The sequence below is a fragment of the Spinacia oleracea genome, chromosome 4, assembly GCF_020520425.1.
Source record: "Spinacia oleracea cultivar Varoflay chromosome 4, BTI_SOV_V1, whole genome shotgun sequence".
NCBI classification, from domain to species: Eukaryota; Viridiplantae; Streptophyta; class Magnoliopsida; order Caryophyllales; family Amaranthaceae; genus Spinacia; species Spinacia oleracea.
Window position 1 is genome coordinate 8,263,302 of NC_079490.1, and position 72,089 is coordinate 8,335,390.

General features: G+C 37.1%; 1 protein-coding gene across 2 annotated transcripts; it reads left to right on the forward strand.

The window, feature by feature from the left end:
* Positions 1-28,485: 28,485 nt before the first annotated feature.
* LOC130459523 (protein NRT1/ PTR FAMILY 5.11) lies at positions 28,486-51,532 on the forward strand. Of its 2 annotated transcripts, XM_056826951.1 has the most exons (4): positions 28,486-28,736; positions 46,792-47,015; positions 49,279-49,694; positions 50,398-51,532. In XM_056826951.1, exons 1-4 carry the CDS (start codon positions 28,583-28,585, stop codon positions 51,332-51,334), a joined length of 1,731 nt encoding a protein of 576 aa, XP_056682929.1. In that variant the 5' UTR covers positions 28,486-28,582; the 3' UTR covers positions 51,335-51,532. The 2 variants fall into 2 exon arrangements, with proteins under 2 accessions (XP_056682929.1, XP_056682930.1); XM_056826952.1 differs by lacking the exon at positions 46,792-47,015 and having other exon boundaries at positions 28,486-28,786.
* The last annotated feature ends 20,557 nt before the right edge of the window (positions 51,533-72,089 follow it).

The following is a 72,089-nucleotide window of genomic DNA, read 5'->3' on the forward strand; positions in this document are numbered from 1 at the left end:
GTAGATGAAGCTTCCGTGCTTCGTTAAATGCAGAGGAAATTCGAGAATTAGATGGGGATACCTAAAGGTGTGTAGTTTTAGGAATAATTTATTTCCAATTAATTGTTGTTTTCATTGTTTGTTGGTTGATTAGTTAATTTATTCTGTATGTTATTTTTGTTTGTTTGGTTGATTAGTTAATTTATTCAGTCCGTTGATTTAATTTTTCTTCGTTTGATTTGTGGATTGATTTATTGTTCTTCGTTTGATTTTTTATTTTGAAGTAATGAAGGAGGGTTCTGGGTCCTGCAACTTACCGCTACGATCCTCAAACTGAAACCTTTCAAGCAAGCTAAAAAAAACAATGCAAGATTTGAACTTTAGAATATCTTTCAAAGTTTTCTACATTTGATTAATGTGATTTGATCTTCCAAAATTGTTTATATTTGATTAATTTGAAGAACACCAAACATTTGATTAATGTGATTTATTCTTCCAAAATTATATACATTTGATTAATTTGAAGAACACCAAACATTTGATTTGCAAAGTTATTGAATTCACGGTTGTAGGTATCCTCCCCATGGGAGAAGGGGAGTGGCAATAGAGAGTGGTATTCAATGGTATACATTTGATTATTGAATTCACGCTTTTGTTGATTTCCTCCCTTGACTCATGGAAATGTATTCTTAGTCTTAATTAAAGTGGAGAATTCCTATTATTCTTGTAGTCTTGACATTAGATATTGGCCATGGATCTAGGACCTGACCGGACATGCATGCTGGGATCTTACTCATATTTTAGGGAATGTGTTCAAAGTTTTTAGACCCAGTGGATCTGGGGTGGATCCAAACCTAACCCAAAGAACAAGCTAAGCTTCCTTTTTTATTTCCCGAATAAATGTCGAACATACAAAGTACACCATTTTTTATGCAATGGAAGGTACTACCATGATTGAACTATATATTTCTCTCTGCCCAATTTTGTCAGTCTCTATGTCCCCTTCACATTTTGCGCCTTCTGTCTATAGCTCTCGAGATCCACCCTTATAATTTCGTTGTTAGAAGTAATTAGTATTAGTATTGAACTCATAGGAATTTTGGGAGTTTCTAATTTTCAATCGATCTTTAAACAAATTGTAATGCCTCCACTAATTGTTTACACGAGCTTCTACCCAATCCAAGTTAGCACAAGCTAACAATTTGATCAAATGGTTATTGAAGGAAAGGAAACCATAGCTAACGTTGAAGTACATTGCTATGTTGTACCGTTATTCAAACCTGTTCAAACACCTTCCTTCATTGTTAGTGGGATGAATTTTATTTGGGGGTATTGTTTGCATTGTGTTAGAGGTCTTTGGTTTGCCCCTTTTACATGGCACATTTTTCGCAAGTGTATGTATGGAATTCAGTGGGACCAAGGATAAGTTCTTGTGGTATGTAGCTCTTATTGGTTAGACTTCGAATTTGGGAATTCTGGGTTCGGCCGAAAATGTCCCATTTTTGTCAAAATTTTAAAACGTCGTTTACATGAGGAATTCACTATAAAAACATAAGATTTCGATCACTATTGACAAAACTGCCAAAAATCCTGCGAACATATAATTAAATAATTGCATAAATTTGCAATTAATTATACCAAATGAATTCACCCCTTTAATTATTTGCAAATTTATAAAAATTAATTCATACTAATGAAAAAAATTATGCAAATAATTAGAGGCTCGTGATACCACTGTTAGGTTATGAACAATCTAATGTCATGTGGAAGAAACCATAAATGCCAAAATCCAAATTAAATGCATATAATCATTTAGCATAATTTAGTGAACATACTTTGTGATGCGTGTCTTCCCTAGATGCTCCCGAACCGAACAAGAACAAGTTAGAACGCCAAACGTCGTCCCTTCATAGAAAATCCACAACACGTTCGGATCTGCCTTAGATCGTACCAACTAGGATATAAAATAAGGTTTATGATTTCGGGATCTCACTTTTAGGTGATAGGCAAAGTGTACTGAATTGTGTGTTAATTCATGACCATAGGCCCATGTATTTATAGGAAAATAGGAAAACCCTAGAAGCCAAAACCCTAGAGTAATTTAGGAAATTTTAGGAAAATACCCCAAAACCAAAACCCTAAACACCCTAGGGATGGCCGGCTGCTTTGCTTGCATAAGCAAGCAAACCGGCCAACCTTGGCCTGCACGCACAAGCCCAACCGCGCTGGCCAAGCACCGGGCACAACACCGTTGGCCCGTGTGCTAGGCGCAGCAACGCTGGCCCATTCGCGCTGGCCAGCAGTGCTGGTCTTGCTTGCTGGCACGCTGGCCCATCAAGCTAGGCGCTCCGCTATGGCCCATCGAGCGATGGGCCATTGCTTTGTGCGATGGTCGGTCGCTCGTTTCGTGCTTCCGATTTGTTTTCCGATTCCGGAAAATATTTACGATACGAACAATATTTACATTTTCGATAATATTTCCGATTCCGGCAATATTTCCGATTTCGACAATATTTCCGATTCCGATAATATTTCCGTTTTCGGTAATATTTCCGATTCGGGCAATATTTCTATTTCCGATGCGAACCATATTTCCGTTTCCGGCAATATCTTCGACTTCGATAATATTTAAAATTCCAATACGAACCATATTTAGATTTCCGGCAATATCTTCGACTTCGATAATATTTATATTTCCATTATGAACCATATTTCCGTTTCCGGTAATATCTTGATTTCCGGCAAATATTCTTTCTTCGCCTTTTGACAGTTTGTTTAGCTCCCACTAAACCAACATCTGTCATTTCCGCATATACATAATTAGAGTATTTACTGAATATAATATTCACCTAAATTCTTGATCCGTTCACGTACTATTTGTGTGACCCTACGGGTTTAGTCAAGAGTAAGTTGTGCCATTAATAACATTAATTCCACTTGAACTGAAGCGGCCTCTAGCTAGGCATTCAGATCACTTAATCTCACTGAATAATTAACTTGCTTAATCAATACGGAACAACGTTTATTAGACTTAGCATTAAATGCATTAAATGCAAACTTGGACCAAGGACATTATTTCCTTCAATTGGTAGAAAAAAGACGAAATGTTGATACGGTATTCTTTATAGTAGCTGGATTTTTAACACCTATAAAGTATATCCTTCTAACTAACTAGTTGGGGTTTTGGAGACATTGGGGTATGAATTTTGTGGACATGTGTGGTCACTTCTTCTGGCATTCTTGTCCTAAGTACTCTATAGATGATATGAAAATTTCCATCAAAATTAATTAAGGTTTGTTAATGAGTTTTGATAAAGTTAGATTTTTTTATTTTTTTTGGTGAAGATAAAGTTAGATTTTATAAGCCTTCTATCTTCCACCCTAATTTTCAATCAATGTGGGAGTCATAGTCACACTACATTTTTAAATATTATCATTTACTTTTAAGAAATACTAATGACTTAGAATTTTCGAGCTTGCTAGTGAGCTTTCGAGCCAATCCTATGACAACTCAAGCTTGGCTAGTTAAGCTTGGCTAGTTATAACCACCTCCATTGTTGTTTACATGCATTTCCATTCCTGTTAACACTTTGTTGTTTGTTCCCTTCTGGCTTTCCATTGTCATTCCTATTGCTATTGCCATTATTGTTGTTGTTGCCTCCTTGGTAACCCTTTTGGTGCCCTCCATTACCTCCAGAATTTCCCCCATTCCTGTTCTAGAAGTTATTCTGGTTAGGCTTCCTATGCTTCGAGTAACACTCATAATCTTTATGGCCTAACTTGTTACAAAACCTAAAAATTACTTGATTACCATCACAATTATTTTCAGGGTGGTTCCTAGGGCACAGCTTACAATTATATGACTTTAATCCATTTTTTCTAGACTGGTTCCCATTTCCATTGTTAGAGTTACGGTTTCCACCGTTGTTCCCCTTGAACTGGAAATTATTGTTCCCCTTATGCTTCTTGAAATTCCCTTGATTCTATTGGTTACCCCCATTTCCTTGGTTTCCAACATCCTTTATCTTTTCACCCGTTCCTCCTTCAACCTTGTTGTTCCTCACATGTAATCCATACAGATGAGCAGCCTTTCCATAGAGGGTATCTAGAGAAGTAAAGGTCTCTCCAGATAGCAACAACTGTAAATCCATTGATAAACCATTCTCAAACCTTTAAGCTCGAAGCTCCTCCGTTTCCACCACTTCAGGTGCAAACCTAGACAACTCAATGAACTTGGAATAATACTCTATCACATTCAGACGGTCCATCGTTAGCTCGATAAACTCTTGGGCTTTCTGTTTTTCTAGGTATGTTGGGTAGAACTTGTTCCTTAAGGAAACCTTAAGTTGTTCCCATCCAAACTCTGGTGTACCTCTCAAGGTGTTCTCACATCTCTGCCACCATTAATCAGCTTCTCCCCTAAGGTAATAAACAACACTATTGACCCTAAGGTTCTCTGGACAACTCACAACAACAAGCGACTTATCAAACTCTCTTAGCCAGTTCTCCGGTACACTAGTGTAATACCTCGTATTTTTATAATAATTATAAATATATTTTATTATATTTATAAAGCATTTTACGATTTTTAGAATTTATTTCGCATTTAAATATTATTTAAATGTATTTTAATTAATTAGAATATTTATTATTTTAATTAATTACGAAACGAATTTAATTTTCGAGTCGGGAAATTTAATGGGTCGCAAGTAATTTTAAAGGTTTGAGTTTTAAATGAAAACTCCAACTCGTTTTATAAATCGAGCCCAATCAAAAGAATTTAATTCTAAGCTTAAGGCTAGCCCAATGTCAAATTGGCAAGCCTAGCCCACTAGGGATATGAGAGCCTATAAATAGGACTCTCCTCATTAATGAACCCCTTATTTTTTCACTAAGCCCTTCCTCTCTTGCTTGTTCCACACTCCTCATCTCCTCTCTCTCTTGTCCGGCTCACAGCCCGCACAGCACGAGCACTCGTGTGCCCTCGTGCCTTCGTGCCCTCGTGCCTTCGTGCCCTCGCGCCCAGAGATGCCCCCTTGCTCGTCTCTCTCTCGTCCCCCAGCGCACATTCCCCCTCTCGCCCTCTCGTCTCTCTCGCGCACAGAGCCCAGCGCTCAGCGCTGCTGTGCCCTCGCCACTCGTCCCTCGCGCCCCAGCGCGCTGCTGTGCCTTCGTTCCTTCGTCCGCGTGCACACACGTCGAGTGTGTGTGTGTGTGTGTTCTTGTTCCGTTCGTTCAATTCTTTCGCCCAATCACATTAAGTCGTGGTTGTTTCGTGCTATAGGCCGGATTGGTATAATTCTCTTCTTCCTTACCTATTCTATTTCAATTCCGTATTTTTAAATTATATTATTAGTGTTATGAATAATTAAAATGTTGAGAATCGGTTGTGAACACAGTACTTTGAGGATTTATATGTTTTGATTCATGAGGCGTATTTTAATTATTAAAGCATGAATTTTCAGATTTGTTTATTTAATAAAGGTTTGATTTTTATGATGTTAAATTGGTTTTATTGAGAATTTTAAGTTAGGGTTTTAACCTAGACTTAATGGGTCAATTGATTAGCATAATTAGGTGATGAATTTAATTATGATAATCAATTATATTTTCAGATTTATATAAGGAAAATTTGTAATTATTAATCCAACCTTTGCCCGATTTTCTTTAATTAAGTCTACCTATGCGATATTTCTAAATAATCCAACCTTTATGACCCAACTACTATTATTAAGCCTAACAAGTTACTAACCTGCTATAGGCGGTATTCACCCTTACGTGGCATATAACAATTATAATTTATTTTTTCTCCTTATTTTCTTTAATTGCTATTTTAATTTTCGTTCCTCTCTCCTCTGCGATTTTCTGCTTCATCTCTGAACTCCTCTCCATTATTTCTCTTCTACCTCTTCTCCACCATTGTCGATCCCTCATACCTCTCCATTCGAAGTTCATAAAAAATAATCAGCAATTGCTATGGATGGGGTAAAGCAATTGCCTGTTGGATCTGGATCGTCTTCAAATTCAAGGTTTTTTTTCTTTCTAAATTTTCAAGAAGACCACAATAACCAACATCCCACAACATAAAAAAAACTATATTATTACAACAACTCGGGTTTTTACGAACTGACCATCAAGGAAGCCCAAAATTCAAACTTTACCAAAACAGGAACAAAAACGCTAAGGTTCGTAAGTTCACCTTCAATTGTACGATTTTGGAGAAGAAATTTGAATGAGCGTGGATGAATTCACCTATTTCCACAAGAAAATCGTTGATGATGTCATGAACCAGTACAATTGTGGTTGAAGCAGCAGTAATGGAGGAGAGAGGAATTGAAACACGGTACAGAGAAGAGAAGGGTTAAGGGTTTTTTGAAGAAAAAAAATGAAATCCTTGTTTAGGTGGCAAGTGATGATGACATGTCCAATATTTTAGCAGGGAAACCAACTTTAGGTTGTCAACGTTTTTAACGTTGACTTTGTAGCAGGTAACCGGTCATTCAGGCTTAATAATAGTAGTTGGGTCATAAAGGTTGGATTATTTAGAAATATCGCATATGTAGGCTTGATTAAAGAAAATCGGGGAAAGGTTGGATTAATAATTACAAATTTTCCTTGACTTTGTAGCAGGTAACCGGTCATCCAGGCTTAATAATAGTAGTTTGGTCATAAAGGTTGGATTATTTAGAAATATCGCATAGGTAGGCTTAATTAAAGAAAACAGGGCACAGGTTAGATTAATAATTACAAATTTTCCTTTATATAAAGGCTTAAAGTGTTGATTTTCTTTGATTTTAAGGGCGGAAAAAGTATGTTTTCATACTAGGGATTAGTTTTGCAAATTGAGGCGATTATTTTATTAAAGAACAATTGAATTCTAATTTTTTTTAACAAGGTTTAATATTTTATAAAGTTGCTGGAAATTTAATGAACATGGAAATAATTAAAGTTTCATTATTTTGATGATAGGAGGTGATTTCTAAGTGAGTGCTCGTTTTGCAAAGTGGCCCCTACGCTTAGGTATTCAAGGTACGTACAAGTCTAGGGCGACCACACCATTTGTCAAAGACATTACATGATTGTTGTTGATGTGAATTATATTATGTGGATTCATATTTGTTTTGGTGAACGATCATGTGGATTATTATATTGGAATTGTTGAATTATTGGTTGAACAAGCATGTTGGGATTATTATGAGTATGGATTTCATTGTCAATCATGCTGTTCAATAATTATGCATGTATGGTTTGTTTCACATGCAAGGGATGAATTATTTATTGTTATGCCATTGTACGGGATGTCTAGCATACTTTGAGCCAATTATTCGTACCACGTTGTACTATTTATTTTACCATATGTGAAGGGTTAGCTCACGTAAGCCACCGCACATGTGGGGTTCAATTGGGAATATTTTATATGAAATGAATTAGGATTTGTCGTGCAAGGGCACAACCCTCATGTTAATAGGCATGATGTGGAATCTCACCTTTTGTGAGAAGGAACTTGGTAGTAATTTCACTACGTCTTGATTGATTGATCACAAGTCCTAAAGGATTAAAATGAGATTGTTTTGGTTGTCGTTTATTAATGTTTGTATGTATATGTGTTCGTTGAGTCTCGAGTTCGCCTTTAATAAAATATTAATAAACTTAAAGTGCAACCAGAACAAGCTTCAAAACTCTTGGAACGTATATACCTTGAGTATGAACAATGGGGGGAGACTTGCCGGAAAGCTTGAATCTTCTACTAATGATACAAGACGTTGTTTCATTCAATTTATGAGCTGGAATTCCGTCGGTATGGCCCGACGCTCGGTATGGTCTGTTGTTTATTATGGTGTTTGGTGGGCTCCCAACACCCTTCCTTTATGGAATATTCTTTTGGCCTGTTCGAAGCTTATTCTAATTAAATTGTGAGTCAAGAGTCGAGTCTTGTATTCATGATTTACTTGGTATTTACTAAATGGCTTTTGCATGTTGATTAGTACCTTAGCGAGTGATGCATGTTTATAGTTTTATTTCACTCTAGTCTTGTAAGTACTCAGCTTTTTGCTGACTACGTGCTTTGTGACTTTTGGTCATGGATTTGCCTTAATGACCCTATGATGATCCATCATTTGCATTTGCATTGTTGGGGAGTAGAATAATATAGCAGGTTGGTAGATCGAAGTACGGTCGAAATCATGTGGCTTGGGATGATTGAGAGAGTTGCATGCTTTCGTACTTTAAAACTATTTTTATCTATACTTTAATTATGTTTGGGTTTTGTTGGATTTTTAATACTTCGGTTTTTGGGCCGTTATGGTTCCAACTTGTAGGAGGCCTCGATAATTTATTATTTATGTTTTTAAAGTTAGTTGACATTAAATTCCGCTGCGTAATTCTGTTACTAGCCTTAACCGTTATCACGGTGGCGGTAATACTTTAGTAATTCCTTTATTTTAAGTTGGAAAATGGTTTTATAAAAGCAAGGAATTATTAGGGTGTTACAACTAGGGCCAGACTCCACTTGGTACATTGGAGGCTTACTTTGGGCTACTTTCTTGAACATTTCACCAACAGGGTCATTGTGTGGATTCTGCTTAGTCTCTGCTAGGTTCTGAACTATGGCAACTAGTTGCCTAACAACCTCAACTATTCCTTGGTCATCCATTCTCCTTCTGCTGAATGAAATAAAAGACTAACTTTAATGATTGGGTTTCACATGGACAACACTAAGGTTACATACCAAAAAAACAAATCAAATTACTTTGCAACACTACATAAAAATTTTGAACACTATGGGGAAAGTGGCGCCACCTACTGGCCACCCCCTTGCCTTGTTCGAATCATATAGCTAAGTGGTAATTAACCACGATGCACATCAATTAATAATTCACTCAAGAAATACACATGATCCCTTTGCGTTGATTTCTCAAACTAACTTGGATTGAAACAAGCTTAGAAGCTAAAGAAGAATAATGGAGGAAAACTAAATAGTTTTGTTGCTTTAATGAGAATCCTACATCCTTTTAATCAATAAACAACTTGTTCAACTAAACCCATAAATTTTAGCTTTGCTACTTTATTGTTTGACATTAAATAGAAAAACTAAACTATTACAAAATCAAACTCAAATGCCCGCGACATCACGCTTATCATTTCTTTCTCTATATTGCTCTAGAGTGAAATCTTGATCTTGAAGATCATCGAAATCTTCTTCTGGATCAGAATCTTCATCCATGACCTCGTCATCCTGTTGTGGCATGCTTTCAATCTCACCATCAACTTTAGAATCCGTCACAAACCCACTAGACAACTCAATAGTAGGTTCACAAACCACTGGAATCGGATTCTCAATCTCCACAATCTCAACATCATCTTCTAATCCTTCATTCATTTCCATCTCATACTCATAATCATCTATGTCATCAAGACCTAATCCCATAGCAAGTCTACCATCTTCATAGCTCCTTTTGGATATTTCAATGATAGTAGTAATGAGCTTAGTATCATATCTCCATCTACCATCTCCAGTACCACACTTCCTCCAGTTAGGTGTACCATCCTCAAAATGCATGTCACTAAACTTACCCTTAAGCTCAATGTATGGTGCTTTATGAGGTAAGCAATGCAAAATCATTTCAGCTATGACATCTACTTTCCTCAAGTGTGGTAAATTCTTAATCGTAGCAAAATAGTTGCACCCAAACTCAATCTTCTTCACATATAAGTGTGGAGTCTTATTCTCAAGCTTCTCTAGGTGTCCTAGGTTGGAAAAATTTGAAGGCAACAATTCAAATCCTAAAATCAACAACTTAAAAGTCCTACTAACGCGTTCCCATAAAAAAACAACCACCAAGAGAAATAGATTAAGCTTGAAAGCTTAAACAAATTCAATGCACACGTATATGCTTATCATGAATTTTGATGCAATTAATCACATAAAGCATAATAAATCATGATAATAACTCAATTAGTTAAAATAAGTAAACACTTAGCACATATTTGAATTAAAAGACACTTAAATACATACTTAATCTAAATATGCCCTTCTTAATCTACCCTTTTCTCACTTGGAATAATTTTCGAAAATAATTAAGAAATAACTCCTAAATAATCATATTTAAAAAAAATTAAACTCGAAAATTATTATTGAATAATTGAATAGTTAAACTCAAAAATTTGAAATAAAATCAAATTAATTCGAATAAATCGGGAAAAAAAATCGAAATAAATAAATAAATTTCGGAAATTAAACTTAAATTTCAATTAAATTTTTGAATTTAAATCTAAATTCCGGAATTAATAAATAAATAATGAATATTAAATAGAAAACCCTTAATTTTTAAATAATCCTTAAATAATTGGTTTTGTGGGTATTAAACATCGGCATAATGTTATTTCGGATACTCTTGTTGATGTTTGTTATCGTTCTGGGATTTCGGCACGAAAAGAGGTTGATATTGGTCTGTCTTGAGGGAATGACAGAGCTCTCCGACTTGCAGACGTGTTACTCTACTCTTGGGATCAGGGTCGTGATGTGTGTGCTGACTTGACATGATCTTCTCCTTTGACATAATTTGGGTTGTCTGCCTTTGTTCCTAGGACGGGTTGTGACTGATGCGGCTTATCGAAAGCGGTTCAAGTACGAAGCAAGTTGTCGGGCAATTGGTTATGATTTTCTTCCTTTCTCTTTTTCTTCTCTGTGGGAACTGGATAAGGATGTTGTTGCGTTACTGAAGAGAATTCAGGAGTTCTCTAAGACTCAAGAAATTGGGGCTCGTGTTACTGCTCATATCTTCACCATGTTAGGCTTTGCTATAGGTAGAGAAGTGGGGGCTCAGATTGTATCTCAGCTTCTAACTAATTTTTTTGTACTTTGATTAACTTTGTTAGCATTTGATATAATAATAATTATGGCAAAAGTAAAATGAAATCTATAAAGAAAGATACATTACTAAAATTATAATAATATCAATGTCTTTAAATGTCCTTTACTACCTTAAAAATATGGAGTACCCCTTTTGTATAACTATCTTATAAAGATGTATTTACCTCAAAGCATGCTTTTTGTTTTGGAATCAATACTACTTTATCGTTTTCTCATTTTAAAATTAAAGTATCTTTTTCGATTTCTCAATTGTTTTAAGTGATATAAAGCTAATTTTTCTGCGTTTTCTGTAAGGATTTCATAAAGAATGGTATTTCAAAACAACTCGTTTGATACTTCACAACTATTTTAAAAGTTAAGAAATAATTTTCTATTCATTTGATCTTTTACAAAATTTCAAAAAGCACAGTCTCTACTGAATCCTTAAACATAAAGGAGGAGAGTGGACTTTGAATCACTTACAACAATTAAGAAATGAAACAGATAACTAATTTTTAAAATGAAAATACCGTAAAGTGGTAGTGATTCCAAAACAAAAACATAATTTAAGATAACAAATTACAATAAAATTTTCATAAGTTAGTTAAACAAAAGTGGTGTATTTTTAAGATATACAAAAGTGGAGTAGTAATACCAAATAATCATCAATTATATAAATTGATTGAAACCCTATTTATTTCAACAAGGCCTATTTTTGTTGAATTAAGTTTATTATAGAGTCAATAAATTAATTTAAGTCCAATTCAGTTTTGTTCCTACAATTTAAGATACAATAAGTAAAATTTTCCAGATTCATTTAATCTAAAAGAATGGAGCCTAAACAATTTAGTGACAATTATAGATTAACATACACGAAAAGTATGATGTGTATTTCTTTACTCCATACATTATTGATACAAAAAGTACAAGTAAAAAATAGAACTTCATGCCAACAATCAACAACAGTAATAGTCCGTACCTCTAGCACCAAATGAACAATACTCCCTCCGTCGTCCTTTAACAGTCGACATATTTTGACCGAACACGCTTGTCAATTCACAACTTTGATCATCAATTTCTTTAACTACATATTATAAAAACTTATAAAAATATTAATATTTTGAAAATATATATTAAAATAAAGTCAACAATATATTTTTTCGTACTCCGTCCCTTAATACTTGCACCGCTTTCCTTTTCGGGTCGTCCCTTAATACTTGCACCGCTTCTATAAATGGAAATCTTTACCAATATTATATTATTTCTCACACTTACCTACTACCTCACCAGCCCACCTACACCCCTATTCCCTAAAAAAAAATCATTTAAAAATCAACACCCCTCACTCACCACTCCTCACCCCTTACACATTTCCTACTAACTATATTAAAAAAATACCACTATCAACAAACACCCATTAAATTAATAAGTCAATTCAAATGTCTTAAACTCCGCACCGGTTAAATCGGTGCGAGTATTAAGGAACGGAAGGAGTATATACTAACATATATTTTTATATACTATAAATAAAATAGGGTCAAAATAAATTATGTGAATAATAAAAAAAAGGGTCAAATTAGGTCGAGAATTAATGACCAGAGTAGTATGATTACTACGTTGTCATGTTGATGTTGACATTGCCTCGTTGGCTATTTAAAATAAAACTTCAAAGAAAAACCTGCATTAAGTCAGACATGTCACATGGCCACTTGGGTGTCATGTCACTAACCGTGGGTCAGTGACTCAGTGAACAGCAAATTGCAATCGGTAAATAACAAAAGCAATCACCCACGTATTACTCTCTCCATATTTTTTTTAAAGTTATACGGAGTATTTTTTTTAAAAAGTCATGGCAAATTTGGCAAATACTGTATCTGTATTATTAATTTCTCATCAAACAAAAAGGAAAGTAGTCAAACCCTAATGGAAAAAACGCTCTCTACTGAGGAGGCCGACCTAGTTCAACGAAGCAGCAAAAAAGTAAAACGAAAAGCTGGAGGATTCCAGGTAGAAGAAGGCGAGATGGAAATGGTGGACTCTATGGACACAGATTCCTTTGTAGCTGTAACCCTTCCGGCGAACGGCGGAGAAGTGAATCAAAATAGGTCCTATAGCAGCGCTACGAAGGGACGACCACCAGGGGCGCAGAGCGAAGGAGTACATGGAGAAGAAGACGAATTGGTGTCCGATGACGATTTAGGAGATAGCGAAGGAGAGGATGAAAATTGCCCATTGATCCTATTATCGAAAGAAGAAAAAAGGAGATTGAGAATGCCCTGGAAATATTCACTGATAATTAAGTTATTTGACAAAAGGTTGAGTTATGCAATACTAATTCGAAGATTGAAGCTAATGTGGAGCTTGAAAGGGGAGATCGCCCTCACGGATGTGGGCTGTGCTTATTATGTAGCACGTTTCACGTCGATGGCAGATTATGATTTCATTATGACTCAAGGGCCATGGATGATTGGAGACAGCTATTTGACCATTCGAAAATGGGTGCCTAACTTTGTACCGGACGAAGAACCAATTAAGAGATTGACGGCATGGGTGAGAATTCCAAACCTATCTGTTTAATATTTTGATAGAGTCTTTCTCCAGCGGATTGGAGAAAAAATTGGAAGGGTGGTCCGAATTGATAAGAATACTGAATCAATGGACCGTGGACAATAAATTCGATTTTGTATAGAGGTGGATGTGTCAAAACCTCTTCTATCAAAGTTCAGATTAAATGGACGTGTATGGAAGATACAGTACGAGGGACTCCGACAAATATGTTTCAAGTGCGGACACTTAGGCCACAAAGACACCGAATGCCCCAAGTTCATGAAGGCTACGGTTGAAGGGATGGAAAACACGCAGGCACTTAATACGACGGTAGCTGCAGTGGAGGGTCCGAAACAGAAAGAACAAAAACCGGAAGAACAAAACCAATATGGCACATGGATGTTGGTTCAAAGGGCTCCGAGAAGAACTCCATCGAGACCGAAAGGAGTCCAAGTAAAGCAAGTAGGAAATAAAACGACTGTGAACAATGGCCACCCCCAAATTCATGGGGAGATGGCCTCGAAGACCTCGAAGGAAAAAGGTATGGACAAGACGCATGAAAAACAGAAACCAGTCGACGAGGGATCGAGATTTGCGGCGTTAGCTTCGGTTGGGAACGAAGAAAATCCGGAAGAAAATAATATGGAATTGGAAGTCTCCCCTAATTTGGAGAGGAATATTACTCGAGATATTATTGGATTGGACCAGCATGGTCACTTGGAGGAGGCTGTTAATCTAGGTGAGAATAATACTCTAGGAAAATCGATGGAACAAGAGAATCAGAATATTGAGATGGGTGAAAATATGGAAGTTTTTTCCACGGTAGTTTTGCAGGATGAGGCAACTTGCACCGTTAATAATAAAAGATATGTTAATAATTGGAAACAAGATAATTACAATAAGGAGTCCACCTCACTTATTGGCCAACAGAGTCCTAAGTTGCCTTTACAAGAGAATAACCTACCTTATTCAAATACCAGGTTGAGTAGGGATGAGAAAGACCATATTTTAAATACCATACATAATTCACAGGGAGAAGGAAAGGAGAATTCCATAGAGAGTTTCCAAAAAGTAAAATTCGTGGATTCTCGTTCAGCAGAACCACCGGATATTGAACAACGCTTTGATCAGCCAATCCAAGATGGAGATTTGGCCGACCCCAATCACCTTAGAAGTCCAAGCCCCACCGGCTTACTCAACATTCATCGACCAACCATCCGAAGGGCCATTGATGGTCAAAGTACACCCGTTGGTGCACAAGGTGGAAGTCCAGATAGACTCATACCTACCACCTCGTCACAACCCATCGGACCTAATGGCAACAATTCAACTCCCCATGGAGTTAGTTCATCCTATGCGCGACCTTCGGACCGCGTATATGGAAATTCTTCCTGATATCCCTCGGGATATAGTCGATCGATACCCTAATTTCCCAATGTTTAATATGTCTATTAAAATCATGATATGGAATGTTCAGGGAGCGGGAAGTCAGGCTTTCTTGACAATGCTACGTGAGGTGATTCGTATAAACAATCCTACGATTCTAGCACTAGTGGAAACTCACATAAGTGGTGAGACGGCTCAAAAGGTTTGCCACCGTATTGGCTTCTCAGGCCAGTTTCGAGTAGATGCACAGGGATTTCGAGGTGGGATATAGCTTTTTTGGAGGAAAGAGTTGATCACAGTGAATGTCCTAGATTCACACACTCAACACATCACTGTAGAAATTTCAAAGCAAGGAGAGGCTCCTTGGATCTTCTTGGCAATTTACGCAAGCCCCGGTTCAAGTTTGAAGAGAGAGCTATGGGAGGCACTAGAAGATGCTAGACGAAGATTTAATGGCCCCTGGCTTTTAGGGGGGGGATTTTAATGATACAGTCACTATGGAGGAAAGAGTGGGAGTGGGAGGATCAGATATGTAAAGAAGATGTCGTAACTTCGCAAACTGGGTAGAAACTAATGGCCTAATCGATCTTCAGTTCTCTGGCCCAAGCCATACCTGGTCGAGAGGTGATACTGAAGCTTCGTATAAAGCAGCAAGACTTAACCGATTCATGTGTGATGAAGAGTGGAGACTGAGGTTCGAAGAAGGGGCGGTGCGTCACCTTCCGAAACACAACTCAGACCACTGCCCCATCATTGTGAGCTCAAGTGGCTTTGCGCCGATGCCTGCATCGATTAAGCCGTTTAGATTCCAGGCAGCGTGGCTTAGTCACAACAAATTTGATGAATTCGTTGAGAAAAACTGGAACAGGACAGCCCCGATAGTTCCCTTCCAAGCCGAATTTGCATCAAAACTTAATTCATGGAATCGAGAAGTGTTCCATAACATCTTCCGAAAGAAATCTGAGTTGTGGGCTCGCATTGAAGGTGTACAAAGAAAGCTATCGATCAAATGGGAGAGGAAGTGGGTCAAGTTGGAAGCAAAACTTCGAAGGGAGTTAGACGAGGTTCTCCAGGAGGAGGAAATGATCTGGTTCCAGAAATCTAGACTTGAGGCCATTAAGGATGGAGATAGAAATACAAAGTACTTCCACCTTGCAACCGTTATTCGAAGAAATAGAAACAAGGTCGATATGCTACAAGCCAGTGATGGGAGTTGGGTGACAGAGCCTTCGAGCATAAAGAATATGGTAGTGCAATATTGGCATGGTTTGTTCACAGAGGAAAAGCCACAATACAGAGCTAGCAATTTCACAGTGGGGGGCGTTCCCTATAATGTCTAACAGTGAGATGGAAGCCTTGAAACGACCGTATGCACCATGTGAAGTGGTGTTAGCTATTAAGAGTATGCAAGCATTTAAAGCACCCGGACCGGATGGATTCCAACCACTATTCTACCAACGATACTGGGATATTGTTCAAAGCAATGTGTTGAAACTAGTCCTTGATGTGGTTAGTGGACGAGATTTCCCAGCGGATTTCAATAAAGCTTTCCTCGTGCTCATCCCTAAGGTGGACAACCCGCAAGTAGTCACTCAATTCCGGCCCATTGGGCTATGCAACATAGTTTACAAAGCTGCCACAAAAGTGATTGTAAACCGCCTAAAACCGATCCTACCATCACTGATATCACCGACTCAGTGTAGTTTCGTCCCTTGAAGACAAATTACGGATAATATCATCATCGTACAAGAAATGCTACACACTATGAGGAAAAAGCAAGGGGCGGTGGGTTATAAGGCTATCAAAATCGATTTTGAGAAAGCATATGATCGCCTTCGATGGAGTTTTGTGCGACATTCGTTGAATGAATTACGCCTACCAAAGAGTATGATCGAGGTTATAATGCGCTGTATCAGTTCGACAAGCCTCCAGATTTTGTGGAATGGTGAGCCCACAGATAGTTTTGCACCCACAAGGGGAATAAGGCAAGGAGATCCACTATCTCCATACATTTACGTGATATGTATGGAGCGTTTAACTCATTTGATCGAACAGGAAGTCAGTCTAGGGGCATGGAGAGCTGTTAGAGCAAGTAGAAACGGTCCTTAACTCTCAAATTTGGCATTTGCAGATGATCTTATTTTGTTTGGAGAGGCTTCAATTGATCAGGCCAAGGTTATAATGGCTTGCTTGGAACAATTTTGTGACATGTCAGGGAGCAAAGTGAGTACGGCGAAGTCAAGGGTTTTCTTTTCGCGCAACACAAAAGAAGACATTAGGTAGGGAATATGCTCGGAACTTAACATGGAGGAAACCGAAGATCTTGGAACTTACCTAGGAGTTCCTACTATCAACGGGCGCACTTCAAAAAGAGAGTATCAGTTCCTAGTAGACAAGATAAACAACAAGTTGGCTGGTTGGAAAACAAAAATGCTATCACTTGCGGGAAGAGCGACCCTTGTGCAATCGTCTCTTAGCTCAGTGCCGTACTACACGATGCAAACAACAAAGATCCCTTGAACAACGTGCGACGAAATTGATCGTACATCGAGGAGGTTCCTTTGGGGAGGGTCAGAAGAACAAAGAAAGATACATCTGGTAGCTTGGGAAACGATTACAAAGGACAAGGAGCAAGGTGGATTGGGTATCCGCTTAATGAGACAAGCTAATGCTACTTTCTTGTCAAAGTTGGGATGGAGGGTCTTGGCCGAACCGGATGCCCTATGGTCGAAGGTATTAAGGAGCAAATACTGTGAAGGTAAATGCTCATTAGACATGTTTAAACATAAAGTCGGGGCGTCGAATGCATGGAGAGGGATCGTTGACAACATAGACATCCTTCGGCAGGGTGTGAGTATGGCAATCGGTAACGAGAAAGGGACCTCATTCTGGTTTGACAAATGGGCTGCTAATCATACGCTAATGGAGGTGGCTACTGAAACACCCCCCCTAGAATTACAGGAAATGTCAGTTCAAGAGTTGTGGGACCCCAACACTGGTTGGAAATGGGAAAATTATGCCGATTATTTGACTCCAACAATGCTACAGGTAATCGACTCTTTCGAGCTAGTAGTGGATGAAGAGGCAGTAGACAAAATTTTCTGGAATGGGTCGACTTCAGGGAAATTTACCATTAAATCAGCTCTTAAAATAATTAGGGGCGAACAAGAGTTAGGGGCTACGGAGAACTGGAAGTTTGTTTGGCGCCTAAGCATCCCCCAAAGATTGCGATTCTTCATATGGTTAGTACTCCACAATAGGGTTATGACTAATGCCAATAGATTTCTGAGGAAGCTAACCGAGAATCCGAGATGTTATGTATGCGGGGAGGTAGAAGAAAACGTCGACCATGTTCTTAGAAGGTGCCCAGTAGCAACGATGGTGTGGAGACAATTTCCGGCCTTAAATGATTATGAGTTATTCCACAAACCATGTGGGGATTGGATTGCTAGTAATCTACAACCTGATGACACGAGAGAGGAGGAGTAGCCTGTTGTTTTTGCTACGAATGTGTGGTGGATATGGAAATGGCGCAATCGTCGAACCTTTGACGAAGAACCAGAAATTCCTGTAGATCAAATTGGCTTCATCATGGCAAGAGTCAGCACCATCAAACTAGCTATGGCTAGACAAGATATAATGGAAGGGCGGACAATGATGCGTCGAGAAGCCTGGGTAAAGTGGGAGCTCCCACAAGAGGGGTGGACTAAATTGAACACTGATGGAGCCTCAAAAGGTAACCCCGGTGCAGCGGGGGCTGGGGGAATTATTCGAGGGGATCAGGGAGAGGTCCTGGGCTTATTTGCGGCTAACTGCGGGATCTCGACTAGCACCAAGGCAGAGTATTTGGCGGTGCTCAGGGGATTATCGTTTGCGTGGAACAAGGGCATCACCAAGTTGGTACTCGAGATAGACTCCTTAGTGGTGTTCAAAAGTCTGCTAGGAGACTTAAACCCTAGCTCTCCATACTATCATACAGTTAGAAGATGCCATGAGATGATTCGGAAGCAAGAGTGGCAAGTGGTGGTGAAGCATTGTTACAGGGAGTCAAACAGAGCGGCTGACTGGGTAGCAAACTATGGGGTGAACCTTAACCCGAAACTAGTCCTTATGACGGCGGCCCCGGTGGGTCTTCGAACCATTTTATTGGAGGAGCTAAGTGGGGTAGCGATTCTTCGCCGTGTTCCTGCAATTGCGGCATAAGGAGCTTGGAAGCTCTAGGAGAGTTTAGATTGTTTTATAGTTTATTTTCTGTGTTTCTTGTTTTATGCATTTTCTTTTCTCCTTTATAGTGTAATGTTTTGTTTCTTTTAATGGAATCATTCCTCTTTAACACCAAAAAAAAAAAATTAATTTCTTTACGCTTTGAAAAATGTGTCTAATAATTAAAATTTTAACTAAAATTTCTCATTATTATTTCTATTAAAAATTATCATGAGATATCTTAATAGATTCGTCTCAAAATGTATTTTATAAATATCAATTTTTTATAACTTTTTATCGTACAGAATTGAATATATTAATAGTCAAACATTGCACCGGAGTCCGTACAGATAGTAAGTGTAAAGATCTTTTTGAAACAAAGGTAGTATAACCTAATAAAGTTTTCTATTTGCCAATTACAACCTCAAACATCTAATTTTGTCAAAATTACAACCCGAATTCTTTTTCCGGCAAAAATTACCGGAAAATGATATCATAAAGTTATTTTAAAAAAATTACATTAAAAACTATAAAAAAAAAATTGATTTTTTTTAAATTCATATTTTTCGATTTAATTAGTTCTAATGCTTATTTTTGGATTTAATTTTTTTATATAAATATATGTAATTGTTTTTAATAACATTATGACATCATCGTTCGGTGACTTTTGCCAGAAAATGACTTCGGTTGTAATTTAAAGTGAATGCATAAGTTTAAGGTTGTAATTGACAAAATTAGAAGTTTAAGATTGTAATCGGCAAATACAAAACTTCATTAGGTTGTATTTGCCAAATTTTCCTAAAGTTATATGTTCACCGATACAAGTATTAAAAAAAGTAGAGTTGAATGTTCTCCGATATAATAATAAAACTAGTTTAGGGTCCGTGCAACGCACGGCTACTACTAAAACAATGTATTATTTTAATTGTAACTAAAAGACTTGTGATATTAGGAAAACATGAAAGTAAAAAGGAAATATGAAAAGTATAAATTCAAAGTTGTGTAAAAAAAATATTCAAATGAACTAAATTTGCATATTACTATACAAAGTTAAAAATTATAGTAGTTTACTTGTATGTAGAACGATCTAACAACGTTAACCAAACCCGAATGACTCAAGACTAATTTTCGAAAAGACCCGTGCATAACTGAGTTAATCAAATACAGCATATTTTGAATTGAGTATAATCTTGATAAATAAACTTATATGTTAGTCTACTTACCATGTATTATTATTTTAATTAACATTCTTACTTACCAGTTACCATGTATTATATTATTAATAGTAGACTAACATTAGAAGTTCATTTATCAATATTTTTTATATTTCTTATCAGATTAAAAAGTTATAATAATACATAAACATAAATAAAATTATATCATAAAGGAAAAAATAATATTGATTTAGCTTTCCTCCAATAATATATTATGCAGTACACATCTATATATGGTAATTAAAATATATTTTTATCTTAGTTTCCTAAAAAAACGTAATATAGTTTATTTATTTTAAAGTAAAAAAATAAAAAAACTTTTTGGCGGGAAAAAATCGCACTAGGAAATGACATGTGTCATTCCCGGTGTCTCTTTTAGTATATAGTAATAGACAAGTGTGGGAGGAAGTAATAAACAAATAGACTAAATATAGTGGGAAAAATATCTATCTTTATACTAAAACATACACCAAAAATAACACATGTCACATCCTGCTGCAAAATTTTCCCTCAAAAAAAAAAAAAATTCCTAAAAAATTCTTTACTTTATTTATATTTTTAATTTTCTATAATTTGTTATTAACTATTTATGTATGAAAAACAATAATATATGTTTATGGAAATAATAGATATAACATAATTTGTTATTTTTGGCAATACTTTAGTCAAATCAATATATTAATAATAAAAAATATATTTACTTAATATTTTGGTCAAATTAGCATATTACTATATCGAAATATTTTGGTTTAAGTAGTATATAAAGCATAGAAAATATGCAATATGTAATATGTAATAGGACTGAAATTGCAAGATGGTTAAATGAGTAATATTCAAGATTTATTAATTATGCAGTAACGTATGGGAGAGAAATTTTTAAGTAAAAAATATTATAGAAAAATGGTTAAATAATTTTAGAAAACACGTGCGTACACGGGACCTGATCTAGTTTTAATCAAATAAGAGAGTTTATTGTATTAGTGGTCCCTGTAAGAAAGTAAGATATATAAAATAATTGGAAAGTGTGGTAGAAAATTTACCGAAAAAATAGAAATATAACCCCAAAATAAATACCGATAGCCGGAAGTGGTATATGTAACCCCTAAAAAGATATCGAGGGAGTACATTTTATCCTACTTTATGCATACTCCCTCCGTTTTTTTAAACATTTGCATGGTTATATAGTTCTAGAATGCCCATACAAAATTATTATGAAATGGTGCAAGTGAGAAAATATATAATTTATCTATTAAAGAAAAACGGCAATGAAAACCATGATGGTGTTTTTTAATCATTTAAGTGTGGATCATGAGAGAGAAAAACAATAAATATTTTGAGTGGTGATTCAAAAGGTCTTGCACGCATAGGGTGTACAATACATTTATTGTACATCAGAATGACGGTTATATGGTCTTTTATAATTTTTAATATGTTTTGATTAAGTTATATTATAAAAAATTTGATGGTTACCTTTATACATTATTAGTGATTTTGAAGGAATAAGTTTTATTAAAATGAAAAAATCTATAAATCTATAAAATCTATAAAATCTACTAAAAGAGAGGAAATCAATGTGGAGCTGACAAATGTCACTATCTGATTCACCTCTCTTTTAATATAAATAACTAGTGTGTGGCCCGGGCGATGCCCCGATCGCTATATTGAATAGGTAAAATTTTATATTTTTCTTGGGCTCAATATTTGACGAAGTGCATGTATACCTTAACGTGAAAAACATCAATTAAGTTTGTCAACTACACAGACACATTACGTCATTTATCATGCCAAATAATTTTTCAATTAGATCATATTACAATTGTATAATTTGTTTCTAATGGAACTAAGTGCTTCAAATTAATTACACCAAATTAGATATAAGCAGCCATACAAGGTATTTCTATAGTTGATGCTTATGAGATTCATGACATCATGTTTCTTCATAGTTGTCATAATTGTTTATTTTTATTTTTTTTTCAAAATATTCCATAGAAAATAAAAAATCAAATAAAAATTTAGTTGGTTTAGACTTCATGTTAAAATTTATTTATAAATTAATGTGAAGAAATAAACCACAATTGGTGGTTGGTTAAGATGGTAATGAGAATTATTATTTAGACATGAGGTCTAGAGTTCGAACCTCGTTGTAATGATTTTTGGTTATTCATGACATGACATACCACTTGGTGAGTGAACGATGTGGCGCAAAGGGAAGAGTACTACGTGACACATGGACGTTTTTCAAAACGTCTTTTAATATGTTAGTATAGATTAACTTATAACAATATAATTAACATATTTCATATAGTTTTTTACCTAACACCTTTTAATTACTTATGGTAATAATCGAGTATAACTTTCCTAACTAGGGGGGCCTTCCTAGAAGGGTTGTCTAGTCTTGGTTTCTTTATCCTGCTCCCGTGTCTGATTTAGGTTTTGTTGTTTAGCTTATTCACACTATTTTGGTTAATAAAATTTGTGTCATTTGCCAAAAAAAAATCGAGTATACTACGAAGTATTGATTTAATAAGTAGTAATAAATTTCTTAACTAAATACACTATTAAATTTAACCTGCTTTGATACATACGCAATATACATCAAAATCCTTGGCTGAAAGAATTATACTGAGAATCTACTTCAATATGACAACATTCACAAGCATATGACAATAATTTGTCTAAAATATAAATAAAAATATTTTAACACCTTTTAAAGGTAAAAATTTATTTACACCATAACAAGAAAGAAACCGCGTGAGATTTTATTAGATTAGTTCAATGTGTGATTTAATTGTCCATATTTCATAACTCTCACTAATAAAATCCTACATAATTGAAAATATAATTGATTAAAGAATCGTATAAATCCGGGGAAAAATGTTACACTTATTTATTTTGGATTGGAGGAAATCAATGTGGTTGTGAAAAATGTCACTCGTTGATTGTCCTCTATTATAGATATAAAAAAAAATTATAAAAATAAATAAAATACTTGATTATATAATTAATTGTTAGCTTTGCCTCAAAAAACTATTTGATTCTCTTTTCCTCAAAATAAAAAATGATTTCATTCTATACATAGGGAATATTTTTTTAAAATTATTAATCTTAAAGTTAATCCTTTGTACGGACGGAGTACATAGTATGAATTTTATAAAAATTAAGAGTAGTCTACTTATTTGTATTTCGTACTTACATAATTCGAATACAAATAAATTAGAAAATCAATCAAGTGTAAATAAGAATGTATAAAAATTAATCACGACAATACTCTATAATATTTTAACAACTAAATGCGATAATTATAACCATCATTGTTTTACTATTTATACGTAGTATATTTAACAACTAAATTCGATAATTATCACCACCATTGATTGTAATATTGTACTCCTACTTTAAAAAAATTATGTAACTTCTTTAAACATGAGAAAAACTTGTGCAATCTAATATATATACTACTTTACTATGTAATTCCTAAATTTTTTAAATGCAACTATTTGTTTTTTTGCATTAGCTATTATATTCACACATACCTCTACTTTTTCTGGTTTTTAGTGATTATTAATATTCGACGATGAACATAGTCATGTACTCCTGTAGCATTTTGTTGGATTTCTCTAAATACTTACATAATACTACCGTTTTTGTAAATATTTTTTACTAATTGATAATTTAAGATATTAATAGTACTGAATTTATTTACTAGCAACTGTGAAAATAAAAGTGGTTTATCCAAAAAAAATGGAAGAAGTAGTAAACAAAAAAATGATGCTCGACTAACAAGTAATCCTCTCTACTTAAAAAAATCTCCTCCAAATATTTTAGGCTAAACAATTGACTTATATTTTAGTCGATTTTTAACAAACATATGTATACAGAGCTAACAAATGCCTATCTGATTTGCCTCTTTTATAGTATTGGTAACTAACTTATGATAAAATAGTTAATATACGTTGTTTATGTTTTACCTAAAATCTTATTATTATTTTTTTGGCAAATAAAAGGGGAATTTTATTACCAAAGGAAGTGAAACCAGGCAACAGCCATACAAGCACAAAGCCTACACAATCAACAGGTTACAAAGCTAACTAAAATCTTCTAATTACTTATGGTAATAATTGATTATACTACGAATTACTTATTTACTCATGTCAATAAATTTCTTAATTTAAATCTATATACACCGTACTATACTAAAAGAGAGGCAAATCAGTGTAGAGACGTCGTTCTCTGTTTTGCCTCTCTTATGACATAAATAGTGACTAATTGTAAGTACTATCAAGTTTCGTTTAGAAATTGTGTCATTTACTAAGTATGGATATGTTTGAACGTTCCTTTGATATAGAAAACTTATAATAGTTTAATTTGGACTATCAATTATATTATTACAATACTATCAATTTTTTAAGAATTTGTATAATATAAATACGGATTGCATAACAAAAGTTAACTATTGATTTAATGAATTTAACAAGGTTGTCTCAAATATTTATAGGTCTCATTATCGTAATATTTTTATATGGAGCACGGATAATAATTTGTTCTCTCATATTGTTGAAGTCTTAACAACATGTTGATTGAAATTTTGACTAATATAACGTAATAAACTATGTCAAAAGTCATAAGATCTAGATGATTAAGTTTCCTTATTAAAAATATTTTTTGCAATAACAAAATATTTTTTATATATTAATGTAAATGATTGCAATATCACTTTAAAATTTCATGCAAAATAAATTTATATATGTAAATGATGAATCACACTTGACGATGAGGCGAATTTGGATTTTAAATTGGTCTAACGATAAAGTTAAACGTAGATGATTGATTAATGTTAGCTAACAAAACGTGATTTTTGGTGGATGGGTTTAAGGAAAACTTGTACCCACCTTGGTGATTAGGCGAGTTTGAATTGATCGAATTTGAGAGCACTCATGTCACTTTTAAATATTATAGCTAACACAATCAATTTTGGTACTTCGTAATAAACTTAAGTCAATATATTTAAAATTTAGTTGAAAGGAAAATTGGATTATTTATCAAATACTGGGATGTCAGATTGTCAGTGGGGCGGATGCACATGGCAATTTTTTTGGGAGATCCCCCATGTGCATCCGCCCCAAGTGGGCGGTAATGGAAGAAAGTTTATTGGGTAATAAGATATAAAAATGTATTCGTCGCGGGTGAAGGGGCGACAATGAATTTTAGAATGGACCTACCCGAGTCGCTAATCCTTCATCTTACTTACATATTATAATGTATTTTTATTTACTCAAGAACTCTAATCAGACAAACAAATTTTCAGAGGCTCTATATAGAGTTTTAAAATTAAAAACTCTCTTACAAAAAAAAAAGTCTAGTCTAGGGGTGGGTGTGGATACACGGTAATGAGTTTGATGAAGAGGGGATGGATTTTATTTTGTACCTCTAGAGACGAGGTTTGGGAGGGGTGGGTATCGTTCCTATCGTGGATGGAGGGGATGAAGATGATAATCTAAGGCGGGTGCTGGTGTGCAGGTCTTGCCCCGCCTCAGCTCAAAATCATCTCTAACTCAATAAAGTAAATGGTGTAGATATGTGTTAAGTGATCGGGTAATGAGGTTGACGGACGACTTTGCGAGTATTAAGTGGATGTTAATGTCGAAGTGAAAGGCGTGTGAGATAACTTTATGCTTGACACAAGTGATGAATGCGAATGAAAATAATTTTATCGACGTACCCTTATTTGTTTTAATTATTTTAATAAGTAACAAACCGAATGAGCAATAACAAATTTATCCATCATTAATTAATTTTTATTTGGAGAATATCTATAAACTCTATATTGATGATAATTGTTTAACATATTTCATACAAATTTATATTTAGATTATAAACCGTGCATCGCGCGGGTACTATACTAGTTTATCACTAAAGTAGATAATTTTTACATATATCGATGTAACTTTTAAACATTTTGAGTTAACTTTCACTCATATGCACAATTATTGTACACCACCTTTAAATAAGATTTTATGGTGGCGATTAATAAAAGAGAGAAATAACAAAAACTAGGTTAGGTAGTGCAATGCATTAATGTTAATAAATACTCCCTATGTTCCATAATGTTCCCCATGTTTACTATTCATATGGTCAAAGTTTAAAAACTTTGACGGTAATTAATAGTATGATTAAGAGTATAAATGTTAACTTGTTGGATATCATTGGATTCGTTTCAATATAAATTTTTTAAATATCAATTTTTTATAATTTTTACTAATACGAAATTAAAATTATTAACGGTCAAAGTAGTGAATTGGAGACCGCACATAATGGAAAAGTGAGGAGCATTATGGAACGAAGGGAGTATGGAGTAATTTGTTAATTTTTTGTTAATTATACACTAATTTTTTAAAAATAATTAACTTCACTAAGTAAAATAAAATCGTGTTTTGTTAGGTGTTAATGGAAATATGAGAGAAAATTACCATTTATTCGAATTATAAAGTGCTTAGTATTATTTTAGAAGTTTGAGATTTCGAGAAAAATATTTATGCTGGAAAAAAAGAAAAAAAACATGACCAGTTACCCGTTGATTTTAGAATGATATATGTGACCGTACCCGATCTCCAAATTTTTGGATCAAGTATCTGATCAATCCGATACCCATATCGGTTTGAATAACCTATTTTATAAGATTTATAGCACTTGCTTAGCATAAAATGTGATAAAAATATTATACCCCCTCTGTATTTTAAAAAGAGATACATTTTCCTTAAACGACTGTATTTTAAAATGAGATATACTTTCCTTTTTTGATATTTTTGGTCCCCACTTCCAATTATATTAATATTTCTCTTATTTTTGTGGTCCCCACACTTACTCACATCATTTTTTTACTATAATAAATAATTCACCAATTATCTCACTTTCATCTTATTTTAATAAATTCAACTCACTCTCGTAAAATTATGTGTTGATCAAAGTGTATCTTTTTTAAATACGGAGGCAGTACTATACACAATCAAAATTTCCGATACATTAAAAATAATTTTAGATAGACAATAAAAAAAAATCATTTGATTCTCCTATTAAAGACATGTGCAGTTCTTTTGGTTTTGGATCCTCTAGAGTTCTAAAATAACTCTACAAGGTAGAGTTTGAGCATATCAAGCATTGAATGAAAAATCAATGGTTCATATATTATTTTTCCAAAATTTTCCCTATTTTTTCTCATCAATATGAGCCATTGATTTTAAAATGTATGGTTTAGATACAACTCTACCTTGTAGAGTTTTATTAAAACTCTAGAGGATCCGGACTCAATTCTTTTAGGGCATAATTAAGTTAAACTTTTATATGTACAATCTATGTAATCTTTTCATAATATAACTGATTTTTATTTGTAATCTATATAAGTGTTTCTTAAGGTAGATTATTTTTATTTGGGTTTTTTTTTTTTTTTTTTTTAATTTTAATTTTTCCATATTAGTATTGTTAGAATAATGGCTTGAATTGGTCAAACCCTTTACTGCAACGCCCCAACACGGGGGCGGTATATGTTATTCTAGACTAAGGTTATCTGTTATGTTTTGGGCTTATTTTCTGGGCTTTTCCGCATCTGTCTGAGAGTACTATGTAAACTCTCTAGGTCATAACCTAGTTGTATTCTGTAATTTGTATTCCTCGAGATCAATAAAAATTTTCCTCCCCTCTGCACGTGGACGGCTGGACGCACTGGACGTAGCTAACACATTGTTAGTGAACCACGTTAAATCTCTGTGTTCTTTATTACGTTATTTAATCTTTCTTTGCATCCGTTATAACAAGTATCCCTATCAATTTTTTTAATTAAAAAACTCCATGACCTACCAGGAGAACGTGTCATTCCTGGTGTGCCTTTTAATATATACTCCATCCGTTTTTTTTTTCCTTGTGTCACTTTGACTTTATCACTATTTATATACCAATTTGAGTTGAATTTTTTTACCAATATATAGTTATAAAATATTGTTAGATTAGTCACAATATAAATTTTCATAATATCAACTTTTTATAATTTTTACAAATAGAAAATGAGAGATATTTAATGGTCAAATGATGTATTAACAATTATGCCGGTCCCAGTAATACAAGTGAAAAAGAACAGAGGGAGTAGTAATAATAAATGATGGATTAAAAAAACATAAAAATAAAAATAAATAATATGTTTAAAAAAACGGAGGAATATTTTATTATTATTCATATTTTTACCCATTTTCTCTTTCTTTGCCTAGATATTTTTGCAAATAGTACGTACTGGGATTCTTAAGGAAGGACAGAGGAAAAGAGGAAAATTTGTGGCCAAAAAGAAAACTTGTATTTAGATGACAGAAATACTCTCTACTCATCTTTTAAAAAAAAACATAGTGCAGCTCCAATAATGGTGCTGAGTAAAGTGCCACAAAATGAGCTGTTAACAACGGATACAAAGGATGTTGAGGCTACGGAGCCAGAGGTGGAGCTGACTACTGAGATGCCGAGAGATAGACGTAGTAAATTTGTTCGTCGACTGAGTAAAGGCTTCGCGTTTGGAGGTCAGACTATTTCCTTCAAATCAAAACCTTATGAGAAAGACGATCTGACGGTTAGACCACTTTTATACATGCACTTTAACTAATTAGTTAACCACTGAAACCAATTAGTTAAGTTTGAAATTCAATTAGTTAAGCAACGAACCCAGTTAGTTATGCAACCGAACCTATTAGTTAAGCACTGAACCAATTAGTTAAACAATGAAACTGATTAGTTAAGCAATGAGATCAATTAGTTAAGATTTTATGAGTTTTAGTTAATAATAAGTTTGTTCAAAATTAATAACTATCCGACTCATAAATTTAACTATTTATCTTTATACCTTAACTATTTTGTTATTCAATTAGTTATGATTTTATTACTTTTAGTTATGTTTTACACTAGTTTAGTTAGTACTCCCAAAAAAGTGATCTAACTGTTAGACGGTGTTACACAAAAGTTTCTGCAAGCAATCGAAGAAAGTGGAGCATAAATTATACGGATTACACAGATAATTACGTCCTAAATGTCAATAAATAAATAAATTAATAATAATAATAATTACGCAACAGTGTTTTCAAATTCAATTTATTCACAGATCATGCCAATGATAAAGTTATTGAATGAGGTTGTGTTAGATTTGTTTTATACCTCATTGATCGTGCAATGTTAGATATAACAACGAATTTAAAATAGAGAAAGTAAATATACATAATCAATTCATGTCTTGGAAGAATATACAATCTCCGTTTATGCAGAGTATTTTACAAATCACAAGCTTTAATTTTAGATACTAAATCCATTTTAACATGATGATTACACTTTTTTTTTAGTTTATTTCATAATGTTCTTTATATGTGCTTTATACTCTTTTTAGACATGAAAATTTTATTATTTTATCTTTCTTACGCCTACAATATTTCTAACTTTTCTCTCAATTTCTCTTTTTTTTATTAAAAAAAACAATTACCTAATATCTATAAAAAATTATTTTTCGATTTTTTTTGTTTTAATTCTTATTTTTCCATTTAATTTTTTTTATAGAAATTATGTAATCGTAATTGCTTTTTCAATAACATTATGACATCATTTTCCGGAAAATAATTTCGGGTTGTAATTTAAAATAGATGTATAAATTTAAGGTTGAAATTAACAAAATTAGAATTTTGGGGTTGTAATTGGCAAATTTAAAACTTTATTAGGTTGTATTTGCCAAATTTTTCTTATACTAAACCCATTTAAAAATTGAATTGCATTCCCCAAAAAAAATGTTTAAAACTTAAACTTAAATTTTTTAATTCAGTTTTGGAACACATGATATGAACATAAAAGTTTCATTCAATTTACTTTTTTTCAAAGGTGAGCGTGTTGTAGAGCATAGTCAACTAACGACTTATTTTAGTTCGTGTTCGATAAGTTGGGGTCAAAACAAATAGTGTAATTGATGTAAAATTGAACAAATCATAATCATGTTAGTCACATGAAGTATTTTATTAGCTCAACTTTATAGTAGTGTAACCCGGAAATGATAAATTCAAGGAATAATTCACTTCTTCCAAGGAAATCTATCTTTGAAAAAATGTGGATTTCCTTGGAAGAAGTAAAAATTTCCTTGGATTTATCACCTCCCGTGCATCGCATATGCTTACAAACAAGCGGAGAAGTATGCCGACAACTGTGAACAGTTAGGAGGAAGTATTTTCGGATATCTAATATGTGTGGCAACACACATATCAGAGTAAAATACAAATAGCTAAAAAATAAAATTGGGAAAAAATGAAGTACTATTCATATAAAAAAAAGTACCATTCTGTAAAAAAAAAGTATCATTTTTGTTTAAAAAAGTACCATTCAATTTATTTTTTTGTCTTTTTTCTATTTTGTCTTTTGCTATGATATGCATTTACAAGAACATATCAGATATACAAAAATAATTCCTCGGACAATTAGTGTTACTTAAACTTTCGGAGCTTTTAAGGTAGTTTTTTTTTCTCTTTGTAAAAAACATTTTAGATGATAATACCTCCGTTTCATAAAAAATATTTACAATTATTATTTGCTCAAATATTAATAGAAAAATAAAAAAGTTGGTTGAATATAATAAAATAAGGACAAAGTACGAAAAATGTGTAACAATGTGGGTGAGTGTATGAAAAAAATTAATAAAGTAAGAGAAAGTAAATGGAAAATTGTAAATATTATATTATGGTGTATGAAGGGTAAGGTAGTAAATTTTCATGTCAAAAATAGAATAATACAAAGTGTAAAGTGTTAGGTTATGATACATATGACAATTCATAAATCATGCGGAAAAACCATTTAGCCAGGAATACATATTATTTACACATAATCATATAGCACAGTTTAGATGCATACTCTTTGTTGCGTGCCTTCCCTAGCTGCGCCCGAACCGAACAAGAACAAGTATTTAGGACTCCAAGTGTCGTCCCTCCGTAGATAGTCCACAGCACGTCCGGATCCGCCTTAAGATTGACCAACTAGAATCGCCCTTAAGGTACTAATAATTTCGGCACTCTTAGGCAAGGTATAGACCTGTCAAAAATCGACCCGACCCGAAAACCGACCCGAACCCGACCCGAAAATACTGGGTCCTGAACAAGATTTTGTGACCCGTAACCCGATTTTATCCGAACCCGAGCAACCCGAAAAGTAATGGGTCAAAACCCGACCGAACCCGTTTTGGACCCGACCGATTGAAAATCGTTGTATTTATAGTAATAAATGCGATTATGAGAAAATTTAAGCATAATAAACACGCTGTTTTTACTATTATTGTGTGTAATATGATTTTAATTTGAACTATACGCCATTTTATGGTTGAATTTGACTAAATATAAACTTATGTAGGAAAATTTGTTAATTTGTGCCCATATTTTGTATATTTATCACCTAAATTAATGAAAATATAATGCGCGTTTTAAAATCTCTCAACCCGTTGGGTCGACCCGAACCCGAAAGTTCTGGGTCTTGAACAAGCATTTGTAAACCCGAACCCGAAAGTGACCGACCCGATCTAACCCGAACCCGAAAATAATTTTTTACAATCCGACCCGACCGACCCGTTTGACAGGTCTAGCAAGGTATGTGACTGAATTTTTCTCTCAAAAACTCACTTTGAATACTTGAATAATCTATGTAAATATGTGACCCTAGGCACCTATTTATAGAGTTATGGAAAAGGTTTTGGAATCCTATTAGGATACTAATTTATTTAATTATAATCCTACTAGGATTCTAATTAAATAATCATTATCTAATAGTTTTAGGATTTAATCATATTTCGAATCCCGATTGCTTTAGGATTCCCGCACAAGCATTGCATGAGCACCGTACACCCGCGCAAGCCTTGCGGCCCACGGTAGGCGCACAGCGCTCGGCCCACTGCTGTGCTCTCGCGCGCGCGCCCCAGGCCTTGGCTGGGCATGGCCTTGCGCTGGGCCTGGTCGAGGCTTGGCATGCGATGGTGCGTGTTGGCTCGCTGGGCGATGGCCTGGCTTCGTGCTGGGCCTTCGTCTAGCGGGCCTCGTCCGATGCTAATTCGTACGATACGCTTCCGATTAAATTCCCGATTCCGGAATTCATTTCCGATACGAACAATATTTAATATTTCCGATTCCGGAATCAATTTCCGTTTCGAACAAATATTTAATATTTCCGTTTCCGGAATTATTTTTCGATTCCGATAATATTTCCGATTCAGACAATATTTCCGTTTCCGGCAATATTTCCGATTCCGGCAATATTTCTATTTCCGATAATATTTCCCGATACGTACCATGTTTCCGTTTCCGGCAACATCTACGACTTGGATAATATTTATATTTCCGATACGATCCATATTTCCGTTTCCGGAGTATTCATTTCTTGCCTGTGACGATCTCAGCTCCCACTGAAACCAAGATCCGTCGATTCCGAATATCCATAGATGGAGTATTTAATGCCATTAAATACTTGATCCGTTTACGTACTATTTGTGTGACCCTACGGGTTCAGTCAAGAGTAAGCTGTGGATTAATATCATTAATTCCACTTGAACTGAAGCGGCCTCTAGCTAGGCATTCAGCTCACTTGATCTCACTGAATTATTAACTTGTTAATTAATACTGAACCGCATTTATTAGACTTAACATTGAATGCATACTTGGACCAAGGGCATTATTTCTTTCAGTCTCCCACTTGTCCTTAGGGACAAGTGTGCATTTCCTAATTCCTTTGTCGCTCGATGCTTGCTCTTGAACATAAGGTAAGAGTTGTCATCCTTATTATGTCCAGAGGTGTTTCTCGGTTTCAGAGTTCAACTGATCAAATAAACAGATAATCATAGCCTATGATTCATCCGAGCACGGCCATGCATTTCACAGTTTCTAGCTCTCCGAGTGGCCTTGTACAACTTTTAAGCATCTCATCCCGATTTATGGGAGGACAATCCCAATTTTGCGATCTTGAGATTAGACTTCGTTTGATAGGTGATTACCTGAGCGTTGCCTTTATAGCCTCCTTTTACGGTGCGACGGTTGGTCAACGTCAGAGCAACCAGTTCTCAAACAAGTAATCTCAAATCACTCAGGTATTGAGGATTTAGTGTCTAATAATTTTAATGAAATTTACTTATGACAGATTTTCATCTCTTACAGTAAAGTTTCATAGGTCTTGTCCGATACTAGTCTTCACAAGTAAGTATCTATGCAAATGATTATGACATTGCCATGTCCACATAGTTCAAGAAACAGAACTACTAGTCATCTTGCATTCTAGTCGTCTAACATTTTCTATGCGTCCAATTTTATAGAAAACTCCGACTAGGGACCATTTTCAACCTTTGACATTCAAGTTCACTTGATAGACATTTCTTAGTCACAGGACTGGTCATGACAGTCTATCTTGAATATATCGTCAAATTGAAGGGACTCATCATTTAATAAACCACAAATTAAATGGAAAAATGAATTCTCTTCATTTATTGTGAATGATTAACCAATAATGTTTTACAAAGATTTAAACTCTAAAACTTTAAAACATTAAACAGAGACATCAAAGCCATTCTCCAATATGCTTGATTCCCATAGCTGCAGTGTGCGAGTTGTGCTTCGCCTGCGGCAGAGGTTTAGTCAATGGATCTGATATGTTGTCATCAGTTCCAATTTTGCTTATCTCGACTTCTTTTCTTTCAACGAACTCTCGTAGAAGGTGGAATCTACGAAATACATGCTTGACTCTCTGGTGGTGTCTAGGCTCCTTTGCCTGTGCAATAGCTCCGTTATTATCACAATACAGGGCTATTGGTCCTTTAATGGAGGGGACTACACCAAGTTCACCTATGAACTTCCTTAGACATATAGCTTCCTTTGCTGCTTCATGTGCAGCAATGTACTCCGCTTCAGTTGTAGAATCCGCAATGGTGCTTTGCTTAGCACTTTTCCAGCTTACTGCTCCTCCGTTGAGGCAGAAGACAAACCCAGACTGTGATCTGAAATCATCTTTGTCGGTTTGGAAACTTGCGTCCGTATAGCCTCTAACAATTAATTCATCATCTCCACCATAGACCAGGAAGTCATCTTTGTGCCTTTTCAGGTACTTCAGAATATTCTTGGCAGCAGTCCAATGCGCCTCTCCTGGGTCTGACTGGTATCTTCTCGTAGCACTGAGTGCGTACGCAACATCCGGGCGTGTACATATCATAGCATACATTATTGAACCAATCAATGATGCATATGGAATCCCATTCATTCGTCTACGCTCATCAAGTGTTTTTGGGCACTGAGTCTTGCTTAGAGTCATTCCATGAGACATGGGTAGGTAGCCTCGCTTGGAGTCCGCCATCTTGAACCTATCAAGCACCTTATTGATATAAGTGCTTTGACTAAGTCCAATCATCTTTTTAGATCTATCTCTGTAAATCTTGATGCCCAATATGTACTGTGCTTCTCCTAGATCTTTCATCGAAAAACATTTCCCAAGCCAAATCTTGACAGAGTTCAACATAGGAATTGTTAGGTTATGATACATATGACAATTCATAAATCATGCGGAAAAACCATTTAGCCAGGAATACATATTATTTACACATAATCATATAGCATAGTTTAGATGCATACTCTTTGTTGCGTGCCTTCCCTAGCTGCGCCCGAACCGAACAAGAACAAGTCTTTAGGACTCCAAGTGTCGTCCCTCCGTAGATAGTCCACAGCACGTCCGGATCCGCCTTAAGATTGACCAACTAGAATCGCCCTTAAGGTACTAAAAATTTCGGCACTTTTGAGCAAGGAATGTGTCTGAATTTTTCTCTCAAAAACTCACTTTGAATACTTGAAAAACTTGTTAGAAATTGTGAACCCAGGCCACATATTTATAGGGGTATGGAAAGAGAATTGGAATCCTATTAGGATACGAATTTAATTAAATTAGAATCCTAATGAAACTCTTATTTAATTAATTTATCAAATAGAATTAGGAATTTAATCATTAAACGAATAATGTACGTTTTAGGTTTCGTATGTGAACACAAACACCCACGCACGCACAGCAGCCCACGAGGGGCGCCATGCGTGCGCGCGCACAACCCGAGCATCGCAGCCCACGACTGCCGCAGCCTTGGGCGCGCGCTGGGCCTGCCTTGCGGTGGGCCTGGCGCAGCCTTGGGCTGGCGTGTTGTGGCGCGCGTTTCCCTTGCTGGACGTGGGCCTGGCTTCGTGCTGGGCCTTCGTCTAGCAAGCTCGTCCGATGCTAATTCGTACGACGCGCTTCCGATTAATTTTCCGATTCCGGAATTCATTTCCGATACGAACAATATTTAACATTTCCGATTCCGGAATTAATTTCCGTTTCGAACAAATATTTAATATTTCCGTTTCCGGAATTATTTTCCGATTCCGATAATATTTCCGATTCAGACAATATTTCCGTTTCCGGCAATATTTCCGATTCCGGCAATATTTCTATTTCCGATAATATTTCCCGATACGTACCATGTTTCCGTTTCCGGCAACATCTACGACTTGGATAATATTTATATTTCCGATACGATCCATATTTCCGTTTCCGGCAATATCATCGTTTCCGGAGTATTCATTTCTTGCCTGTGACGATCTCAGCTCCCACTGAAACCAAGATCCGTCGATTCCGAATATCCATAGATGGAGTATTTAATGCCATTAAATACTTGATCCGTTTACGTACTATTTGTGTGACCCTACGGGTTCAGTCAAGAGTAAGTTGTGGATTAATATCATTAATTCCACTTGAACTGAAGCGGCCTCTAGCTAGGCATTCAGCTCACTTGATCTCACTGAATTATTAACTTGTTAATTAATACTAAACCGCATATATTAGACTTTATCATTGAATGCATACTTGGACCAAGGGCATTATTTCCTTCAGGAATGTCATTTCCGATAAGTAATATGTCGTCGACATATAATACCAGGAAAGCAATTTTGCTCCCACTGACCTTCTTGTATACACAAGATTCGTCTGCGTTCTTGATGAAACCAAAGTCACTGACTGCTTCATCAAAACGTATATTCCAGCTCCTGGATGCCTGCTTCAATCCGTAGATTGACTTCTTTAGCTTGCATACCTTTTTAGCATTCTTTGGATCCTCAAAACTTTCAGGCTGTGTCATAAACACAGTTTCTGTTAAAACGCCGTTTAAGAAAGCAGTTTTGACATCCATCTGCCATATTTCGTAATCGTAATATGCAGCGATTGCTAACATTATCCGAATAGACTTTAGCATTGCAACTGGTGAAAAGGTTTCATCGTAATCCACACCGTGGACTTGCCTGTATCCTTTTGCAACCAATCTAGCTTTGAAAACTTCAAGTTTCCCATCCTTGTCCTTTTTCAGTTTGAAAACCCATTTGCTTCCAATGGCTTGGTAGCCATCTGGCAAATCGACCAAATCCCATACTTGGTTTTCAGACATGGAGTCTAATTCAGATTGCATGGCTTCTTGCCATTGCTTGGAGCTAGGGCTCGTCATAGCTTGTTTGTAAGTCGCAGGTTCATCACTTTCAAGTAATAGAACGTCATAGCTCTCGTTCGTCAAAATACCTAAGTACCTTTCCGGTTGAGATCTATATCTTTGCGATCTACGCGGGGTAACATTTCTAGTTTGACCATGATTCTCACCAGATTCTTCTAAAGATCTCTGAGTTTCATCCTGAATGTCTTCTTGAGCATTCTCTAGAGTTTGTTGTTCGACTCGAATTTCTTCGAGAACTACTTTTCTCCCACTTGTCATTTTGGAAATGTGATCTTTCTCCAAAAAGACACCATCTCGAGCAACAAACACCTTGTTCTCAGATGTATTGTAGAAGTAATACCCCTTTGTTTCCTTTGGATAGCCCACAAGGATACATTTGTCAGATTTTGGATGAAGTTTGTCTGAAATTAATCGTTTGACGTATACTTCACATCCCCAAATCTTAAGAAAAGACACATTTGGAGGCTTTCCAAACCATAATTCATATGGAGTCTTTTCGACAGCTTTAGACGGAGCTCTATTTATAGTGAGTGCAGCTGTATTTAGTGCATGTCCCCAAAATTCTAATGGAAGTTTGGCCTGACCCATCATTGACCTGACCATGTCTAGCAAGGTTCTGTTCCTCCGTTCCGACACACCGTTCCATTGTGGTGTTCCTGGAGGAGTCAATTCTGATAGAATTCCACATTCTTTCAGATGGTCATCAAATTCATAGCTCAGATATTCACCGCCTCTATCAGACCGCAGTGCCTTAATCTTCTTGCCTAATTGATTCTCTACTTCACTCTGAAATTCCTTGAATTTGTCAAAGGATTCAGACTTATGCTTCATTAGGTAGACATAACCATATCTACTGAAGTCATCAGTGAAAGTGATAAAGTAGCTGAAACCACCTCTAGCATTTGTACTCATTGGTCCACATACATCTGTATGGATTAAACCCAATAGTTCATTTGCTCTTTCTCCAACTTTAGAGAAAGGTTGCTTTGTCATTTTGCCAAGTAAACATGATTCACATTTACCATAATCCTCTAAGTCAAATGGTTCTAGAATTCCTTCCTTTTGAAGTCTTTCTAAGAGTTTCAAGTTTATATGGCCTAATCGACAATGCCACAGATAGGTGAGATCTGAATCATCCTTTTTGGCCTTTTTGGTATTTATGTTATATACTTGTTTGTCGTGATCTAATAAATAAAGTCCATTGACTAATCTAGCAGATCCATAAAACATCTCTTTAAAATAAAACGAACAACTATTGTCTTTTATTAAAAAGGAAAATCCCTTAGCATCTAAGAAAGAAACTGAAATGATGTTTTTAGTAAGACTTGGAACATGGAAACATTCTTCCAGTTCCAAAACTAGCCCGGAGGGCAACGACAAATAGTAAGTTCCTACAGCTAATGCAGCAATCCGTGCTCCATTTCCCACTCGTAGGTCGACTTCACCCTTGCTTAACTTTCTACTTCTTCTTAGTCCCTGTGGATTGGAACATAAGTGTGAGCCACAACCTGTATCTAATACCCAAGAAGTTGAATTAGCAAGTATACAGTCTATAACGAAAATACCTGAAGATGGAACGAATGTTCCGTTCTTCTGATCTTCCTTTAGCTTCAAGCAATCTCTCTTCCAATGCCCCTTCTTCTTGCAGTAGAAGCATTCGGATTCAGAAGTGGGTTGACTGACCTTCCTCTTTACAGATTTGGCGCCAGTTTGCTTAGTTGGGCTGGCCTTGTTGCCACCTTTCTTAGCATTCCTCTTCTTTCCAGATTTCTTGAACTTGCCCCCACGCACCATAAGCACATCCTGCTTATCACTTTTGAGCGTCTTTTCAGCGGTCTTCAGCATACCGTGAAGCTTAGTGAGCGTTTTGTCCAGACTATTCATACTGTAGTTCAGTTTGAACTGATCATACCCGCTATGATGAGAATGGAGGATGGTGTCTATAGCCATTTCCTGAGAAAATTGCTGATCCAGCCGACTCATATTCTCAATGAGTCCAATCATTTTGAGAACATGTGGACTTACGGGCTCGCCTTTCTTAAGCTTGGTCTCAAGAATTTGCCTATGAGTCTCGAATCTTTCGACTCGAGCCAGATCTTGGAACATGTTCTTCAACTCACTGATGATTGTGAAAGCATCTGAGTTGATGAACGTTTTCTGCAGATCCGCACTCATGGTGGCGAGCATTAGACATTTCACATCCTTGTTGACATCAATCCAACGATTGAGGGCTGCCTGAGTGACCCCGTCGCCTGCGGCTTCGGGCATCGCCTCTTCTAGGACATACTCCTTTTCTTCCTGCATAAGAACTATTTGCAAGTTCCTTTGCCAGTCAAGGAAGTTTTTCCCGTTCAACTTCTCCTTTTCGAGAATTGATCGAATGTTGAATGAATTGTTGTTTGCCATATTAAAAACTACAATTGAAAAGAATAAACAAATAAATAACCATTCACAGTTTCTCTTAACAAACTTAAATTCTAGCATACATGCATAATTCAATGTTTATTAAGCATTTTATTCAAGTTATGTGTTCCGGCAGGTGTGAATAAAATGATTCCAAGATCCTAAAATCATTGAAGAACTAAGCACAGTTTGTCGACTTAATCCTAAAACATCTTAGGTAAGCAAAAGCCTTTTGCTAATAGTCTAGAAACTATTCTTGGTTGATAGGTACGTCTAAGAACTTATTAGGTAAACCTATCGATTTTGCCACGACATAAAAGGACTCCTTACTTATATCGTTGAGTTTCACCAAAACTAACATGTACTCACAATTATTTGTGTACCTTGCCCCTTTAGGACCAATAAGTAACACCTCGCTGAGCGAAAACTATTACTAGATTGATGTAAAGGATATCCAAGCAAGTGTATATTTTGGCATGGCACCTTTTAACTCAATTTTTAAGTTTGGAACTTAAGGCTCTTACTATGTTGGTTAGATTTTAAGTGAACTAAAATCCTTAATCATGCAACATAATCAAGCCACAATCTCATGCATAATTAAGACGTATTTAAAGCAATAAATAACTTAAAGCATGCATAAGATAAATGTGATCTAGTATGGCCCGACTTCATCTTGAAGCTTTAACTTCAAAGTCCGTCTCGAAAATCTCCGTGGGAGGAACCATTTTCTTCAAATAGGATAAGCTATAATTAAAACTAATTACAACTATTTGATGGTACGCAGACCATATTTGAATTGAAAAACGACTTTGGTACTTTAGACCAATTACATTCAAATTAATGGTACGCAGACCATATTTTCTATCCTATTTGGGCCATACTAGTCACTTCATAACCTGCAAAACAGTACATATACAATATATACCATTCACCCATTCATTATCATGAATGGCCCACATAGCTGGTTAGTAAAACACATTATGCATCACGTAAACATTTGCAGCAATTAATCAAGGGCACCAATAATCTACCAATTATTCAGTCCTTATTAATTCTAATCAAGTTGTTTTAACCTTAAGGATTTGTAGACCTAATCAAGAGTTTATGACTAAAAGGGCTCCCACTTAAACCAATAAATTCATATGCTTTACTAATTTTAAACATAAAAATGTATTTCTAGTCTAACCGGAAACATACAAATTTAATTAAAATTTAAAGCTCATATAAATTTATAGTTGAATCCAAAATTTAATTTAATTTCAGTCGTATTTAAATTAATTCATGATTTAAATTTTAGTAAAATAATTAGAATAAATAAAATTTATTTATAATTATAATATTCAAAATTAAAATCCAAGAAAATAATTTAAATTATTAATTTTAAAATTAATTAAAATTACGTAGACTGAAAATTTCAAATTAAAATTTCAAAACGATCTAATCGCAACGCAAACACCTCACGCATCACACGCCCATGGGCCACACGCACACAGCCATCGCTGGCCATGTGCGCGCAGCCCATTCGCTGCGTCGCATAGCTGCTGCTTCTACCCTTCGCAAGCCATCGCGCGAGCTGGTGCTCGCTGCGCGCGCGCCAGCGCTCGATGCACGCGAGCATGTGCTCGCTGTGCGCGCTCGCTAGCGCTCGCTGCACGCGGGCTAGCGCTTGCTTCGTGCACTCGCCAGCGCATACTGTGCGCGCTCGCTAGCGCTCGCTTGGTGCGAGCCAGCGCTCGCTGCGCGCGGCATCGACGCTGGGCGTAGCACTCGTGGCACGCGAGCTTGCGCTCGCTGCGCGCGAGGCTGCGCGCGCTTGCGCGAGGCAGTGCGCGTTGTGGCGCAGCTCGCTTGCTGCCCACACGCGACTGCCGTGCCTTGCCTTCGCCCATGCCCATTCGTCCGTTGCTCATAGCCCACGACACAAGGCAGGGCTGCTGCCTTGTGCTCGTGCATCATGCCCTTGCTCATTGCATTCGTGCCGCATGGGCGACGAGCTCCCTTGCTCGTCGTCACATGCCCGCACTATACAACACCCCTTAAGGGTAACACGTAGCGTCCATTGCTTTGTGCGTGCAAGTTATATGAACGAATCGCATAAAATTTAAAAATTTATATTTAAAATTAATGACAAATTAATAAATTAATATTAATTTCATAATTTTAGGGCGAAAAAATCGAAAATTTATTATTCAATTGATTTCCGATTAACATGGATTCAAGTTTAGGTCATAAAAATTTAAAATTTATCATAAATTTACAATTTTTATGGTGGTTTTTAATCATAGGTATCTAATTAAATTATAATTAATTATGAAAATCAAATTAATTCTAAATTATTCTAATTTTCAACAAATTAATCATAATTACAAATTAGATTGCATAATTAACAAGGCTAGGCATTCAAACTTGTTAAACATATACAGTAGGTCAATCAAAAATTCAAGATTTATTAACAAGAATCGCAAATATTTAATTTAACATCTTAAATTTACGAAATTTTGCATTCGAAAAACTAAAACCTTCGAAAAGTCATAGTTAGGCTTCGAATTTGAGAATTCTGGATTCAGCAGAAAATTATTATTTTTGTCAAAATTTTAGAATGCCTTTTACATGCGGAATTGACACAAAAATCACTCGATTTGGATGAGTAACGAAGAAACTGCCGAAAAACTGCGTACGTATAATTAAAATAACGCAATTTGCAATTAATTAACTATTACGAAAATTAATCACCCCTTTTAATTCTTGCAAATTTGTAATATTTAACCATGTTCATGCAATTTAGATTATGAAAATAATAAGAGGCTCTGATACCACTGTTAGGTTATGATACATATGACAATTCATAAATCATGCGGAAAAACCATTTAGCCAGGAATACATATTATTTACACATAATCATATAGCACAGTTTAGATGCATACTCTTTGTTGCGTGCCTTCCCTAGCTGCGCCCGAACCGAACAAGAACAAGTCTTTAGGACTCCAAGTGTCGTCCCTCCGTAGATAGTCCACAGCACGTCCGGATCCGCCTTATGATTGACCAACTAGAATCGCCCTTAAGGTACTAATAATTTCGGCACTCTTAGGCAAGGTATGTGACTGAATTTTTCTCTCAAAAACTCACTTTGAATACTTGAATAATCTATGTAAATATGTGACCCTAGGCACCTATTTATAGAGTTATGGAAAAGGTTTTGGAATCCTATTAGGATACTAATTTATTTAATTACAATCCTACTAGGATTCTAATTAAATAATCATTATCTAATAGTTTTAGGATTTAATCATATTTCGAATCCCGATTGCTTTAGGATTCCCGCACAAGCATTGCATGAGCACCGTACACCCGCGCAAGCCTTGCGGCCCACGATAGGCGCACAACGCTCGGCCCACTGCTGTGCTCTCGCGCGCGCGCCCCAGGCCTTGGCTGGGCCTGGCCTTGCGCTAGGCCTGGTCGAGGCTTGGCATGCGATGGTGCGTGTTGGCTCGCTGGGCGATGGCCTGGCTTCGTGCTGGGCCTTCGTCTAGCGGGCCTCGTCCGATGCTAATTCGTACGATACGCTTCCGATTAAATTCCCGATTCCGGAATTCATTTCCGATACGAACAATATTTAATATTTCCGATTCCGGAATCAATTTCCGTTTCGAACAAATATTTAATATTTCCGTTTCCGGAATTATTTTCCGATTCCGATAATATTTCCGATTCTGACAATATTTCCGTTTCCGGCAATATTTCCGATTCTGGCAATATTTCCATTTCCGATAATATTTTCCGATACGTACCATGTTTCCGTTTCCGGCAACATCTACGTCTTGGATAATATTTATATTTCCGATACGATCCATATTTCCGTTTCCGGCAATATCATCGTTTCCGGAGTATTCATTTCTTGCCTGTGACGATCTCAGCTCCCACTGAAACCAAGATCCGTCGATTCCGAATATCCATAGATGGAGTATTTAATGCCATTAAATACTTGATCCGTTTACGTACTATTTGTGTGACCCTACGGGTTCAGTCAAGAGTAAGCTGTGGATTAATATCATTAATTCCACTTGAACTGAAGCGGCCTCTAGCTAGGCATTCAGCTCACTTGATCTCACTGAATTATTAACTTGTTAATTAATACTGAACCGCATTTATTAGACTTAACATTGAATGCATTCTTGGACCAAGGGCATTATTTCCTTCATAAAGAACATTTTTGAAATATAATAAAACGAAAAGTATAAAGATCATTTTGAAACGGAGGTAGTACGTAGTAGTTGTGTGTTTCCAAAAGTGTTATGTGGCATATCTAGTCTGAATTACTGGTGGAAATGAAATTAGTTCTCTTTTTCTTTTGACATTTGCTAATAAAACTTGAACTTAAAACATAGTACTAAACGAAAGACCTCCCTTCCTACACCTATTTGCTATTTGGTGCGCCTTGCTCACTTCTGTCCTGTTTGTCTTCATGATTGTGCATATGCTAAAGCTTTGTGCAATCCTTCTTATCTCTTTGAGAATCCAGTGAATACGAATCTCATGTTAGACTTCGATTCTAAAGACGTTACTAATGTTGTGCAGTCGGTTAAGATCAGTATGCGGGTGATATTTCCTATTTTGGCCCATTCTAGTCCATGTAGGCAAGCCATAACCTCCACCTCCCTCTTCACATAGGTTGCTATCCTCCTTTTTGTATGCCCATCCATAACCCGACTTTGTCGTTGTCTTGTCCCAAGATCTATCTACCTGCAAAACAAAGTTAGCAAAATCGAATCGATTTTGGAGATCCCCAAATCTACCAACCAAAATCCTGGTGGATTTGTTCTCCATTTACGCTCCCATTCAAATTTTGGTGAGGTTGTTTTTGAAATATCTCCAATTGCTGAATTCCTAACTCGGCTTGCTGTAGAATCATTCTTGTATGACCTCCTGATTCTCTAAAGAATCTTGCATTTCTTGTGGTCCATATACTCCACAACATTGCTACAAAAGTTTCCAGCTTCTAATTGTGTTTTCCATCCTCGCTATAAAAGAGTAGGATATATTGTTGTACTTGCAACGAACCTAAGTTCCAGGCAAGTTTTTGCCTCTGGAATTTTCCCATTCATTCAAGCTTCTTTAGAAGCTTATAAACCTTTTCCATTACCTACCTTCCACCCCAAACCTTTTTCGAACATCCTGCTTGCTCTATATAGGCCTTTCATTCCCATCGAACACCTTTGACCATACTTGTTGTCCACCATTCTCTTACACACACAACAACCTTGAGGGCTAAAGAGCACTTTTGCACTTAGTAAGTCATTATCATGCAACCTCATGGCTTGTTTAAACAACAGGGTGTCATTGAGAATTTGGACATATCTAATACCAAGGCCTCCCATAGATTTAGGCCTATTAGTTAAGTCTTTCCTGACCCAATGTATGCCCCTTTCTTTTCCTCCAGACCACCAGAACCTACTTACGAGTGAATCAATTTTGTTTGACACTGAAAGTCTGAAACGTGAAGTTTCAGACATTTCACGACATGCGAGAAAATAATCAATAGGATTGTTTGAATCAAAATCAGCTTTGTAGGGGGTGAAAGGTGTAAACTTGCCCAAGAGAGAATCTTCCTAGCAACTAAATCCACTAGATATTGAAAGTGGACGACCTTCTTTCCTTGTATGTCAATGGGAACACCCAAGTGTATTCCCATATTTTGAGATTTGGGCATGGAGAGGATAATTTTTAGCAATTCTTTCTCCTATTCCCTCATTGTGGGTGAAAACTTAACAAAAGATTTCTTGTCCCGAGACCTTTCCAAACCTCTCCAAGATTTCTGTAATATTCTTACATGATTCCTCATTTGCTTTGTGGTCTTATGGGTGCTTTTGGGCTTGGTTGCTTGGTTATTACTACGCACTTTATTATTAGGAAGCAATTGGTAATTTGGTATAAATTACACCCCGTTGTATGTAGATAAGTAGTCTTGTAAAGCTACATGCAATCAGATTTTTTTGTATTTTTAACCCTTAAAAAATACATTTTACTCCGTAATAGTTTAAAACACATTTTTACGGTTTAAAAACATACGAAGTATATATTTTCATACTATAACATTGCACGTTTCTAATTTAAAGAGAAAAATTCTAAAACCTAAACCTAAGAGGATAGTTACATAGAACTCTACATGCAACCGAGTTAAGGAAAGTCGAACAACCTATTAACCAAAGAGCTAAGGAAAGTCAAATCCGTGATTTTTACTTGCTTTTCCGACAATTCAATTCATATATCATGGGCAATATTTCAATGGGACGAATACAATGCTTAACGTACATTGTGATCTTTGTATACTCTACATCTCTATACTATGTACTACGTATATAAAACATGACTAAGGTTATATTTGGCAACACTAACTGAAAAGGAACCTGAAGTGATAAGCTAGCTGAAATGGAAAAGGTGAAAGCTGAAACTGTAAATTAAGTTGTTGAAACTGTAAAATATCTAATTACGTGAAGTGTTTGGTAAAAGTAATCAAAGATGCAACCTTTTTATACATTTTTGTATAGAATATATTTTCACATTTTTTTTTATATTCGAGTATTAAATAAAATAGCAATATAAAGTTTACAATTCATATTGTGTGATAAAATGGGTAACAAATATGTATTTTTGAAGTGCTTTAATTTCTATTTCCAAACTGATTCTCTTTACTACAAAGTAGACCTGTCAAAAATCGACCCGATCCGAAAACCGACCCGAACCTGACCTGAAAATACTGGGTCCTGAACAAGATTTTGTGACCCGTAACCCGATTTTATTCGAACCCGAGCAACCCGAAAAGTAATGGGTAAAAACCCGACCGAACCCGTTTTGGACCCGACCGATTGAAAATTGTTGTATTTATAGTAATAAATGAGATTAGGAGAAAAATTCGGCATAATAAACACGTTTTTTTTTACTATTATTGTGTGTAATATGATTTTAATTTGAATTATACGTCATTTTATGGTTGAATTTGACTAAATATAAACTTGTGTAGGAAAATTTGTTAATTTGTGCCCATATTTTGTATATTTATCACCTAAATTAATGAAAATATAATGCGCGTTTTAAAATCTCTCAACCCGTTGGGTCGACCCGAACCCGAAAGTTCTGGGTCTTGAACAAGCATTTATAAACCCGAACCCGAAAGTGACCGACCAAATCTAACCCGAACACGGAAATAATTTTTTACAATCCGACCCGACCGACAGGTCTACTACAAAGTATTTTTTTGTAATTTTATTTTTCATTTGAGTAACATGTGTCACCAATAAAAACACACTTATCAAACTTTAGATGGAAACAAGTTGATGATGAAATCATGCATCACGATACTGAAACTAATCTACCCAAAATGGCAAAATTCCATAAAACAAAAGGCCTTTTTTATAGTTACTAGAACTCTTGTAAAACTTTCCTTTGCAAGTACTTCAATTCGCATTAAAATTTCAGTCGACTGATTTCAAACGTTAAAACAATTAACGTTTCAATTTCAGTCAGTTAAATCACCTTAAATCTTATTTCAGCACTTTACCAAACACTTCTTTTTTTCGTAAGTTGACTTAAATTTTCAGCCCCTAATTATTTAAGGTGATTTATACGTGTTGCCAAACAGAGCCTAACTGGTTTCAATTTCCTGCTCATGCCAGTGGACACAGTTATACGTGTGGGCTTTTGTATAGCAAGGTACCAATTCCTGGCGTTTATCACAATTTTAACTGGTGATTGGAAACTGAGTTTGTTTAAGGCGGTCATACTAACAAATATCCAAGAGGGAGCAAAAAAACTGTTAGTGATCCCCACAGCTTGGCTTGCAGAAACCTATCTAGGCGTTTCCTTGACTCTCTTCATCTCAGCTATTTTATACTCCATTGTAAGTTCAATTCGTCCTAAAACATACTTCCTCCGATTTTTAATACTCACAATATTTGGACTTTTTACACTATTTACATATTTTAATTGACTATTATTGATTATTTATAAGTAAGATAAAATATACTCCCTCAATCCATTAATACTCGATATGTTTTGACTTTTTGCACTATTCACATAATTCACTTTGACCCTATTTATAGTATATGAAAACTAATGTTAGTATATAATATATTGTTGGCTTCATCTTAATATATACTTTCAAAATATTAATATTTTTATAAGTTTTTATAATATATTGTTAAAGAAATTGGTAGTCAAAGTTGTGCATTGGCAAGCGTGTCCGGTCAAAACAGGTCGAGTATTAAGGGACAGAGGGAGTAGTCATGTAAGATATTGTTAGATTCTTCTCAATGTGTACTTCCAAAATATCAATATTTTTTTTTTTTTATATAATTTTTGCTTAAAGAGAATTAAAGATATTAATGATCAAAGTTATTCATTGATATGCGTGAAATTGACAAACATTGCGAGTATTAAAAATCGGAGGAAATACTACACTCACTTCCCACGCCCCACATGACAATGATGACATACATATATTTGATCAAACAAAATATTATCATAAATGTGGTAACACTCTACTCTTGATCAATATATCGTTCAAGGTATGAATATGCTTGAAGTGAACCTCATGTTTGTTCTTTGAATATTATGCATTACGTGATGCCATTAAGCATTTCATAAAGAGTTTCACTTCCATCATAAGCCTATCGATCACTAACATAAGGCTTTGTTTTATTAGATTTATTTTGACTTATTTAAAACAAAATAAGTCCGTATAAGTTTAGATAAGTTCAAATATTATACTTCCTCCATTCTTATTTATATGACACAATAGAGTTTTGGACACTATTCACACAATCTCATTTGACTTCTTTTTGTGGTTTATACTTAAATACAAACATAGTCGTGTGAGGTCTTGTTAGATTCGTCTCAATAAATATTTTTTAAATATCAATTTTTTATAATTTTTTCTTATCCAAAATTGAAGATATTAATGTTTGAAATCATGCATTGGCAAACGTGACTAAATAATTGTGTCATTTAAATAAGAACAGAGGAAGTATAAGTTTTTTTCAGCCATTTTTACATACAAATAAAATTATTCAGACAAAATAAGTTTTTTTTTCCAGATAAGTTCAGCAAAAGAAGACTTTAATTTGTTAATCTGTTCGACTTACTTTACTTATTTTAGACAAAATAAGTTTTTTTTCCAGATAAGTTCAGACAAAATAAGACTTTGTTCTGTTCGATTTATTTTAACTTATTTAGATAATGTAATTTTTTTCATCCATTTTTACATACAAAGAAGATTATTTCAAACAAAATAAGTTTTTTTTTTCCAGATTAGTTTAGACAAAATAAGGCTCTGTTATGTTCGACTTATTTTAACTTATTTCAGACAAAATAAGTTCAGGTAATATAAGTTCTTTTCAGCTATTTTTACATAAAAATAAGTTTTTTTTTAAAGATAAATAAGTACAGATAAGTTCAAACAAAATAAATCGAATAGAACGTACGCAGCCTTACCCAATTCATCATTGAAGCTCTCACAATTCTCTTTGATATAAAACTAATCTTGGGGCTTCAACCAAAATCTTAAGTTTTATACTCTATCACTCTTAGGTTTCATAAACATAATACTTGGTATATATATATATATACTAGATTTTAGCCCGTGCGATGCACGGATTTTATTAAATTATTAAGTTAAAATAAAACTCTTATATATACCAACTGTTATATTTATATATTAGATAAATATTATTTTTCATTGGCCGAAAGCATTAGATTTCCTACGTGACGCTCTAATATTGGATTAGTGTTTGATTTTAGATTGAGTTTTATTTTATTTTAGATTAGTGTTTGATTTTGGATGAATTTTAGTTAGATTTATTTTTTAATTATTAGAGTGTTTGATTTTGAATGGAGTTGTATATATTAGTAATTAATTAATTAAAATATCCTACGTGACACCTAATTAATTATCTACGTGACACTTGATTTTTTTAATTCAAAAATAAATTAAAAATCTTATTTTTCATTGGCCAAAACCAATAGTAATCCTAGGTGACACTCTAATATTTCAGCAAATATGCCTCCTTTATATAGATATATTAGATTATCTCTAGCCTTATCACCTTATGTGACAATTGGTGATTAATTCAATAGTAAATCGTGGATGGTTTGGAAATGTTTAGGGCCTCGCGATGTGGTACTTGGCATTGTCACACTTCAAAATGCCATTATATAAATGGGGATTCTTTATCATGGGACTATTGTTGATAACAATAGGGCAGTCTGGTTACGAGTCTTGTGAGTACAGTACTGAACCGGAGGATTTAGAGAAAGGTGGATCCAACCACCAAGAGCAAGAGAGCAAAAGACAACATGGAAAGGGTGCGTGTGTTTCATTCTCCAAAAGAGCATTAAAGTCACTATTACGTTTACTCATAAGACACCGGTCCGGTATTATGGCGTTCGTTTTTGTAAATGCAGCTTTGAATGTACTCAGTTTTTCCTGTATCACCTTATCTTTTATGATGTTTGGAGTGTCTGTTATAGTACTCACCATAATGACACGGCCTAAGAAACATGTTCTTGCAGAAGAATTTGGGTACGTATTCTTCTAGCTAGTCAGTCTCTTTTTTTTCACATTTAAATGATTAAAATCGCACTTGTCTTTAATCAAAGGAAAAATTTATTCTAAAAATACAATATTTAAGCGATCTACTTAAAAAGAGCTGACTTTATGTTTATCTAAGAATAACATAACCTTTTGGACCTATCTTCTTTTAAAAGGTTCACCTCTATAATATTCTCTAATACTCCCTCCGTATTTATTTAAGAGATACACTGGTAGATATTTTAATAAATAAACAAGTGGGGACCATGTCATTTTGGGTGGAATGTGGGGTGGGTAAATTAGATGTATTATTTAATTAGATGGTGGGGTTGATAATTTACTAAAAATGGCAAATGTATCTCTTAAATAAATACAGCCGGAAAAGTCAAGTGTATCTCTTAAATAAATACGGATGGAGTAGGTAATATGGTACAATATTTTTTAATCTTCTTGTTAATTATATAAAGAATTTTTTTTTAATTTGTGAGATTGGTTTCATATTATGTATTGTAGCAACTAGCAAGTCTTTTGTGAGGGAAACCTTTAAAAGAATACAGGTCTAAAAGATTGTGTTATTCCTAGTTAAACGAAAAGTCAGCCCTTTTAAGCAGATTGTTTAAAGGTTATATTTTTAAAATCAATTTTTTCTTAACCAAATAGATAATCGATCTGATCGGATTTTCTATGAATGCAGGTGGCTCGACAAAGCAGCAGCATTAACATCGTATAATGTTACAGTAGAACAAGTGGAGGACACAAAATGTTTCATAAGAAGTAGTTGTTTGTCATTGGTGTTTTTGACGTATGGTGTTATGACAGCTGTAGGGGATACCTTCTTTATCGACCAAGCAGATGAGATGAAAAAACAAATTGGTTCCTTTGAAGTGCCTATTCAGCTATTCGTATTGATTTTAGAGGCTATAAAACAGGTGGTGAGTTGGATAACTGAAAAAGTGAACGCACCACATAATAATAAGAGATTTTACGGCGCATTACGACTAGGGTTGGGAATGCTTCTTTCTGTTCCATGTTTTCTGATAGCATCTGTAATTGAGACTAAAATACTCGAGGCTAAAAGACTACATCATCGGCAAATGTCTGTATTGTGGCTGACTCCCCAGCTTTTATTATGGGGAATCATGGATGGGTTAGCTGTTGACGGAATTGAGGACTTTTTTAAGCATGAAATGCCTGAATCAGTTGCAAAATCGTATGGTAATATACTTGCTGAAGCTGTTGTTGGCGCGGGGAAGATACTCAGTGTTGGATGGTTTTGTTTGTGCTACTACGCTGGAATTATGATAGAGGGTAAGCCAGGTTGGATTGGGAAAGATATGCAAGGAAGTCATCTTGAATATTATTATGCTGTTACTGCTTTATTTGGGCTCGTCAGTTTCTTCTTATATGTCTGGGTTGCATTTAAGCAAGATTCACAAGTGCTCCCTCCACCTCCACCACCACCACCACCACCACCATCGTCACCGCACCAACATTATTCTCTTTCACCACTAGTCACGAGTGTTTTGCATGTTAGAAAAACTTTGAGTCGTCGCCATCTTTCACAACAAATTAATCCGACGAACACAAGTCCCTCAGTTTTACAGCGAACACTGACATCGTGCTCCGTCTAACCCTTCCGAGGGGTTATTCTCACTCGCCCCGGCCACGCCCGTTTGCCATAATTGTTTTCTACCAACCTAGTATGTATAGAGAATAGATACAAGGTTGTGTTTCTCATTGAATAGACTGCAAGTATTTATACTTTCTTTTTTTTTTTGAGGGAAAGATATTGCTCATATATTAAGGTAAATCCATTAAGGTAAATCCAGTTCCACCAAAGTGTTTAGGCTTGTGGAAAAGAGCTATTACAAATACGTTCCGATCCATTATCAACCTCCCATCTAGCTACTAGGTGTGCAGCGGTATTGCCTCCTCGCCGTACATGAGCACATTTAAAATACTCAAACAAATTGCTAACACTTCTAATGTCATCTATAAATAAGAAAATTGGTGCAGCCCCTTCTTCCCTTTTGTCGATCATCCGCACAATATTTATGGCATCACACTCCAAAATAATTTCCCTGTATCCCAGCCTCCTAGCAATTGTTATTTGTTATTCCATACCATGCTGCATATGCTTCGGCAAGTTCAGCCGCCCATTCCGCCTTTACTCGCTTCACTGCAGTTGCCAGCACCACTCCCCCTTCATTTCTAATGACCACTCCAACCCCTGCTCCAGACCCGTGTAGGTGAGCATCCACATTGACCTTGACCACACCTGGAGGTGGTGGTATCCATCTGCTTGCTGTTTGTAGCCCATGACCATTCGTATGTTGCGATACCATCTCATTATATCTCATGTAGTCAGTCACAAGTCTAGCAAAACCCGCAACAACTTGAATTGGTTCAGTGTTCCCATTCTCGAAGACGGCCTTGTTTCGGCAACACCATCCTGCCCACGCCAATGTTGAGAACAAGCGTAGCTTGTCCTGTGACATCTTACCTGCTGCCCACACCAGTCTGTCAGCAAACGAAGAGGTGGGTGCATCCTTCAGTATGTCCATAAACTCACTACTCTCCCAAATTACCTGAGAGTGCTTACATTCAAATAGAGCGTGGATGATGGTCTCGTCGGGTGCCCCACACACCGTGCACTCCTTGGTTGGTCTAATATGGCGCCTGAATATTACACCCATGGTAGCCAAGGTTCCCATGCAAGCACGCCACAGGAAGTGTCTCAGTTTGGGAGGGCCCTCCATTTTCCACACCCATGACCACAAGTCCGCCTCTCTTGCTTCAAACTGCAGCTCCCACGTTCGAGTATGGCCTAACATCCCAAGCCAATACGCTGATTTCACGTTGTACATCCCATTTTTCGTTGGCCACCAGTAGTATGAGTCACATGGCCAATACGGTGAGAGTGGAATTGCGTAGACCAGACGTTGTTCCTCCTCCACAAACACTTCTTTAATCCTCTCCTCATTCCAGCACTGATTCTCGTAGTCTATTAGGTCTGACACCCGCAAATTCATATCACTATTAGCCCGAGGAGTTGGTACGAAGTGTGTACCTTTCCCGGGCAGCCACGCCTCAGCCCAGATTCCAATGGATGAACCATTCCCAACTCGCCTCTTCAAGCCATCTAGCAACAAAGATTTCGCCCCCCACATGCTCCTCCAAGTGTAACTTGGGTCATACCCTCTCCTAGCCTCCACCACACAAGAGTTCTTGTAATACCGCGCTTTCAATACCTTACTCAACAGTGAGCCCGTATCCATGCTAAGTCGGAAGCATTGTTTGGCAAGGAGTGCTTGGTTGAAACACCGTAAATCCCAAAACCCCATTCCACCCATAGCCTTGGGGAGGCATAGAGTTTCCCATCGATGCCAATGTATCTTTTTTTCCGCTTCTTTATCACCCCACCAAAAGCGAGCTAGGATAGAATGAATTTCATCAATAAGACCATCCGGTATCTTAAACACACTCATCATGTATGTGGGGATTGCTTGTGCAACCGCTTTGATTAACGTCTCTTTCCCGGGTCTCGATAAGAGTTTTTCCTTCCACCCTTGCAATTTCTTCCAAATTCGCTCCTTTAAACAAGTGAAAATAGCCTTCTTTGACCTCCCGATGATTGTAGGTAGCCCCAAATATTTCTCATGTCGATCCACCTCCCGCACCCCTAGTGTTTCCACAATCTCTCTTCGTCTATCACCCACCACACATTTGCTAAAGGCAACTTCGGGTTTGCTTAGATTAACTTTCTGACCGGATGCTCTCTCATATTTACTGATTATATCAGCAATTTTATAGCATTCATGCAAATTTTCCCTCCCAAAGAGTATGCTATCGTCGGCAAAGAACAAGTGTGACACTCTTGGGGCGCTCACACATACCCGCGCACCATTGATGGCCCCCTCCTTTGCAGCCTTACCTAGAAGGGTCGAAAAGGCGTCGGCACAAATGAGGAACAAATATGGGGATATAGGGTCCCCTTGACGGAGACCCCGTGCCGGAGTTAGGTCACCCGAGATACCCCCATTGTATTTGAATGCAAACTTAACACTCGTTAAGCACCCCATTACCCGTGAGATCCATGCCCCACTAAACCCCATTTTACTCATTGTCTTCTCCAAAAAAACCCACTCTACTCTATCATACGCTTTACTCATATCCAACTTCATTGCCACCGTACCATCCTTGCCCTCCCCTCTTCTTTTCATGGCATGAAAAATCTCAAATGCCACTAGAGCATTGTCCGTAATGAGCCGCTTTGGGACAAAAGCGCTTTGTTCCAAAGAGATGATAGAACCCAACATCGATTTTAGCTTATTTGCAAGCGTCTTTGAGATGATTTTGTATAAGACGTTGCAAAGGCTAATTGGTCGAAATTCCATCATACTCTTTGGGTCGTTGCACTTTGGGATTAGTACTATGCACGTATGATTTGCTTCGGATAAATCAGTCTCCCCTCTCCACCAAGCCTTCACAAAACTCACAATATCCCCACCTACAATCCCCCAAAACTTCTGAAAAAATAGGGCGTGCATACCATCCGGTCCTGGAGCTTTATTGGGGTGCATTTGGAAGAGTGCCTCACGAATGTCTTCACTCGACGGTTCCTTATCAAGTCTTTCATTCATCACCTCCGAGACCTTCCTTTCGATTCCTTCCAGCGCTTCCTCGAACCCCGTAGGGTTACTTGTGGCAAACAACCCCTCAAAATATTTTGTAATAATCTCATCTAGCTCCTCCGATTTTGTTCTCCATTCTCCATTGTCATCATTGAGATCCACTATCCTGTTCGATCCGTTTCCGCCTTTGGCTCGCTTTGTGGTGGAAGTACTTGAAGGAAATAATGCCCTTGGTCCAAGTATGCATTCTATGTTAAGTCTAATAAATGCGGTTCAGTATTAATTGACAAGTTAATAATTCAGTGAGATCAAGTGAGCTGAATGCCTAGCTAGAGGCCGCTTCAGTTCAAGTGGAATTAATGATATTAATCCACAGCTTACTCTTGACTGAACCCGTAGGGTCACACAAATAGTACGTAAACGGATCAAGTATCTAATGGCATTAGATACTCTATCTATGAATATTCGGAACCGACGGATCTTGGTTTCAGTGGGAGCTAAGATCGTCACAGGCAAGAAATGAATACTCCGGAAACGATGATATTACCGGAAACGGAAATATGGATCGTATCGGAAATATAAATATTATCCAAGTCGTAGATGTTGCCGGAAACGGAAACATGGTACGTATCGGAAAATATTATCGGAAATGGAAATATTGCCAGAATCGGAAATATTGCCGGAAACGGAAATATTGTCAGAATCGGAAATATTACCGGAATCGGAAAATAATTCCGGAAACGGAAATATTAAATATTTGTTCGAAACGGAAATTAATTCCGGAATCGGAAATATTAAATATTGTTCGTATCGGAAATGAATTCCGGAATCGGAAAATTTAATCGGAAGCGCATCGTACGAATAAGCATCGGACGAGGCCTGCCGGACGAGGCCCAGCACGAAGCCAGGCCATCGCCCAGCAAGCCAAGCGCGCCGCACAAACAGCAAGGCCAGGCCCAGCAGGCTGCGCGCAGCGCGCAGCGCGCACAGCGCGCACAGCACGCGCAGCGCACAGCGCGCACAGCGCGCGCAGCGCGCAGCGCGCGCGGGCGCTTAGTGGGCTGCTGCTCGCGCGCACGCATGAGGCCCATCGTGGCTGTCGTGCGTGTGTGTGCAAGTGTTTGTGTTCGTGCACGTTTCCTAAAACATGCAGAGTTCGGTTAATGATTAAATTCCTAATTCTATTTGATAAATTAATTAAATTAGAGTTCTTGTAGGATTCTAGGTTTGATTAATTTGTATCTGAATAGGATTTCGATTCCCTTTCCATACCGCTATAAATATGAGGCTAGGGCTCACAATTTATAACACAAGTTTCAAAGTATTCAAAGTGAGTTTTTGAGAGAAAATTCAAACACACATCTTGCTCAAATTGCCGAAATTTTCTAGTACCTTAAGGGCGATTCTAGTTGGTCAATCTTAAGGCGGATCCGGACGTGCTGTGGACTATCTACGGAGGGACGACACTTGGAGTCCTAAAGACTTGTTCTTGTTCGGTTCGGGCGCAGATAGGGAAGGCACGCAACAAAGAGTATGCATCTATTCTATGCTAAATGATTATGTGTAAATAATATGTATTCCTGGGTTTATGGTTTTTTCCGCATGATTTATGAATTGTCATATGTATCATAACCTAACAGTGGTATCAGAGCCCCTTATTATTTTCATAATCTAAATTGCATAAACATGGTTAAATATTACAAATTTGCAAGAATTAAAAGGGGTGATTAATTTTCGTAATTGTTAATTAATTGCAAATTGCGTTTATTTAATTATACGTACGCAGTTTTTCGGCAGTTTCTTCGTTACTCATCCGAATTGAGTAATTTTTGTGTCAATTCCGCATGTAAAAGGCATTCTAAAATTTTGACAAAAATAGTTTTTTTCTGCCGAACCCAGAATTCTCAAATTCGAAGCCTAACTATGACTTTTCGAAGGTTTTAGTTTTTCGAATGCAAAATTTCGTAAATTTAAGATGTTAAATTAAATATTTGCGATTCTTGTTGATAAATCTTGAATTTTTGATTGACCTACTGCATATGTTTAACAAGTTTGAATGCCTAGTCTTGTTAATTATGCAATCTAATTTGTAATTATGATTAATTTGTTGAAAATTAGAATAATTTAGAATTAATTTGATTTTCATAATTAATTGTAATTTAATTAGAAACCTATGATTAAAAACCACCATAAAAATTGTAAATTTACGATAAATTTTAAATTTTTATGACCTAGACTTGAATCCATATCAATCGGAAATCAATTGGATAATAAATTTTCGATTTTTTCGCCCTAAAATTATGAAATTAATATTATTTATTAATTTGTCATTAATTTTAAATATAAATTTTAAATTTTATGCGATTCGTTCATAAAACTTGCACGCACGAAGCAATGGACGCTTCGTGTTACCCTTAAGGGGTGTTGTATAATGCGGGCATGCGACGACGAGCAAGGGAGCTCGTCGCCCGTGCGGCACGAATGCAATGAGCAAGGGCGTAGTGCACGAGCACAAGGCAGCAGCCCTGCCTTGTGTCGTGTGCCACGAGCAATGAACGAATGGGCATGGGCGAAGAGCGAGCCAAGGCAGTCGCGTGTGGGCAGCAAGCGAGCTGCGCCACAACGCGCGCTGCCTCGCACAAGAGCGCGCAGCCTCGCGCGCAGCGAGCGCAAGCTCGCGTGCCACGAGCGCTGCGCCCAGCATTACTCGCGCGCACAGCGAGCGATGTCGCCCGCCCAGCGAGCGATGTCGCGCCCCAGCGAGCGATGGCTCGCGCGCACAGCGAGCGATGTCGCGCGCCCAGCGAGCGATGTCGCGCGCCCAGCGAGCGATGGCTCGCGCGCCCAGCGAGCGATGTCGCGCGCCCAGCGAGCGATGTCGTGCGCGCGCACTGCGAGCGATAGCTCGCGTGCGATGAGCGCTGGCGCGCGCAGCGAGCACCAATGCGTGCGGAGGCTTGCGATAGGGAAGCAGCAGCTATGCGACGAGCGCATGGGCTGCGCGCACATGGCAAGCAATGGCTGTGTGCGTACGGCCCATGGGCGTGCAACGCGTAGGGTGTTTGCGTTACGATTAGATCGTTTTGAATGTTTAATTTGAAAATTTCAGTTCACGTAATTTTAATTAATTTTAAAATTAATAATTTGAATTATTTTCTTGGATTTTAATTTTGAATATTATAATTATAATAAATGTTATTTATTCTAATTATTTTACTAAAATTAAAATCATGAATTAATTTAAATACGACTGAAATTAAATTAAATTTTTGGATTCAATTATAAATTTATATGAGCTTTAAATTTTAATTAAATTTGTATGTTTCCGGTTAGACTAGAAATACATTTTTATGTTTAAAATTGGTAAAGCATATGAATTTATTGGTTTAAGTGGGAGCGCTTTTTAGTCATAAACTCTTGATTAGGTCTACAAATCCTTAAGGTTAAAACAACTTGATTAGAATTAATAAGGACTGAATAATTGGTAGATTATTGGTGCCCTTGATTAATTGCTGCAAATGTTTACGTGATGCATAATGTGTTTTACTAACCAGCTATGTGGGCCATTCATGATAATGAATGGGTGAATGGTATATATTGTATATGTACTGTTTTGCAGGTTATGAAGTGACTAGTATGGCCCAAATAGGATAGAAAATATGGTATGCGTACCATTAATTTGAATGTAATTGGTCTAAAGTACCAAAGTTATTTTTCAATTCAAATATGGTCTGCGAACCATCAAATAGTTGTAATTAGTTATAGCTTATCCTATTTGAAGAAAATGGTGCCTCCCACGGAGATTTTCAAGACGGACTTTGAAGTCAAAGCTTCAAGATGAAGTCGGGCCATACTAGATCACAAATATCTTATGCATGTTTTAAGTTATTTATTGTTTTAAATATGTCTTAAAATGCATGAGATCAAAAGCTTGATTATGTTGCATGATTAAGGATTTTAGTTCACTTAAAATCTAACCAACATAGTAAGAGCCTTAAGTTCCAAACTTAAAAATTGAGTTAAAAGGTGCCATGCCAAAATATACACTTGCTTGGATATCCTTTACATCAATCTAGTAATAGTTTTCGCTCAGCGAGGTGTTACTTATTGGTCCTAAAGGGGCAAGGTACACAAATAATTGTGAGTACATGTTAGTTTTGGTGAAACTCAACGATATAAGTAAGGAGTCCTTTTATGTCGTGGCAAATTCGATAGGTTTACCTAATAAGTTCTTAGACGTACCTATCAACCAAGAATAGTTTCTAGACTATTAGAAAAAGGCTTTTGCTTACCTAAGATGTTCTAGGATTAAGTCGACAAACTGTGCTTAGTTCTTCAATGATTTTAGGATCTTGGAATCATTTTATTCACACCTGCCGGAACACATAACTTGAATAAAATGCTTAATAAACATTGAATTATGCATGTATGCTAGAATTTAAGTTTATTAAGAGAAACTGTGAATGGTTATTTATTTGTTTATTCTTTTCAATTGTAGTTTTTAATATGGCAAACAACAATTCATTCAACATTCGATCAATTCTCGAAAAGGAGAAGTTGAACGGGAAAAACTTCCTTGACTGGCAAAGGAACTTGCAAATAGTTCTTATGCAGGAAGAAAAGGAGTATGTCCTAGATGAGGCGATGCCCGAAGCTGCAGGCGACGGGGTCACTCAGGCAGCCCTCAATCGTTGGATTGATGCCAACAAGGATGTGAAATGTCTAATGCTCGCCACCATGAGTGCGGATCTGCAGAAAACGTTCATCAACTCAGATGCTTTCACAATCATCAGTGAGTTGAAGAACATGTTCCAAGATCTGGCTCGAGTCGAAAGATTCGAGACTCATAGGCAAATTCTTGAGACCAAGCTTAAGAAAGGCGAGCCCGTAAGTCCACATGTTCTCAAAATGATTGGACTCATTGAGAATATGAGTCGGCTGGATCAGCAATTTTCTCAGGAAATGGCTATAGACACCATCCTCCATTCTCTTCATAGCGGGTATGATCAGTTCAAACTGAACTACAGTATGAATAGTCTGGACAAAACGCTCACTGAGCTTCACGGTATGCTGAAGACCGCTGAAAAGACGCTCAAAAGTGATAAGCAGGATGTGCTTATGGTGCGTGGGGGCAAGTTCAAGAAATCTGGAAAGAAGAGGAATGCTAAGAAAGGTGGCAACAAGGCCAGCCCAACTAAGCAAACTGGCGCCAAATCTGCAAAGAGGAAGGTCAGTCAACCCACTTCTGAATCCGAATGCTTCTACTGCAAGAAGAAGGGGCATTGGAAGAGAGATTGCTTGAAGCTAAAGGAAGATCAGAAGAACGGAACAATCGTTCCATCTTCAGGTATTTTCGTTATAGACTGTATACTTGCTAATTCAACTTCTTGGGTATTAGATACAGGTTGTGGCTCACACTTATGTTCCAATCCACAGGGACTAAGAAGAAGTAGAAAGTTAAGCAAGGGTGAAGTCGACCTACGAGTGGGAAATGGAGCACGGATTGCTGCATTAGCTGTAGGAACTTACTATTTGTCGTTGCCCTCCGGGCTAGTTTTGGAACTGGAAGAATGTTTCCATGTTCCAAGTCTTACTAAAAACATCATTTCAGTTTCTTGCTTAGATGCTAAGGGATTTTCCTTTATAATAAAAGACAATAGTTGTTCGTTTTATTTTAAAGAGATGTTTTATGGATCTGCTAGATTAGTCAATGGACTTTATTTATTAGATCACGACAAACAAGTATATAACATAAATACCAAAAAGGCCAAAAAGGATGATTCAGATCTCACCTATCTGTGGCATTGTCGATTAGGCCATATAAACTTGAAACGCTTAGAAAGACTTCAAAGGGAAGGAATTCTAGAACCATTTAACTTAGAGGATTATGGTAAATGCGAATCATGTTTACTTGGCAAAATGACAAAGCAACCTTTCTCTAAAGTTGGAGAAAGAGCAAATGAACTATTGGGTTTAATCCATACAGATGTATGTGGACCAATGAGTACAAATGCTAGAGGTGGTTTCAGCTACTTTATCACTTTCACTGATGACTTCAGTAGGTATGGTTATGTCTACCTAATGAAGCATAAGTCTGAATCCTTTGACAAATTCAAGGAATTTCAGAGTGAAGTAGAGAATCAATTAGGCAAGAAGATCAAGGCACTGCGGTCTGATAGAGGCGGTGAATATCTGAGCTATGAATTTGATGACCATCTGAAAGAATGTGGAATTCTATCAGAATTGACTCCTCCTGGAACACCACAATGGAACGGTGTGTCAGAACGGAGGAACAGAACCTTGCTAGACATGGTCAGGTCAATGATGGGTCAGGCCGAACTTCCATTAGAATTTTGGGGACATGCACTAAATACAGCTGCACTCACTATAAATAGAGCTCCGTCTAAAGCTGTCGAAAAGACTCCATACGAATTATGGTTTGGAAAGCCTCCAAATGTGTCTTTTCTTAAGATTTGGGGATGTGAAGTATACGTCAAACGATTAATTTCAGACAAACTTCATCCAAAATCTGACAAATGTATCCTTGTGGGCTATCCAAAGGAAACAAAGGGGTATTACTTCTACAATACATCTGAGAACAAAGTGTTTGTTGCTCGAGATGGTGTCTTTTTGGAGAAGGATCACATTTCCAAAATGACAAGTGGGAGAAAAGTAGACCTCGAAGAAATTCGAGTCGAACAACAAACTCTAGAGAATGCTCAAGATGACATTCAAGATGAAACTCAGAGATCTTTAGAAGAATCTGGTGAGAATCATGGTCAATCTAGAAATGTTACCCCGCGTAGATCGCAAAGATATAGATCTCAACCGGAAAGGTACTTAGGTATTTTGACGAACGAGAGCTATGACGTTCTATTACTTGAAAGTGATGAACCTGCGACTTACAAGCAAGCTATGACGAGCCCTAGCTCCAAGCAATGGCAAGAAGCCATGCAATCTGAATTAGACTCCATGTCTGAAAACCAAGTATGGGATTTGGTCGATTTGCCAGATGGCTACCAAGCCATTGGAAGCAAATGGGTTTTCAAACTGAAAAAGGACAAGGATGGGAAACTTGAAGTTTTCAAAGCTAGATTGGTTGCAAAAGGTTACAGGCAAGTCCACGGTGTGGATTACGATGAAACCTTTTCACCAGTTGCAATGCTAAAGTCTATTCGAATAATGTTAGCAATCGCTGCATATTACGATTACGAAATATGGCAGATGGATGTCAAAACTGCTTTCTTAAACGGCGTTTTAACAGAAACTGTGTTTATGACACAGCCTGAAGGTTTTGAGGATCCAAAGAATGCTAAAAAGGTATGCAAGCTAAAGAAGTCAATCTACGGATTGAAGCAGGCATCCAGGAGCTGGAATATACGTTTTGATGAAGCAGTCAGTGACTTTGGTTTCATCAAGAACGCGGACGAATCTTGTGTATACAAGAAGGTCAGTGGGAGCAAAATTGCTTTCCTAGTATTATATGTCGACGACATATTGCTTATCGGAAATGACATTCCTATGTTGAACTCTGTCAAGATTTGGCTTGGGAAATGTTTTTCGATGAAGGATCTAGGAGAAGCACAGTACATATTGGGCATCAAGATTTACAGAGATAGATCTAAAAAGATGATTGGACTTAGTCAAAGCACTTATATCAATAAGGTGCTTGATAGGTTCAAGATGGCGGACTCCAAGCGAGGCTACCTACCCATGTCTCATGGAATGACTCTAAGCAAGACTCAGTGCCCAAAAACACTTGATGAGCGTAGACGAATGAATGGGATTCCATATGCATCATTGATTGGTTCAATAATGTATGCTATGATATGTACACGCCCGGATGTTGCGTACGCACTCAGTGCTACGAGCAGATACCAGTCAGACCCAGGAGAGGCGCATTGGACTGCTGCCAAGAATATTCTGAAGTACCTGAAAAGGCACAAAGATGACTTCCTGGTCTATGGTGGAGATGATGAATTAATTGTTAAAGGCTATACGGACGCAAGTTTCCAAACCGACAAAGATGATTTCAGATCACAGTCTGGGTTTGTCTTCTGCCTCAACGGAGGAGCAGTAAGCTGGAAAAGTGCTAAGCAAAGCACCATTGCGGATTCTACAACTGAAGCGGAGTACATTGCTGCACATGAAGCAGCAAAGGAAGCTATATGGCTAAGGAAGTTCATAGGAGAACTTGGTGTAGTCCCCTCCATTGAAGGACCAATAGCCCTGTATTGTGATAATAACGGAGCTATTGCACAGGCAAAAGAGCCTAGACACCACCAGAGAGTCAAGCATGTACTTCGTAGATTTCACCTTCTACGAGAGTTCGTTGAAAGAAAAGAAGTCGAGATAAGCAAAATTGGAACTGATGACAACATATCAGATCCATTAACTAAACCTCTGCCGCAAGCGAAGCACAACTCGCACACTGCAGCTATGGGAATCAAGCATATTGGAGAATGGCTTTGATGTCTCTGTTTAATGTTTTAAAGTTTTAGAGTTTAAATCTTTGTAAAACATTATTGGTTAATCATTCACAATAAATGAAAGGAATTCATTTTTCCATTTAATTTGTGGTTTATTAAATGATGAGTCCCTTCAATTTGACGATATATTCAAGATAGACTGTCAGGACCAGTCCTGTGACTAAGAAATGTCTATCAAGTGAACTTGAATGTCAAAGGTTGAAAATGGTCCCTAATCGGAGTTTTCTATAAAATTGGACGCATAGAAAACGTTAGACGATTAGAATGCAAGATGACTAGTAGTTCTGTTTCTTGAACTATGTGGACATGGCAATGTCATAATCATTTGCATAGATACTTACTTTGGGAAGACTAGTATCGGACAAGACCTATGAAACTTTACTGTAAGAGATGAAAGTCTGTCATAAGTAAATTTCATTAAATTATTAGACACTAAATCCTCAATACCTGAGTGATTTGAGATTACTTATTTGAGAACTGGTTGCTTTGACGTTGACCAACCGTCGCACCGTAAAAGGAGGCTATAAAGGCAACGCTCAGGTAATCACCTATCAAACGAAGTCTAATCTCAAGATCGCAAGATTGGGATTGTCCTCCCATAAATCGGGATGAGATGCTTAAAAGTTGTACAAGGCCACTCGGAGAGCTAGAAACTGTGAAATGCATGGCCGTGCTCGGATGAATCATAGGCTATGATTATCTGTTTATTTGATCAGTTGAACTCTGAAACCGAGGAACACCTCTGGACATAATAAGGATGACAACTCTTACCTTATGTTCAAGAGCAAGCATCGAGCGACAAAGGAATTAGGAAATGCACACTTGTCCCTAAGGACAAGTGGGAGACTGAAGGAAATAATGCCCTTGGTCCAAGTATGCATTCTATGTTAAGTCTAATAAATGCGGTTCAGTATTAATTGACAAGTTAATAATTCAGTGAGATCAAGTGAGCTGAATGCCTAGCTAGAGGCCGCTTCAGTTCAAGTGGAATTAATGATATTAATCCACAGCTTACTCTTGACTGAACCCGTAGGGTCACACAAATAGTACGTAAACGGATCAAGTATCTAATGGCATTAGATACTCTATCTATGAATATTCGGAACCGACGGATCTTGGTTTCAGTGGGAGCTAAGATCGTCACAGGCAAGAAATGAATACTCCGGAAACGATGATATTACCGGAAACGGAAATATGGATCGTATCGGAAATATAAATATTATCCAAGTCGTAGATGTTGCCGGAAATGGAAACATGGTACGTATCGGAAAATATTATCGGAAATGGAAATATTGCCAGAATCGGAAATATTGCCGGAAACGGAAATATTGTCAGAATCGGAAATATTACCGGAATCGGAAAATAATTCCGGAAACGGAAATATTAAATATTTGTTCGAAACGGAAATTAATTCCGGAATCGGAAATATTAAATATTGTTCGTATCGGAAATGAATTCCGGAATCGGAAAATTTAATCGGAAGCGCATCGTACGAATAAGAATCGGACGAGGCCTGCCGGACGAGGCCCAGCACGAAGCCAGGCCATCGCCCAGCAAGCCAAGCGCGCCGCACAAACAGCAAGGCCAGGCCCAGCAGGCTGCGCGCAGCGCGCAGCGCGCACAGCACGCGCAGCGCACAGCGCGCGCAGCGCGCAGCGCGTGCGGGCGCTGAGTGGGCTGCTGCTCGCGCGCACGCATGAGGCCCATCGTGGCTGTCGTGCGTGTGTGTGCAAGTGTTTGTGTTCGTGCACGTTTCCTAAAACATGCAGAGTTCGGTTAATGATTAAATTCCTAATTCTATTTGATAAATTAATTAAATTAGAGTTCTTGTAGGATTCTAGGTTTGATTAATTTGTATCTGAATAGGATTTCGATTCCCTTTCCATACCGCTATAAATATGAGGCTAGGGCTCACAATTTATAACACAAGTTTCAAAGTATTCAAAGTGAGTTTTTGAGAGAAAATTCAAACACACATCTTGCTCAAATTGCCGAAATTTTCTAGTACCTTAAGGGCGATTCTAGTTGGTCAATCTTAAGGCGGATCCGGACGTGCTGTGGACTATCTACGGAGGGACGACACTTGGAGTCCTAAAGACTTGTTCTTGTTCGGTTCGGGCGCAGCTAGGGAAGGCACGCAACAAAGAGTATGCATCTATTCTATGCTAAATGATTATGTGTAAATAATATGTATTCCTGGGTTTATGGTTTTTTCCGCATGATTTATGAATTGTCATATGTATCATAACCTAACAGTACTTTGTATTCTTGTCCCCATCCCGTAACTCATTCGCCCTTGCCCTAGCGTGCCAGTAAGATTCTTCCATTCTATGCAAGTCGTCAAGCTCCTCGGCAATGTTCTTGCACTGCATTAACACAGTAGCATCATGTTTGCTGTCTTGGAAGCTTTTTAGCCTTTTTTCAGCCTCCCTTATCCTCTTCTTAATGGCACCAAAAGTGTCTGTAGCCCAGGAAGTTAAGTGTCCAGCCACATTTGCGATTCTTGTCACAATGTTGTCGCCCCTCGACCCCTTCCAAGCATGTGAGACCACCTGACCACAATCCTCACTCGACAACCACATTGCTTCGAACCGAAACGGTTTATCTCCTCTCTTCCTTTGGTTATCCGTGCCACATTTCAGCATTATTGGGGCATGATCGGAGCGATAAATAGGAAAATGAAAGACTTCGAAACATGGAAATAGTGAGACCCATGCGTCATCAGCCATAAACCTATCTAGTCTCTCCCTTATGAGTGTCTCCATTGTGTTTCCATGTTCCCATGTAAACACACTACCTTTAAAACCCAAGTCACGGACCGAACACGAGTCCATTGCACCGCGAAAAGCATCGATTAATCTCTCCCTACGCACCACCCCTCCTTCCTTTTCAGTCATTCGGGTTTGGTTAACGTTGTTAGATCGTTATACATACAAGTAAACGACGATAATTTTTAACTTTGTATAGTAATATGCAAATTTAGTTCATTTGAATATTTTTTTTACACAACTTTGAATTTATACTTTTTCATATATCATTTTTACTTTCTATGTTTTTCTAATATCACAAGTCTTTTAATTACTGTTAGAATAATAAATTGTTTTAGTAGTAGTCGTGCGTTGCACGGACCCTAAACTAGTTTAATCAAAAGATAAACATTAATATCCTGATCAAAAGATAGAATTCCTTAAACGAATAAATAATATAAAGTACAAAATATAAATTAGAAATCTATTCCCTAACAAATAGGTAACATTTTTTTTTAAAAAAAAAAAAAACGCGAAAATCAATCCCAAAACAGAATTGAAAAAAGAAAAAAAATTAGATAACAAATAAAAAACATAATATACGCTGACAAGTTTCAGAATATACAATCCACTAATCAACAGTATATACTCCATATATATACTCCCTGCTCATCCAACAATAATATCAAACATATATTAACCTATACGTTATTTGTTAGAAAAAAAAATGGCAGGAAGTCTTAATCGCATTCACAATATTAATCCGTCCATAGAAAACGTAACGATACAAGCAAGGGTTATCCAACTATGGACACTTCTTTCCTTCAATAATCTGAGTGAAACGTATAATATTGAAATGGTTTTACTAGATGCATAGGTAATTCCATCATTCATATTGTACTATATCCAATGTTAATATTCGTGAAATAGTATGTTGCTAAATATTTCTCTTATTTCCCCCAAATCCCATGATAAAACTTGATTTATTTTATTTTATTTTATTTTTATTAAAAAGTTCTTTAAAATAAATTAGTCAAAACAGGAAAATAAAAAATGCAATCTCATCCGTGCGTTGCACGGGTCCTATACTAGTGTTAAGGATATTATTTACACAATAATATTAAGGATATTATTTACACAATAATATCCTAATTAGTATGGTTGTTCCTTATTGACATAATTTGCTACTCCCTCTTGTGAGGGGGTCGAAAAAGCACGAGGCTAATGCGTGACCTCGTCCCTCGTGGGTGTGACGCTTCTTTTTGTCAAATCAAGTGTAATTGGATTTCCTGTGAGTTTACACCCAATTGACTAGTAATATAGGAGTCGCCATTCATTTTTTAACGACAATGAGAAAAACTGACAAAACCCGGTTATCGTGACATAAAGGGAGTGCAATTATGTTTGACTACGACGGCCGTAGGTTCCCTTGTGATCCCTGGTGGTGGGGATCGCTCAACGTACACCCGCAGGGTAGAGATTAAGGGTTCGGGGGACTGTAACTACCGAGAGGAGTACTCGCTCTTCGATAACTCTAGAGGCAGGATATCCTTACTAGCTCAGCATAAATAATTGAAGGGACATGCGTTAACTATTAAACTAATCTGAGTTGATTTTAACAATATGCAACATATAGTACTAGATCGAGCGCGATTATCTGATTTAGATTGTTTTAAGGGACCTAGCATGATAATCCAATTTCCCAAAAATATCATATTTATTAAGCGTGATCGAACAATCAGATTTTAGTTAGTTTAACAGTTCTTAAAAGGGCGAGGAAAGCAATTAAACCATGGAAAAGGGACACATTACGACGCACCCTTGAGAGGTGCGTCACGGTTCTCAGAAAACTAACCACTTTGACTTTGCTATTTCTCCTTTTATTTAACGAATCTCAAATTATGGGACGGGATACGTTCTGTTCGATTTATGGATCGATTGCGACAGAACGCGTGATCAGTTTTGCAGCGTGAGGCTTAGGCTTAGGGGTTTAGAGTCAATACTCAGAATATAATTGTGTGTTGTTGTGTTCTTTTCACGTCGAACTTAAGGGTCTAATTATAGGAAAGAGTTCGTGGAAAGATAGAATTGCAGAACTCTAATCCACGAGGAATTAGGAAAAAACACGTACCAGGTATTTTCAGCGCCCAGAGTCAGGCGTTGAAAATAGGGTCTGGGCTGTTTTTCTTAGTCAGATTCGGATTCCTAGAATCCGGAGTATTTGAGATTTAATAGAGTCCTTTAGTGCGTATTAACCTTGTGACGGGATGCGTCTGGGCCCGTTACGAACTCTAGGCTCGTTAGGATTTTAATTAATACGTGACTCTTACTTTCGAATCATATTAGGAATAGGATTCTCTCGCAATTTCTATCTCATTTAGGATCTATGTTGGAGTGCAACACCTAATTCTGATAGGTTTCTATCTTTTATGACTTGCCAACTTTAACAACTACCCATTACGGCAGTTACTATTTTTAGCAGGTTTCCATAAATAGCAAGTTTCGGGTGAAATGAAAAGGGGAATTAAGATTCGTTATTTTATAGGAGATGCGTTGTCAAGTGGAGATTTACTTTCTCATCATCGAACCTTCCCTTTCGGGAATGGGGACAAAAGTAGGTGTCTACAGTTAGCCCCCACTTTGACTGAGTCTTGGAATAAGACGATGGTCAAAGTACTAGACGGAGTGCGCCATTCAAACAATGGTGACCCGTTTTTGCGAGGGTCTCACGAGCCCCCGAGTGAGAACATTTGACTTAAGGGTCATCACTTGAAATGTCGACATATCCCTCACGTGTCATTGGGATTTGTCAACGGATAGTATAGGAACTTCCTCACTTTGTCATTGGAAGGATCTAAAGAAGTGTAGAAACTCCCTCACTTTGTCATTGGGAGTAGCTACAGATGTTTTCGAAATCAAAGCTATAAAGTGTAATTGGGCCTGGCCAAGCCCAACCACGAGGTAAAAATGTTTTTAAAGATTCTCATTTTCAAGGCTAGTTAAACGAGAAAACCCCCTTGTTTTTATGGGACGTAAAACGAAGGAAAATCCAGCACATCGTTCTTTTTTGGAAAAACGGAAAACCAATCCTTTAATTTTTGGAAAAAAGGGAAAACCAATTTCATCGTTCTTTTTTGGAAAAACGGAAAACCAATCCTTTAATTTTTGGAAAAAGGGAAAACCGATCCTTTAATTTTTGGAAAAAGGGAAAACCGATCCTTTAATTTTTGGAAAAAGGGAAAACCGATCCTTTAATTTTTGAAAAAAGGGAAAACCGATAAAGGTTATCGCTGCAGCGACTAAGGACCTGCGCGGTTAGTGACGCAGACCCCGTCGGCTAAAGATGGCGAGTCTGTCCGCTAAGGGTGGATACCCCGTCCGATAGAAGTGGACGAATCTGTTTTTGAAATTTGAAGATAAGGACCTACGCGGTTTGTGACGTAGGCCCCGCCGGCTAAAGATGGCGAGCCTGTTTCATTTTGAATTTTTGAAAATTTTGTTTTTGGAAAACTGAGGACCTGCGCGGCTAGCGACGCAGACCCCGCCCGCTGAAGGTAGGCGAGCCCTGTCCGCTAAGGGTGGACATCCCTGAATTCGTTTTTTTCGATTTGGGAACTCGCGTGGTTAGTGACGCGATCTTGCCAACTGAAGATGGGCAAGTTCCTATTTCTTTTGTTCTTTGTGATTTCTTTTGAGAATTTCTTTTTATCCATTCTTGCAAGAGCGAATTCTTTCGAGGGATGCTCGAATTCAGTTGTAACCTGAACGTGGGCTGACAACGTGTTCAGATGGACCTTTGTCTTGCGACCGTCCGCTTTCGTGGTTTTGAGCTAGTCTTTATGGCTCGATTTTTGCCACTACTTGGTCTTTGATCAGAGGACCATGTACAAATGTCAATGACGACCCTTTTCTGAGGTCGAACCTGTTCCTTTGAGATCATCCAAACATGGGGTGGTGTATAGCGCAACCCGGGAATGTGATTTTGATTGCGCGCTCTCTATTGGAGTGTACTTTCGCGAGCCCCCAAGCACTCGGGCTTTGGTGGTCATTTTTCGCATACTTCATAACGTATTTTAATCATGTTTGGGGTCGAGCTCGTATGTGCGAGCGACCTTTCATAATGATGTGCTACTTTGGCGAAGTCATGGGGTGCGACTTCAGTCTTCGGGCGACAAGGTTTAATATCTTTCAGTTTAGCTTGGCCCGATTTAATCCTTTGACAGACAAACTCTTTTTTTTTTTTATTTTAGAAACCGACGACTTAACAACATTTTTTGGTGTTTCGAAGAATGACCTTGATATTTTTTATTTTGAAAAGTGTACATATATGTTTCTTGAGACAAGTCTAAGTTTCGACCAAGTTTTACCATTCATTTTTGCTATTTGGGAGCTTAAAGGTGCTTTTGGGCTTGATCTTATTTGTACATAGGGCCTCGTGTCTAGCAACACGGTTTTAAGTCTTTTCCTGCTCCGCGTTTTGTGAAATCTGGGCCTTGGGCTGCATTTTCGGCGCCCAAGGCTGGGCGTTAAATATTACGGCGCCCAGCTTCGGGCGCTGAAAGTCTTTTCCTGGCGAATTTTGACTTTTGGATTTCTTAACGCGTTTCCGAATGGGATCAGGATGTCACTTGATGCGTTCATCTATATATAGGGGCTAGATACGTCCCTTATTTTCCATCACTCTCAATTTCCTTCTCTCTTTGATGTGTTTTAATTATTCCCTGCTTTTGTCATGTCAATTCCCACTTTGTCACTCCAACGGGCTGTTTAGGCGTTGGCTATGTGCCCTTAATCCTACAGAAAAGGCTTTATTGAAAGAATACCACTTAGAGGCACTTTTAGGCTTACAACAAATTAACATTGACTATAATTTTCTGCACGCAGCCCTAAGCTTTTGGGATTCCGATCATCATGTTTTTGTCTTTCGGGGCAACGAAATATGTCCTTTGCCAGATGAATTTGCTGCGATCCTTGGTTATCCTACTAATGCTACCCCTGCCACTCCTGGCACTATCGAAGAGAGTAAGACAAGCATAGGGGCTTTCTTAGGACTAGATGCTAACATGCTTGCTGAAGTTGTTGTAGGTGATGAGGTTAATTTGGCAAAACTTGTAAAACACCACTTTAGGCCTAGTAAGAATATGACCGAACAGAAATTGAATATTCGAGCCCTTGTATTTTGCTTGTTGAATCATTATTTGCTGTCGAATAACAATGGTGAGTTCGGTGACATAAGGTTGATCCCCTTGATTAGCCAGATGGAAAGTTGCTATTCCATTATGCCGTTGGTTGTTGCCGAGACTATGCTGAGTGCGGATGAGCTGAAGAAGGATGCCAAATCTGAACATTTTAAGGGAAGCCCCCTATTACTGCAGGTAATCGATTGTTTCTTGCGCACGTATACACGTTTTTTTTTTTGCGTACACATTTTTTATTCGTCCTGCCTTGGGGCTGAGTTTCAGCGCCTAGGGCTGGGCGCTGGAATTTTCGGCGCCTGGTCCTGGGCGTTGAAACTGCGCCCCAGGAACCGTTTTCTCTTATTATTATTTTTTGATCGTACCCGTTTTTTGCAGATTTGGCTCGTGGAACGGCTTAGACTCTTGGAAGCTCCTGCCGATCCTAAACATTATCGCCCTATAGCCTTGGGTAACCGAAAATACTTGCGCCAAGGCCAGGACGAGGCCGAATGGGCCTCCTTTTTTACTTATGGCATTTGTTCTATTAAGTGGGTGGTACCATGGTGGGGTTTGACTACTATGACGGGGGGTTCCGATGTATCGGTTTATGTTTCCTTGTTGGGGCTATCTCGGCCCATTTATATTTTCCCTTACCGAGTCATGCGTCAATATGGTTTAAGGCAGACTATCCCCTTTTCTAATACGGTACCACCTAAGGTAGCGGCCTTTTCACAAGCATGGGTTCTAGCGTGGGCTAAGTATTATGATGGTCTCCCGCGTTGGGCCGTAGCTACAAATGGCTTTGTGGGTCTTTCTGAAAACTACAAGTTGTGGATGAGCTCCGATGATAAAGCTGTGAGGACCGAGGCTCGAAATGGGGAGCCGGCTGAGCTTTTGATACCTCGTATTCGTGTTAAGTATGAGGGTCCTGATTCTGCCAAACCTCGTACCTATGGTTTTAAGACTGTGAAAGCTCGTCCTGATCGAAAGCGAAAGGAAGTTCCTCCTTGTTCCAGTTTCAGGCCTAAAAAGATGCCTAACATGAAGGGGCCTGCTCTTGTTAAAAGAAATGCAAGCTCTCGCGGAGATCGTCGCCGGAACAATGTATGGGTTAGGAAGGCTCAGCCGCCTGTAGAAACAGTGGCTAGTCTAGTTGATGATAATAATCCTTCTCCCACCATTGTCTGTGCCCTTGAGGCTGAGCGGGCTATAACTGAGAATGTTTCTGAAGCCTTGGCATCTTTGGAAGTTAGTGTCCAGGAGCCGGTTCTTATGGAGATTGATATTGGGGCAGCGCAGAAGACTGTGGGGGTGGATCCTGCGAACATTGCCCTCTACA

Excerpts from the sequence above, each read along its gene's own strand:
- LOC130459523 (XM_056826951.1), top strand. The coding sequence starts at position 28,583 with ATGGTGCTGAGTAAAGTGCCACAAAATGAGCTGTTAACAACGGATACA. Across the intron at positions 28,737-46,791 it reads TAAAGGCTTCGCGTTTGGAG|TGGACACAGTTATACGTGTG; the intron begins GTCAGACTATTT and ends TGCTCATGCCAG. Across the intron at positions 49,695-50,397 it reads GTTCTTGCAGAAGAATTTGG|GTGGCTCGACAAAGCAGCAG; the intron begins GTACGTATTCTT and ends CTATGAATGCAG.